General features: G+C 38.0%; 1 protein-coding gene across 3 annotated transcripts; it reads left to right on the top strand.

Annotated features, from left to right (window-relative positions):
- The first annotated feature begins 8,164 nt into the window (after positions 1-8,164).
- On the top strand, positions 8,165-44,534 carry Senp2 (SUMO specific peptidase 2). 3 transcript variants are annotated; one of them, XM_046462610.2, is made up of 17 exons: positions 8,165-8,390; positions 10,577-10,632; positions 14,210-14,343; positions 14,874-14,940; positions 16,458-16,548; positions 20,695-20,863; positions 22,659-22,762; positions 24,768-24,862; positions 25,384-25,435; positions 27,123-27,186; positions 29,272-29,448; positions 31,210-31,341; positions 33,120-33,323; positions 34,256-34,335; positions 37,980-38,064; positions 41,029-41,124; positions 43,212-44,534. In XM_046462610.2, exons 1-17 carry the CDS (start codon positions 8,290-8,292, stop codon positions 43,272-43,274), a joined length of 1,770 nt encoding a protein of 589 aa, XP_046318566.1. In that variant the 5' UTR covers positions 8,165-8,289; the 3' UTR covers positions 43,275-44,534. The 3 variants fall into 3 exon arrangements, with proteins under 3 accessions (XP_046318566.1, XP_046318568.1, XP_046318569.1); XM_046462612.2 differs by lacking the exon at positions 43,212-44,534 and adding an exon at positions 40,450-40,514 and having other exon boundaries at positions 41,029-41,116; XM_046462613.2 differs by lacking the exons at positions 8,165-8,390; positions 10,577-10,632 and having other exon boundaries at positions 14,208-14,343; positions 14,908-14,940.
- The last annotated feature ends 5,987 nt before the right edge of the window (positions 44,535-50,521 follow it).

Genomic DNA, 50,521 nt, shown 5'->3' with positions numbered 1-50,521 from the left:
TCTTTTATTTACTGAACATTTTTAAAGCTCCCATTAAAAGAACTTATAAGGAAAAAATAGGACACAAGTCCTTCTGTCAAGGAGAGTCACATCAATAATAATGCTAACATAGGGACATGGATATAAATTCTATAGGAGAACAGAGGGGAAAATAAAAAGATGTTGGGAATCCCAGAGGCAGGAGACATTGGGAAAGCTTCACAGAGGATGGACCCTTTGATTTCAGCTCCAAAGACCAGGTAGAAGTTTTGCTAAATGAAGAAGGTTGGGGAAGAGCATTCCAGGCACAGGGAACAGTCTTGGAAGATGGAAAAAAGTGTGGTTTGAGAATTGGTGTGTATAAATAGGAAACCAATAATGATTTGAAGATAGGCTATAAAGAACTTCATATGCTATGCTTAAGATATGAGATTTTATATTCAATATAGTGTTAACAGAGATGAGATCTTTAGGTACAAAAACAATAGAAACAAGTTTGAACTGAGTATTATGAGATTCACAGGCAAGACTTTGATTGTGGCTTCAGCTAAACGGAGACAGCACTGATGGATAAGGGACCAGGCTGCTTCCGGAACAAAGGAAGGGGCCAGCTTTTTATGGAGTTGCTGGGGTGGGTAGGGTCTGGTGTTTCTCTTTGGTCATGAGTGTAGTAGTTTTTCAATTTTTCAATGAACGCTTTCCTTGCAAAAGGTTTGGGTCAATAGTTGTTTACATTATTCTTGGAGACATTATGGCACCAATATTCTGGCTTTTATGGTATACCTGCCTTGCGATAAAGTTTTTGAAAATATGGGAGAGAAGGAGAAGAAAAGGGGGGGTGGGAATGTGAATTTTAAAGAATGATAGTTTAGGGGCTTAAGGCCTAGGGTGTTTTCTCCTTCCCTTCTGCATATTATTATTTTAATTGATGACAAGACAGGGGCTAAGGTTGAGATAGGGAGCTCTTGGGGGGGTTGTCTTCCATCCTTGTGATGGTCCCTGTCTCAGTAGTGGTAACTTGATTTTGTTGTTATTGTAAACTTATTTATGTCAATATATTATTGTTATGCAATACAAATAAAACTGGGGATGTAGCTCAGTGATAGAGTGCTTTCCTAACACACACAGGCCCTGGATTCAATCCCTAATACACACACATACACAACATATAATAAATATAAAAACTATATTTATAAATAAATACATATATATTATACAAGTAAAATTTTTTGGGGGGTAATTTTTTGCAAAACAAGGAGAAAAACCTCTGCATACTGTGTTTCTGGCTTAAATATTTTTTACTCCATAGCTGCTCAATGATATGAGCCTATAATCCTAGCTATTTGAGAGACTGTGACAGGAGGATTGCTTGAACCCAGGAGTTCCCAGGCTGGTCTAGGTAACATAGCAAGACCCTGTCGGAAGAAAGAAAGAAAGAGAGAGAGAGAGAGAGAAGGAAGGAAAGAAAGAAAGGAGGAAAGAAAGAAGGAAAGGAAGGAAGGAAGGAAGGAAGGAAGGAAGGAAGGAAGGAAGAAGAAAAGAAACGAAACGAAACAGTATTTTTCATGGCATAGGGCTACCTTGTTTTAAAAACCAAGACTTCTTACAATGTGTCAAATAAAATCAATGTGGTTCAGCCCTTTCAGTAACTGCTGGTTTTCAGAGCACAGAAACTTCAAGGACTGTGGGAACAAGCCAAACCATAGACAATTTGCTTTTTCTTATGGAAAGTTCTAAAAACACAGCAGGGCACTGTGGAATGGGCCTGTACAATAAGCCAGGCACCATTGCACAGACCTATAATCTTGGTGATTCAGGAGGCCAAGGGAGTAGGATCCAAAGTTAGAGGAGCACCTCATCAACTTGGGGAAACCGTACCTCAAAACAAAAACTAAAAAGGACTGGGATGTAGCTCAGTGGTAAAGCACTGCTCTGTTCAATTCCTTGAACAAAACAAATAAATAGAGAATCACTCACGTCCCCTTAGGGCGATGGAATCAGAGTCACTCTGTGTGGTTTGGACTGGCAACAAAAAGACCACATGAACATGGAAGTACCTTTTTCTCAATTGTGGGGATTGGGGAAAGCTCTGCAACCTCAAAAGTCAGCTCCCACGCTGGACAGCGCTAGAAAGAGGGCAAGAGGAGCAAGAGAGAGAGCGCACCTGGAACCCTTCTATTTATTAGGGAAAAGACATTCGATAGAATATTCCACCCAAATAAGGCAAGGGATACTGTCACAAGAAACAGGGGGGTGGTGAAGGGAAAGCGAGGAATGAGAGATGGGTAAGCAAGAAATGGAATACAGAGACCAGGCAGGATACACGCGAGAGTTTGTCAGAACTGACAAATAAAGGCCCCTATGGGACAGAAAGGCAAAACAGGCTTGGTTCTGGGACTTTTATGGGGCAGGCTCAGAAATCAGAGTCAGGTGGGTCCTAATGCAGGCGGTTAGGGGTTGGGTTGGTTTGAGGGAGTGGTAAGCCTTCTCAGAACCGCCTTTGAGCATGAAAGAGAAACTTTTTCCCTTTTTTTTTTTTTTAGATTTTAAATTCACCTTTTTTTTTTTGAGAGAGAGAGAGAGAATTTTAATATTTATTTTTTAGTTTTCGGCGGACACAACATCTTTGTTTGTATGTGGTGCTGAGGATCGAACCCCGGCCGCACGCATGCCAGGCGAGTGCGCTACCGCTGGAGCCATATCCCCAGCCCAACTTTTTCCTTAAAATGGCAGCTGTCACTTAAGATGGCTGTCCAGATGCTAAAGCAAGGACCTTATAGGTAGCCCAATCTCATTGGGTAATGTCCAAGCCCAGAGCTAAGGCACTTACTTGCCCAACAAAGGTAAGGCCCACTTGCTTCGGACAGCCTGTGATGCCAGTTCAATACTCTTGTTATTCAAGGCTGGTGGGTGGGCCTACCTCATGTGTAGGGTGGCCCCCCACAATAGAATATTCTTGCTTTTATAATACAACTTATAATAGGACCAAGATTATTATTAGATAATTGAATCAAATTGAAGTCTTGGAATTAGGATATATTCTTCTTTAGTACCAGAAGAGTTGGTCCCCAGAGGGAAATTAATCTTTAGGATGGTCAATTAAGTTGAATTTTAGATACATTAGGCTGTAATGGAATTTTAAGATACATAAGATCAAACCGAACAAAATCTCACCTATGGGCTGCTTTTCCAATCTGATTTACTTTCTACTTATTTATTTATTGTTTGCCACACTGGAGGTTGAACACAGGGCCTTGCACATTCAAGGAAAGACCTATGCCTCTGAGGTATATCCCCACTCCTTCCTACACCAATCTTTGAATCTTCTGGGAATGCACCAGAAGGGAAAATTTCCAAGAATGGATCAGAAGGCTGGTCTTCACTGCTCTGTGGAGGGGAAGTAGATTTTGAGGAAATGAGGGTAGGGCTGTGGAAGGACTTGAAGAAGACCTCAGTGAGGGCTCCCAGGAGAAGGTTTTTGGGAAATTGGAACTTCAGTTTGGAACATGCTGCAAAAGTTTAAACAATGAGGCAGTACTGGTACAAGGTTTCAGTTTAGCCAAGTCAAGGGCAGAAATCTCCATATTCATGTTTCTCTATGTGACCTTGGGATTCTCCTCTGACCCTTCAATAAAGAGCTCCTTGGTTCAGGAATGGCTATGGTAGTGGTGGGGTTGGGGTTAAGGATAAGCCTGCTTCTTGGTCAGTGGACAAGCAGTGGCTCCTGCACTTCCTGTGGATCAAAGGGCATCAAAGATAAAAACTTCAGGACAAATCTCAGGTAGGAGCAAACATAAGAGCAAACATACCCTCTTTTTCTTTATTCAGAGGGTAACTAAACTGGTTGGGGGTTTCCACACTTCCTTCCTGAGTTATTTTGCTGATGACACTCTGGAATTCTGATTCAGGTTTGTAACCCCAAGCCTTGAAACTTTCATGACAGATAACCAATATTTCAATATTGCATTTATGTTGGCACTATTAACAAGGAACAAAGGAAAAAATGTTTGTGTTGTGATGTTGCACTGGAGTGCTATGTGACCTAAATCCCTGTGGCTAGACCTGGGATAGATTGCTATTCTGATGCAGTTTTCAGTTTTCTGATTTGTTTGAACAAAAACTGCTCTTTTGTTTTAGAGAATCCCCTTCCTATAATGGTGGGCTTTTTGGTTTGGCAACAGCAAAAAACAGTTTTCACACTGGAATTAATGGTTAAGACATAAATAAACTGTTCTGCATAATAATGCCAACAGTTGTCTTCTTTTAATTGGCTCTTCATTAAGTATGTTACGGAAAGATTGGTCCTTGTCCCTGATGCAAACCCAATAATGAGGACATGGTTTTGAGAAAAAGGAAAAAGACAGTTTATTGCTTTGCTAGCAAAGGAGAAACACAGGGGACTCCTGTCCCAAAGGATGTGATTCTGCCCATCAGCTTTTTAAAGAGAGTATTCAGGGGCTTTTTAAAGAGGTGATTCAGAGAAAATGAAATTAAGAAGTAACCATCAGGGCTGGGGTTTTGGATCAGCAGTAGAGCACTCGCCTAGCATGTGTGAGGCACTGGGTCCAATCCTCAGCACCACATATAAATAAAGAAAATAAAGGTATTGTGTCCATCTACAACTAAGGAAATATTTTAAAAAAAGAAGTAGAGGGGCTGAAATTGTGGCTCAGTGGCAGAGCGTTTGCCTCTCACATGTAAGACACTGGGTTCGATCCTCAGCACCACATAAAAATAAATAAACAAAATAAAGATATTGTGTCCATCTATAAATAATAATAATAATAATAATAATAAAGAAGTAGAGATCAGGAAGCAGAAGATTAGGGAAAGAAGATCAGGGAGAATGAAGGCTGGGAAAAAGAAAAAAAGTGTAAGTTTCAAACCCACAAGGGATATAGTCAAAGTATCAAGTGAACCCCTGTTACAAGTATACAGGGAATCCACCCTAAAAGGGGCAAAGATGAAATTGAAGGTACAGGGGAGTCCCTTTGGGAGACAATAGGCAAGGGGTTATAAACACTGTATATCTAATAGCCACTTTCAAGTCTTCTCAGTTTTGTAACTCTTCTATTATTTCAAATGTTCCTCTGAAATATTTTCTTTTTTTTTTTTTTTTTTTTGGTACTAGGGATTGAACCCAGGGCCCCTTAGACACATCCCCAGCCCTTTTTTAAATACAGGGTCTTTGAACTACAGGTGGCTTTGAACTATCTTCCTGCTTCAGCCTCTGGAACTACTGGGATTACAGGCGTGCGCTACCCTTCCGGGCTCTGAAATGTATTTCTCCCTCTTTCTCTTTCTCTCTCTCTCTCTCTCTCTCTCTCTCTCTCTCTCTATATATATATATATATATATATATATATATATAAAGATTTTTCTATTTGGTAACCCCTTTTCTGCCTAAGAAAGGTATTTTCATGGCAAGAAGAGATTGAGGAGCTGGGGAAGTAGTTTTCATGGTAGAGCACTTGCCTAGCTTTGTGAATCCCTGGGTTTGATTCCCAGTGAAACACACCACACACTGTGACACAGGCATCTGATACATGGCTATTACCTAGTAGACTTTACTACACAAGACAACCCTCACTTTCTGTGCTAGCTTTCCCTCAAACTTCCTTAGCCAGTTGCCACCCACCTCCCTTTCATCTGGACACTAAGCCCCTTTCCCTTTGTTCAGCTCTATTTTGCAGGGGTGGGTGGTGTGTGGGGGTGGGGGCATGGGTGGGGGGAGTGGAGGTGGGTTGTACCAGGAATTGAACTCAGGGGCACTTGACCACTGATCCACATCCCTAACCTTATTTTGATTTTATTAGAGAAAGGGTCTCACTGAGTTGCTAAGTGCCTCACCATTGCTGAGGCTGGCTTTGAACTCACTATCCTCCTGTCTCAGCCATTAAGCTGCTAGGATTACAGGCATGTGCCACCATGCCTGTCCAGCTTGTTTAGCTCTATTTAAGCTTAAATTCTCTATCCCTTCTTGAGTCTCCTATTTTGTGTATGACTCCCATGTTTTTATATATTAAATGTTTCCCCTTTTAATCTGTCTATTGCTGGTTTATTACATAGACTAACATTATCAAGGCTTCAGAGAGAAAAGAATAAATTTAAAACTTCCCTTTTAAAACTTTCAGTAATATGTTGGTGTTCGCTATCGTTAGGGAAATTAAGGGAAGTATCTGCACATTAGAATTGGTTTCTACCCTCTTAAGACCTGCCTTTCACCTCTCAGGGCAGGATTGTGGTGTCTCTAGTTAGGTTGAAGTGGCACCCCCTTTCTCCATAGGAAAGTCTTAACTGGGCTTCTCCAGAAATCTTCACCATGGCTGATTTTAGGACTGTTAGCAAAAGAGTCTCTGCAAAAGAGTTCAATGTAGATAAACTTCCTATTTTCATGTCACCCTGTCTTATTTGGCCACTGGCCCAGAAGGTACCGGCACTCCAGGTGCTGAACACCCCCTTACTAGTTTTTCACAAATGTATCCAGTATAGTAGTTTGTGGAAACGGGCAAACAAGGCCTCTGGCCTTGAGCTGGGCTTCACAGAGATGTCCACATTTTCAAGATAAGTTACCAATTGGGCTCCATGGTAACAGCTGGCAGGGGGAGGAAAGGAAAGGAAGAAAAAGCTCTCCCCTTCTAAAGATGTTGTCCCGGAAGGGTTAACTTGCCTAAAACAGCGAAAGAAACAGCTGCTTCCATGTGAACTTCTACAGACTGTGAACTTCTGAGCCCCTCCCTTTGCATGCTGGGTATAAAACTCTGATACTACCTGAACTCGGGGTTCAGGGGACTGATTGATTATAGCAAAAGCTGTGCCCTCTGAATAAAACTATTTCCTGCTATCTTCGGTGCCTTGCCTCATTTGTCCCTACAACAGGGTGACATGTAGCAGAATTCTAGAATGCTATTGAGAGAAGGAGGCTGGACAGGCCTGGGTTAAGTTCAATAAAGTCTGGAAACCTGTTCTTCACTGAATCACAGGCCAAGAAAAAGTAGTCAGTGAATTATTGTGGAGCACAAAAACCTTTGAAGTTTCCCTGTATTGTTTATGGGCAGACATTGGGTTAAATAGGGTGTAATTTGTTCAAAAGTTGATAACCAGAAGTGTGGCCTTTAGATTTATTTATGTATTTATTTAGTGGTAACTGGGATTGAATCCTGTAACACACACTACCGCATCTTTTTTGTTTATTTCCCGAGACAGGGTCTCCATAAATTGCCTTGACTGGCCTCCTTGGAATCTTCCTGCCTTAGCCACCAGAGTGGTAGTTAGGATTACAGGACAGCTCTACCACGCACAGTTTGACCTCTAGATTCTACAGGAAGGGTATTAAGAATTACTCCCTCTCAGATCAGAGGAGGAGACAAGTGTATTATAAAGCCATAGGTATCTTTTCAACCTTATTACTGTGAAGCCATCCTCAGGAGTTCTGCCCTTTCCCTCTCTCCTAGCATGTGGTTTTGGTTCCTCTAGCTCCACTGCACTTTGCACACTCCTTTATCATAGCAGTCAGTTATCTTGTAATTTGTAATTATCTATGTACAATCCTCTTCCAGGTAGTGTGAATTCAAGGGTGTGAAACTGGTGCTAGTAGTCAGACCCCGGCTCAAATTTCAACATTGCTTCTACTAGCTTTGTGTTTTGAGGAAAGTTATTTAATTTCTTTATGCCTCGTTTTCCTTATTTATGAACTGGGCGTAAGACTTCCTATCGCATTCGGTTCCTAGGAAGTATGGTGAAAATGCACGTAAAATATGAGGCACAGGTATATGCAAAATAAAGGGTCCCTAATACGGTAAACATTTGTTAATTGCTCTGATCTATTTTTATTGAGCTCACTAAACAATCATTAGCTGGGTTCCAAATGCGCTCACGACTTCAGAACGCTTCTTCCTCCAGAGCCTAGCTGCGGCACTTCTACTCCGTGGGCCTTGTCTCCCGGGCGGATTTGGATTGGCTCCGCCAAAGAGAAAGTCCCGCCAACCACTCTTCCAGTCTGGCCAGCGATTGGACCCGGCCGTCTAACAGGCTTTCTTGTTGCTAGGCTCGAGGATAAAAGGCGGTGCTAGGTTGCGCGTGCGTAGATTGAGGATGAGGCTTTCCGGTAGGGCGGGAGGAGGTGACGTCGGGAGCGGTGGCGGGTGGGGGCCTTCCCTAGCCCGGAGAACGTTGTATCTATGGGCCCACGGATCGCGTCACAAGCCAGCGACTGATCCTTGGTGGTGGTGGCCAAGGCGGCAGCGGCGGCGACAGCTCTGGGGTTTGCGTCTCGGGGTGTGTCGGCCGCCGCTGCTGCTCGGGCCTGGTATGTACAGATGGCTGGTTAGGATTCTCGGCACCATTTTCCGCTTCTGCGACCGGTCGGTGCCCCCTGCCAGGGCTCTCCTGAAGAGGCGGCGCTCGAACAGGTGAGAAGAGCAGAGGCTGAGTGCCGGCCTAGCTGTTCGCCCTCCTCCACCGCGGCTCCTTGGTCAGGAGAGCATTCATCCAGCCCCGCAGGCCCTGTTCCCCCTAAACCGGCCGCTCTTCTGAAGCCCAGGAGCTGCGGGTCGCTGGTATCCTGGTGACGTAGTCGCTCCCGCCAAGGTGTTGGGGACGCGGCTCTTGATGGAAGGAAGGAGCTTGTTTGTCTTTGGAGTGGTCGTTGATCATAGGATCTTTAATATTCTTGTCAGAGTCCAAGCTGGTTACTGACAACAAATGAGGCTTTCTCGTATTTTACTGCTCTTAAGCTAAAAACTAAAAATTAAAGAATTACTGCCTTTATTGTGGCCCTCTGTTTACATGCACACTCCGAAGTGTCATCTGCGGACAGTTAACGCAGTTAAGGGAAGTGAGATTGGTAACTTGCCCCAGCTCGTTTTGACTGCAAGTACTGTTCGCTTAGCACCAAGAAACAGCAGCTGTCTTGTTCTAAAACAGCTGTCGAACAGTGTGTGTGTGTGTGTGTGTGTGTGTGTGTGTTGGGGCCGGAAGGAGAAGGGTGTTTATAAAAATGCAGTTAAATGTAACTAACTAATTCCTTTAGAATTAGTGTATGAAGGGGGAAAAAAAGTACCTGCCTCCTCTTAAATAAAATCACTAGTGTGAATTCTCATTCACTTAAAAGAGAAACTACAGATCGTTCTTGCTCATTATCTGCTCCCTTGCTTCTCATTTTATAATATCTTTGCTTGCCGAAGAATTATGCCTTACCTAAGAATTAATCTAGAAAATGAAACAAATTCTGTATACCTCCTAATTTTGGATGATCAAGTGTCAATTACTTCCTTCCCCCACTCCTTTTTCTTCCTGTGCTAGGGGTTGACTTGAAGCCAGGGGCAGTTTACTAGCCTTTTTAAAATTTTTATTCTGAGGCAAGGTCTTGCTAAGTTGTGGAGGCTGGCTTCAAACTTGAGATCATCCTGCCTCAGCCTCTTGAGTAGCTGGGATTATAGGCGAGCACCATAATGCCTGGCCTAGAGTGTATTCCACTGAGCTATATCCCAACCCTTTTTATGTTTTGAGACAAAGTCTCCCTAAGTTGCTGAGGCTGGCCTCCAACTTGAGATCCTCCTGTTTCATCCTCCCAGGTAATAGGGCTTATAGCATGTGCACCACCATGCCCAGCCTAATTTCATGTTTTAATTAAGTCTCAAAGACAAGAGAGGTAGACAAAGGGTTGGTTTGAGGGGAGCTTAAGAGAGTAAAATGATTAATACATAAGTCTGGAATGCAGGTCATTGATAAAATTGGATATGGTTTCAACTCATTCTTCCTTTCTGCCTGATTAAGGTGAAGGATTCAGAAAGATGATTAATATACTAACCTTTAATATTTTGATATATAGGGCCAGAAACTTCCCTGAATTTCCAAATTATTACCACTGTAATATAATTCCCATTATAAAAATGCAGTTAAATGTAACACCTTTTTCTAGCTAAGAGCTGCCTCCCCCTCCCCCCGCAATATTGGGATTGTGCCCAGAGGTACAGCTACCACTGTGCTATGTCTCCAGCTCTTTTAAATTTTATTTATTTATTTATTTGTTTATTTAGATAGGTTCTCACTAAAGCTGGCCTAGAACTTACGATCTTCTTGCCTTAGCCTCCCAGGTAGCTGGACTCATAGGCTTGTACCCCCATACCTAGCTAGGAATTATCTTTTAAGGCTGCTTATGTTGTCCCTGAAATAAGAGATGGCTTTTTTTTCAGGTGGGTCATCTTTCAAAAGGAAATTATTTATTGTTTGAATTTTAGCCAGATTACTCATTATTATGTGATAAAGAATTTGGGTCTCTCAAATAGTTGAAACCATAGTGTTAAACCCTCAAATGCTAGCAGCCTACTTTAAGAGACTATCTTTTAAAACATCAATTGGATCTCATTTTATGACAAAGTGAATGAAAGAGGGATGTTTGGTATGATAAGAACAGTAATATTTTTTGTTTTGGTGTTGAGTTTTGATCCAGGGCCTTGTGCATGCTAAACACAGCTTTAGTCCTGAGTTATATCCCAGTCTTGACTGGTTAAGTTTATTTATAGATTTGGATTTATTTATTTATTTAGTTTATTTTTAGAAATGGATTATATATATATTTTTTCTTTTTTTTCAGCACTCTGTTTTCTACAGTGGACACTGATGAAATACCTGCTAAAAGACCAAGATTAGGTACTAAACATAATTTTTCAAAATTATTTTTTAGTGGGAAAACATGCATGGAACAAAATTCAAAAGATAAAAAGTATATTCAGTGAAAAGTCTCTTTTCTGTCCCTTTTCTACTCAGTTATTTTCCAGAGGTAACCACTGTTACTAGGAACTTGTATATCTTTCCAGATAAATAAATGAATTTATGGAATTTGCATTTTGAAGTTTTAAGTCCTTCTTTAAAACAGCATTGCAAAAATGACTTCAAACTGTGATGAAGTTCAGATGATTAAATGAAGTGATCTAATTTGTTGTCACAAATCTTTTATTTCTATGTATCTTCAGGGTTAGAAGAGAATAAAACTAGGTTAAAGGGAAAAGGCTCAGTAGAATACTATATTCTACTGTTTCTCAACAGTAATGTGAATTTAGGTCTATTCCAGATGTGATAGTTATTTAGATATTTTGATTTTTTTTTTTTTTTTTTTGGCTGTACTGGGGACCTCACACATGCTAGGCACTCTACCTCTGAGGTACATCTTCAGCCCTTAGGTTCTACAGAAAATGTGTTAGGTTCTACAGGAAATACAAAAATTAGTAAAACAGGTTCTCTATTTTTTAAGGGCCTTATGTGATTACATGGCAAGGGGTGTAAAATAAAATACATAATTAATACTAATATCAGTGAAGACATGGTAAATGACATAAGAAAGGCAGTTTCAAAATTGTATCCAATTTTCAACTGGTTGAGTCTCATAATTTTTGAGGAAGGATGTAGAATGTAAGATGGATAGGTAGGATATCAAAAGAGATCAATAGGAATGAAAAGCAATCTAGGCATGGGCAAATTGTGCAGATTTAGGCAATAGTTATTAAAGCTGGGGGGAAATATGGACTGAAAACAGGTCAAATGACAGGAGATTTGTTTTTCGGAGCGGGGAGGATTACTAGGGATTGAACTCAGGGGCACTCAACGACTGAACCACATCCCCAGCCCTTTTTTTATATTTTATTTAGAGACAGGGTCTCACTGAGTTGCTTAGGGCCGTGCCATTGCTGAGACTGGTTTTGACCTTGCAGTTCTTCTGTGTCAGTCTCCCAAGCCTCTGGGATTACAAGTGTGTGCCACTGCGCCCTGCAAATCACTGGAGATTTTTAATAAAGGAATTTTTACTGTATTCATTACATTATGTCCCAAAGCATGGGATAGATACCAATTTAGTTAATGGTTTTAAAGAATATAACATTTGTAACATGTTACCTTTGAATCATGATTATAATAAGAAAGTTATAGTCTTTTCTTTATAAATCATATGATGTTGGTTTTATATTTATAGTGGTAGTTTAAAATTATCATATGTACATTTACTTAAGCAAAAAAAGTGAGTCAACTTTAAAGAAAAGCATAAATAAATATTAGCTTGTATTTGAATGTAGTTTAAAAAAACCTTTGTTGGTGGTATTACAGAAAGTTCCTGAACTATTTGTGGTAATTACCTATTTTATGGCCTTCTATGTTAAGGATCACCCATTCTGTCATTTTTATTAAATATGCATTAGGACTTTCTTTTTGTTTTTATACTGGGGATTCAGCCTAAGGGTGTTTACCACTAAGCTCCTACATCCCCAGTTCTTTTTAAATTTTATTTTGAGACAGGATCTCACTAAATTGCTCAGGCTGGTCTTGAACTTGTGATCCTTCTGCCTCAGTTTCCCACGTCACTGGGATTTCATGTGTGGGCCACCATGCCTGGCTTGTACTATGATTTTTTGAGTGGCAGACTACTATAGAAGGGAATAAATCAAAGAGGAAGTGGTGGGTAGCAGAGGCAGTACTTGTTAGGGAGTTATTAAAGGTCTATAAAATGCTAGAACTTCCTATGATTATGGTTCTTGAGCACTTGAAATGGCTAATTTGACTCAGTAACTGAATTTTTTTTTTCCCCCCAGTGCTGAGGATTGAACCTAGAGCCTGTACTTACTAGGCACATGCTCTACCCATGAGCTATATCCCCAGCCATTTTTAAACTTTATTTTGAGACAGAGTCTTGCTAGGTTACCTGGACTGGCCTTGAACTTATGATCCTCCTGCCTTAGCCTCCCAAGTAGCTGAAACTACATATGTGTGCTACCATATCTGGCTACTAACTGAATATTTAACTTTAATTAAATTACTAGGTAACCACATCTGCCTGCCTATCTGTAGCTATGTTGAACAATACAATTCTTGGTTGCTTTTGAGAGGAAACAAGAAACAAGAGTAAAAGAAAGGATCTCAGAATCACAGACTCATGATTTTTTATAGTTAAAAGGGATTATAAGAGATAAATTTAGCCTAATCTCAGGAAAATATGGTAATCTTATTCCCATGTTACAGATAAGGCAGGACTGCCTTCATTCCTTTTTTAAAAAATCAGTACAATCTTTTGACTTAATCTCAGGTCATACCCAAATTTTGGATAAAATGTGTACTTTTTAGTGACTACTATTTAATATGTTATTAAGGGGTACCTCTTGTTCTCTGGTATCTAAATGACAGTGTGGGTTAAGCATCAATCCCTAATATGCTTTTTCTCTTACTTATATTCATAGCAGAATAAAAATTGCACCCTTCAGCACTGTAGGAATAACCTTGAATTGTAAAATAAGAAAAAACTCATTTGCAAACTTTGATATTTTTAACTATCATCGTATAATAAATTACTTCAAGTTGGATTCTACTTTACCTGGCCATCACATCCTCCCATTTGCTTAGTTGTTCTCCTGTCTTTCTGAAAAGTATTTTATAGTTACATATTCTGGAGCTCTTATTGGCTAAAGCCACCATTGCAGGCTTTGAGGCAGAAACTGTTAGCTTAAATACCCTTAATTAGGATATATAAAGGAAATTATGGAAAACATACGTGTGTAGGAATTGAGAAAAAGGTAGTATTATAAAAGGAGGAAGTGGGAAAGTACTGAAATCTACCCCTCCTCCTTATTTATTTACTTCTTAATTTTGTGGTCTTTATTTTTGGTGGCAGGAAGAGATAAAACAGATCTTTCAACACATCTAATCCAGCAGAGAGAGGGATGGCCTTATTTCACCATAGATGCTTAAGAGTTTCATATTTTATTCTTCACCTAGCCAAGATAGAATGAGGGCTTAGTAAGTAGTTGTTGAGAGCAAATGTTACCTGCCTGGGAAATAAAGACAAATCAGGGGAGAAATGAGACTGCTTCTTGTAGGATTCTGTCATAACTAGTGGCATATGATCCTTGTTTAATTATGCTCTCACCTCTCTGGTAAAAATTCATTTTATGTATTCTGGAGAAGTCACTTCTTAAAAGTTGCCATTTCAGCACATTTCTTTGTGAATCTGTGATTTGCTAAAATGATGGTTCCATGTTTTTCTAGCATCTTGGATATTTTGTTTAAAAATCACAATACTTGAATTCCAGTTACTCATTTAGAAAAAAATATTTTTATATATACCTTTTTATTTTAGTGCTTGGAAATTGGACTTTTAATAAAAATTGCGAGAGGTTCTTTCCAAGATATAACTTTTTTTTCCTAGAAGTTTATTACTCTGTATTTAAAGTTTGTTGACATCTTCTAGATTGCTTTATTCACCAAGTGAAAAACAGTCTCTACAATGCTGCCAGCTTATTTGGATTCCCATTCCAGCTGACCACAAAGCCTATGGTGACTTCTGCTTGTAATGGAACACGGAATGTGGCCCCTTCAGAAGAGGTCAGTGGGGATACTGACCTTTTTTGTTCTGTTTCGTATTTTTGGTGCTGAGATTGAACCCATGTCCTTATCCATGCTAAGTATGTGCTCTACCACTGAATTACACCCATAGCCCCAAAGGCTGCTGATCTTTGTATTTAATCAGTAAAGTTAAATTTTAGGAAAAAAAAAATTTTTTTTTTTGTTTTTAGAATTAATGTAAATGACTTCTTCCCAGAAATGTTTGTGTCTTATTAGCTGTGATAAAGATCAAGAAGTTTCTTGATAAAGATCAAGAAATTAAAGATTAAAAACTTAATAATTTAAAAACATTTAAAAAGTATTAATAATATAATTGCTTTTGTGTGAAGAACCTGCTATTGTCGTTTTTTACATCATTTTGTATATCTTGACAAATTAAAGCTTTAATCTTGATGACATTGATTCTTTGAGCCAGCTAAGAAAATAATTACAAATAGTGTGATCTTTTCATATTAGAAACTTATTTGCAAAATTTAGATGCTACAGAGGTGATTCTGTTTGGTTTTAAGGTATTTTCGAACTCTTCATCTTGTGAACTGACAGGTTCTGGATCCTGGAACACCATGCTGAAACTGGGTGAGGTGCTCAAAAATATTTTTGCTTCCCTGTACTTCCTTCTGCCCATTTTTCCCTAAGTTTTTGAGAATATGAAAGGAAAACACCGATTTGGATTGGGATGAGAATAAAGACATATTCTCTCTACCATTCTAAAAATCAAATACAGGTTGAGTAAGTATTTTTATGTGGAATACTTGGGACCAGACATTTATCAGGTTTTGGAGTTTTTCAGATTTTAAAGTATTTGCATGGACTTAACCAGTTGAGCATCCCTGAGCCAAAAATCCAAAATCTGAAGCTATAAATTTTTTGAGCATCAGCATTCAGGTTTTTGGATAAGGAATGTTCTACCTGTAGCTTTCCTTTGGAATTGTTGTTGAAATTACTGCTGTGTTTTCTACTTATATTATCAGTCTCCTTAATGTGACTTAGATTAAGAGTTGTTTGTTAGAATAAAAATTTCCTAGGGCTGGGGTTGTGGCTCAGTGGTAGAGCGCATGCCTAGCATGCATGAGGCACTGGGCTCTATCCCCAGCACCACATTAAAAACAAAAACAAAAACAAACCCCCCCCCCAAACCCCCAAAAAACTAAATAAGCAAAATAAAGGTGTTGAGTCCATTACAACTAAAAATAATAATACACATGTGGGTATATATTTTGTAGTTTTATGGATTGGAGGCTTTCATATCATCATTAAACCCTAAAAATAGAATTATAGTTATTTCCATACTATGCGAAACAATATGATGGGGAATAGTGGGAGGAATCCATAGTTCTAAGAAATAGTTGTGATGTCTGCTATGTTGGTAGAGTTGTAAAGTTTGAGAACAGTGAGAGAAGTTAGGGAAAATGAGCAGTAGAGAAGCTGTGTGTACAAAAGTCAGAAGTGGAAGAAGCTAAGGAAATGATAAATACCTTAGAGTTATGTGGCTCAAAATTTTATGGTAAAGTGCCTCTGGTGGCAAAGAAGAGCAAAGGTAAATGGATACTGCTGTTGCAGCTGAGAATCTAGTTCTAGAGGACTTGGAACAAAGATGTTTCTTTTCTTTCTTTCTTCTCTACCCCCCCCCCCTTTTTTTTTTCCTTTTTTGAGGTGCTAGAGAGTGAACTTAGGGCCTCAGGAATGCTAGGCAAGCAGTCTACCACTGAACTACATCTCTAGCCCAAGTTGTTAATTCTTTGAAGTCATATATATCATTTTAAAAAGTTAATTTAAATTCAATTTAATCTGTTCATAATGTTTGAGTATTAAGTAATTTGTTATTATTTCTTTTGTGATGCTGGGGGACCAAATCTAAGGCCACATGCACTGCTAGCCAAAGTGCTCTACCATTGAGCTTCATCCCCAGCCTCTCCTATTACTTTGCTTTAACTTTTTACAATGTTTATTCTGGTTTTCTGTGCCATCTATTAATAGAATTTGAAAAAACAAATTATTCAGTTAAATGTAAATTGCTCACAAATTCCTGTCATAGTTCAGTGTGTTCACAAGTTTTCTTTTTCTTTCATAATACAAATACATTCTTCAAATAGGTAATAAATCTCCTAATGGAATAAGTGACTATCCAAAGATCAGAGTGACAGTAACCCGAGATCAACCACGTAGAGTCCTGCCTTCCTTTGGGTAAGTGTTAAATTCTGCCTTTCTGGAAGGGGAGACCTAGCAATTATTATTATTATTTTTTTTTTAGACCTAGCAATTATTAAGTCTTTACTTTTACTACGCATTTTCACTCTTGTACTATGGGACATAGGTAAGGGGAAGTACTCTTAGGTTAGTAAGTTGCTGAATATTATATAGCTAATTGAGAGACTTGAACTGAGTTTGGGTTATATATGCCCATATCGTGATCTGATCTGATTTTTAGAATGTGTGTGTGTGTGTGTGTGTGTGTGTGTGTGTGTGTGTCTCGGGGTCGGGTTGGAGGGTATACTGGGTACTTACACCACAGGTTAGATAAGTGTCTATCACTGAGACATATTACAGCCCTTCTTATTTTTATTTATTTATTTATTTTAGGGATCGATGGGGGGCTTTCCCATTTTTACCCAGCCCTTTTATTTTTTATTTTGAGACAGGGACTCATTAAGTTACTTAGGATCTTGCTGAATTGCTGAGGCTAGTATTGAACCTATAATCCTCCTGCCTCAGTTTCCTGAGTCACTGGAATTTCAGGTGTACTCCACTATACCTGGCTTTTATTTTTTATTTTGAGACAGGGTCTCTCTAAGTTGTCCAGGATGTCCTTGAATTTACTGATCTCCTTCCTCAGCCACCCAAGAGGCTGGAATTACAGACATACGCCACCAAGCTTGACTTCATTTTCTCTCTTTTTTTTTTTTTTTACTTTTTTCTTGGTGAGGGGGGGACCTGGGATTGAACACAGGGACACTCAACCACTGAGCCACATCCTCAGCCCTTTTTAATTTTTTATTTGGAGACAGCATCTTGCTAAGTTGCTTAGAGCCTCAAGTTGCTGAGGCTGGCTTTGAACTCATGATCCAACGTCAGCCTCCCTAGCTGCTGGGATTACGGGCGTGCACCACTGTGCTTGGCTATTTTCTCTTTTCAAAACCATTTTTTACTGATTTTTTTTTTCTAAGCTGTCACAGTTTTTAAGTTGAAAGAGTCCTCCTCTTCCTACCCATTTCAAGTTTGTGTCCTTTGCCAGATATCTTGTTCTTATTATAAAGATGCAAAATATCTTATCTCAATATTGTTTTGAAATTTCTTGTGCCTGCTTTATCTGTTTCCTTTGAGTGGTCTTCTTTTTGGTTTATTTTGATCTTACCTTTGAAGTTAAGAAGAGTCTTTGTTCAAATACCTGATAATCCTTGACTGTCCACTTATTTAAGAGTGAGACACTAACTAACCCTCTGGGGTTGGATGAATGACTAGGGCTAAGAGGAAAATACACAGTGAGACTGGATTATCTTGTGCCAGAAAGAAAGGAGGGCTCGAAGACTGTTGAAATGCCAACCAAAGAGGAAACTTCACTGGCCAAACTGGGGACAGTTTAAGTATCAAAATGAATAAAGACAGGAATATAGATATAAGTAAGTAAATCTATATTATGTAGAGAGGATCATCTTTGTAATAGAATGCCTACTATAAGCACAGAAAGAATGATAAAATTAGAGAATTCACCATTTTGTGATTATCAGTAATTGATGTGAATGGGAATCTCAAGCTGAAACTAGTTAGTAAAAGTTTGATGAGGTATGGGATATTTATATAAACTCAAAATATCTCACAACAGATTATTTATTAATTTTAAAGGGAAAAATATTAGAGAAACCTGTCTGACACATCCTTAACAAAAAGGATCAAAGTTAAATCACCAAAAGTGAGACCAACTGACATGGCCCTCAGATATATTGCATTGAGAAAGCCATCATTTAATGTATTATTTCTGCAAAAACCAATAATTTGAATCTATCTGTGAGAAAGTGAGTCAGTCTGAAATTAAAGTTCATTCTATCAATAATAGATCTGTATACTCTATTAAAAAGATGAAGACTTTTCAGATTAATGGAGAACAAAGATATATGACAACAAAATGCAACACAAGATCTTGAATTAGATCCTAGAATTCTGTGAAGGATATATATATATTTTTTTAATTTTTGTTTTGTAGCTGTAAATAGAAAGAATTCCTTTATTTTATTTGTTAATTTTTATGTGGTGCTGAAGAAGGATCGAACCCAGTGCCCCAGGCATGCTAGGCAAGTGCTTTGCCACTGAGCTACAGCCCCAGCCCTGTGATGGATATTTTTAATAGCTTCAGAGAAATTTAAATTTGATGATTGTATTGTTAGGTAAGCGATGTTCTTGTTCTTGGGCGATAAATATTTAAAAGTGCACTTATTTCTTTAAGCATTTTAATGTTATCATTTTCCTTACAAACACTGCTTTAGCTGCATCTCCCAAATTTTGAAATGTAGATTTTCATTTTTATTTGATTTAAAATATTTTCTAATCTGTTTTATTTAGAAGTATATTGTTTAATTTCCAAATATTTGGGACACTTCAGATATTGTCATGTTACTGATTTCTAGTTTAATTCTTTTATTGTCAGAGACTATTTTTGTATAATTTTAGTTCTTTTAAATTTGGTGTTTGTTTTTTTGGTGTAGAATAAGGTCTATTTGGATGATATTCCATGTGCACTTGAAAAGAATGTATTATATTCTGCTGTTGTTGGATAGGATGTTCTGTAAACGTCAATTATATCAAGTCCACTGATAGGATTTATAGACTTTACTGATTTATTTTTATTTGCTTTAATTAGTTACACATGACAGTACAATGATCTTGACATATCATACATTTGACTTTACTGATTTTTCTACTTTACTGATTGATGAGTGAAGAGTGACTCTTAAAGTTTTCTATTGTAATTTGTATTTTTCTATTTTTCCTTCCATGTAGGTCAGTTTTTGTTCCATGTATTTTGAAACTCTATTAGGTAAATAACCTTGCCCCTGAATCCAAAGTTCTTGAGTTGTTTCTTAAGTATGAGAACTTTGATTTACATAAACAGGTTATGAAATCAGAAAATTTAACATTGCTATAATTTTATCATATGATCTGTAGGTCTTAAATTTTTTCATTTAGCTTTCTTTTCCTACCTGAACCGAGATCCAGTGCTAGATTATGTATTGCATTTGTTTTTCATGTCTCTTTGATGTACTTTAATTTGGAACACCTTCTTAGTGTGTCTTTGTCTTTAGTGGCTTTTTAATTTTAATTTTAATTTTTTTAAATCTTTTTTTTTTAAGTACTGGGAATTGAACTCAGGGGTGGTTTACCACTGAGCTACATCCCTGGTTCTTTTTTTTTTTTTAAAACAGGTTTCAATAAATTGCTGAGGGTCTTTTGCAATCCTCCTGCCTTAGCCTCTTCAGTTGCTTGGATTATAGGCATGTGCCATTGCGTCTACCTAGTGTTTTAATTTTGTCTGATGTTTACTCATGATTTACTTCAGATTGTGTAGTGTTTTTGTAGTAGTATTATATAAGTGACATTGTATTCTTTTCAAAATGGGGGGCAAGTTAAATCAGTTTCATTATTGGTAATGGTAGGAGAAGCAGATAACTTTTACTAGCACAATGACTCAAGAAGGGTTCCATGCCTTCAATTTCTTTAGCATTTATTAATTTACTTTTTTTTTTTTTTTTTTTTTTTTGAGAAAGGGTCTTGCTATGTTGCCTGGGTTGGCCTTGGACTCCTGGGCCAAGTGACTGGGACTCTGGGTGCACAGCATCTATGCCTAGCCTAATACTTATTAATTTATCATTCAGATTATTTGAGTGGCTCTTGGCTTAGGTCCTATACTTGGATATAATGATAAAAGGATATAATCTCTCTCTTCATAGGCTTTATGACATAGTGTGGTTAAGACATAATGTGGTATGGAGACATTAAATAGTCACACCAATAATTAATTTTTGTGGTGCCCAGTGACTAAAGGAAAAGTGTAATATGGGTGTTATGGGGTTGCATGCAGTAGGACCTAAATCTGGGTTTGGGGTTGGATGATTGGTCATGAGGAAGAAAGCTTTCATGTGACAGCCCTTGTGACTGGAAATACACATTCTCTAGTGGAATGCTGGGGTAACTGTATCTAGATAGATCTAACTTTTACAAATGGTAATTCTCTGACAAGTAGCAAGCTTAAGTTAGGACAGCATAATCACAGGCTGATATAGGAGCTTGAATTCTACCACTTTAGGCAGTTTTGTGATACATTCTTTTTCTTCTTGTCAGCTTTACTCTAAACTCAGAAGGCTATAATAGAAGACCAGGTGGCCGTCGCCATAGCAAAACCAATCCAGAGAGTTCCTTATTGTGGAAACCTCAGGAACAGGCTGTAACAGAAATGATTTCTGAAGAGGGTGGCAAGGGTCTGAGACGTCCCCATTGTACCGTGGAGGAGGTAAGCCCTTTTAGCCCTTTTAGCCTGGTTTCTTTAAAAAAATAAAAATAAATAATATTTTGGGTGATGAATGATGTGTACTATGGTGCAGAATACTAAAGGTACAAAAGTGGGTACAATGGCTATACATTTCCCAACATGCCTTCCATACCTGTCTTCTACTACTCTGTTTGACTCTTAGCAAGCAATGACTGTTACTGTATACGTTCTTCTAGAGCTAATTTGGAGTAAATAATTGAGTCAATTTTCAGATGTAGTTTTTTCCCTACAAAGAAGGAAAAGGAATCATTAGGAAGAGATAAAATCATAGATTTTTTTTTGAGTGCCTGAATTATTCTGTTTCTTTTATATGCTGAGAACTGATTAGTAAGAGAGTAAATGGTGTGCTTCTCAGCTTTTTCCTTCCCCTTTCAGAGCATTTAGCATGATGAAGAGACATTTTTCTCTTCATTTCTCTCTTGAGGTCTTTACTGGGTCTAGGAAAATTTAGAATTATTTCTGTATTTGGCATTCCAGGACCATTAGCTATCTCAATTTGCTAGATAGTTTTCTGAGTCAATTATTCATCAAAAAGGTATTTATTTGGGTCTGAGGTATTATGATATGATAGTTGTGAGATATTCAAACTTGAATAAAATGTGGTCTTTGCCCTCTAGGAGTTTTTAGATAAATTGTAATTCAGCAAACTTTTAGGCAGAGAGAAGAGTGGACCACAGTCTCTGAGGGAACTTTAAGAAGAAATGTTAAAGACTTCAGTCTCTTAGGTGAGAAACTAGAGAGAGGATTAATAAGCAAATGTCTGTGGGGTAGACAGAGAAGATATATTCTAGAAATAGTGATAGGTAACATTAACAAGGACTTTTTTTTTTAATTGATTAAGTGTTATATAACATAGAGGGAAGAGCCTAAGTCCCAGATTTCAGTCTTGGATAAATACGTGTCACTGACCAAGATACCCTATGTGTTTAGGGGGAAGATGATGACTTCAGTTTTGGACATTGTTTAAAGTGCCTGTGCAACATGCAAGAAGACCTCTCCTGTAGACTCTTGGATATAGGTGATGGGAGTTTTGAGAAGAAGGCAGGGTTAGAGACACATTTTTGAATTTTCTGCAATTGATGTTTTTCAAATCAGGGGAGCTGATGAGATTATTCAGGGAAAGAACATAGTGTGAGAAACAATATGGGCAAAACCATCGGCATTTATGGCAGGCAGAAAAGGAATAACCTTCAGTGGAGACTGAAAAGAAAAGAAGAATCAGAAGAGTTTATTGTCTAGGAAGGCAAGGCGAGGTCAGCTGGTGGTGAAATGCTAAAGGGAGATCTTTATAATGTAAAGGCTGAAAAAATACATTGGATGTGGCCAGTAAAAGGCCATTTGTGATTTTACAGAAACCAGTTCCATTTTGGAAGCTACGGATTCTGATTTTGCAAGTGGATTATTTTTGCTAATCTTTTTTTCAGTTAACCCAATTTTGTTCAGTCTAATTCATTCAAAAACTCAGATGCCTTTAAGATTTAGCAAATGGCTAAATGAGTGAAATGAGATGGAGAGCAAATGGCCCATCTAAAGGGAATAGTGCTATATAGCTCTAGGCTGATGATCTAATTTTTCAAAAGAGGCCGCGTTTTTGGACTTTTTAAAAAATTAATAAAGTTTATGGCTAATTCAAGAAACTTTAAAAAGATTGTGATGGCAAATAAAATGCATCTTAGGGCTGCATTTGACCTCTGATTATGATTTGCTTTTACATTTAATGTGTTAGTATTTATCTACCCTGCTTTCGTTTATTCAGGGTGTTCAAAAAGAGGAAAGAGAGAAGTACCGAAGATTATTGGAGCGACTTAAAGAAGGTGGTCATGGAAACTCTATCTCACCTGTGACTTCACATCATCACAGGTAAAAATTAAAAGACAAATGCTTTCTTTGTTAAACATTTTTTTCTTTGTTTTTGGAGAGAGATTGATGGCACAGGTTCCTCCTCAGAACAAAAAAAGTTTAACACTGCAATTTGCCTGGACATTATATCTAATAAAGCGTTATATAGAACAGTGTTTTTTGAGTCTTCTGTTAGCTGTAGAATCTTTTGTCCAAGTGAACTCTTACTTGAACTTCTAATCTAGAAAAGTGGATTACTGGTTGAAGTCAGTTTCCAAGGGCAGTTTTCCAGCCTTCCCAACACATACATTTTTCCATAATCTCTCTCTTTCTGCCTCTTTTTTTCCCCTGCTTCTTCTCTCCTGCTCACCCATTTCTCTTTTCTTCTTCCTTTTTCTATCTCCTTCACTTCCTCAAGTCTTGTTTTTTTCTTTCCTTCTGCCCCCAGCCTCACCCCCATCTGCAAGACACACATACACACTCCCTGAAGCATCTCATGGATTGTATTTTAGCATTCGTGGAAACTCTCTACTTTAGAGATAAGATTAAAGTCACCCAAGTCATAAGGATTTTCCTTATAAGATTGCTTGTTAATTAAATAAACTAGAGTGGCAGAAGGAGATGTCTGGCCTGTGATAAGAGGACAAAAATGTGTGAGCTCAGGATTGAGATTCACTTGGTAAATCTAATAGGTTGTATGAAAACACAGATTCCACAAATTATATGTGGCAGCAAATTGAAGGAGAAAGAGTCACAGGACTGTTTAGCTTGTTAAAGCCAGAAATAATAAATTCATTAAGAATTTTAACTTTGATTGTGAACATGTTTTGTTTTCTTGTGTTTTAATTCTCTTAAGAATGTTAGTATGTTCTCCATTTTGACTAGCCACTGTAAAAAAAACAGCAATAGGCTTGATAACGACTACTGGCTTTGTCATTTTGGCAAAATCCTCAAAACTGTTTTGCTTTTTTAGGTTCCTGCTTTTAATGTATTGCTTTAGAGTTTTTTTTTTTTTTTTTTTTTTAAGAGAGAGAATTTTTTAATATTTATTTTTCAGTTCTCGGCGGACACAACATCTTTGTTTGTATGTGGTGCTGAGGATCGAACCCGGGCCGCACGCATGCCAGGCGAGCGCGCTACCGCTTGAGCCACATCCCCAGCCCTGTTTTGTTTTGTTTTGTTTTAATATATAGTTGAAGTTGTTTCATCTTTTATTTATTTATTATTTATTTTGTGGTTCTGGGAATTGAACCTGAAGCCTCATGCATGCTGTGCTCTACCACCATGCTATAGTCTCCAGCCCTTTTTTAGCTTTTAATCTGAGTAAGCAGATAGAATTTTCTTTTAGTCATCTAGGTTTTTTTTTTTTTGTTGTTTTGTTTTGTTTTGTTTATGTTGGTATTGAATCCAGGGGTATTCTACCTTTGAACAACCCCCAATCTTTTTTTTTTTTTTTTTGGTACTAGGGATTGAACTCAGGGGCAGTCAACCCCTGAGCCACATCCTCAGCTTTATTTTGTATTTTATTTAGAGACGGAGTTTCACTGAGTTGCTTGGTGCCTCGGTTTTGCTGAGGCTGGCTTTGAATTTGAAACCCTTCTGCCTCAGCCTCCCAAGCTGCTAGGATTACAGGTGTGCACCACCGCACCTGGCAATCCCCAACCCTTTTTATTTTTTTCTTTTGAAACAGAATCTTACTGAATTGCTAAAGCTGGCCTGGAACTTTCAATCTTTCTACTTTAGCCTTCAAAGTGGCTGGAATTATAAGGTGTGCACCAGTGTGCCCAGCAGAGAACATCTAGTCTACAAATACAGAAAATGGAGGTTAGAGAGTTTGGCTGAAACATTGGAATCAAGATTAGATTGCTTTTATCCAAGTCCCAGATGCTACTGTGTTGCTGCGTCTTTGTTGTTGTGAGATGTTAAAAGGTAGTCCGTTTGGAGAATCTTGTCAGACAGAGGTAATGAATATTTAAGGTAGCCTTTCCTTTTGTATCTGATCTTCCTTGCTTTTTGTGTTTTTAAGTTCTCAAAGAAGTCAGATGGACACATTAAAGACCAAAGCCTGGGGGGAGGAGCAGAATCACGGAGTCAGAGCAACTCAGTTTTTTCCAAAACAATGTGAGTTCCCAGATCTAGCTCTGTCTTAATGTATGGACCTTAGTTCATGTTAGAGTGTGCCTATGAGGTTGAAAATTGGCACACAAGTGGCAGGTGATGTCCCAAGCCTTTAAATATTGTTAAACCTCAAGACGTTGACTGATACTTATTAGTACCAGGAGTTTCATTTTTTAAAAAGCTGTTTCAAGATGAATTTGATTCATAGAATACGAGGCTTTTTTATGAATATAAAATTAATTTACTTATACTCCTTATGTTAACTGCCTATATTTCTTCATCAACTGTCTACTGATGATACTAAATTATAATTTATCAAATGAACTATTATCAGTCAGCCTATGCTAAAGATTAGTTTGATGCAATTTTAGACTACTTAGTTTGTGAGGAGGCTGGTATCTTTAGAGTTCACTTCAGTGTTTCAGAGTAAATGAATGTTCTGATACTTTAAAACTGGAAATTGAAATTCTAGCCTGTGATTGAAGTAAAGGAAACATTTAATCTTTTCTTTACCATCCCCACAGATAGAGTTGCTGAAACCAGAGGACCTCTATGTCCAATGAGAAGTGAAAAGAGGTACATTGTTCATTTAATTCTGTTTTCTTATGTATTTTCTCACTTTATAAGGTTATGAGCAGCTAGGTTTGAGGAAATTGTTAATTGTCTTCAACTCTGGTAGCTGGTCAGGCATATATGTGCATGTATATAAATAGCTGTATGTGGTGGGGGTGGGTATTGGAGATTGAACCCAGGACCTTGTGAATGCTAGGCAAATGCTTGACCACTGAGCTAACCTACCCAGCTGTTGAGAGCCACAGCCGAGTCGAGTCAGGATGGTGCCTAGCTTTTTGCCAGAAGGAGTGGTTGAGAGGTGATGCCAGCGAGCCATTAAGATGATGATAATTAAGTTAAGCTATGTATAATTGCTGTGACTGGATGATGCTGGATTGAAACCTGCTGTGTATTCAGTTGTATATAGACCCCTGCTGTCCGGCCATAGGGCGGCTCCTGCTGCCTCAGGCGCCCACTACTTTTGAGTTCGCTACTTTTGAGTTCTCTCGGAGTTGGAGTTCCCGTTGAGTTCTCGGGAGCCCGGTGGAGAGCTGGGAGAGTTCCCGGGGAGTGCACTTGGAGTGCCGGTGGAGTTCGGGCAATAAAGGAGTTCCTGTTTGAACCTACGAGTGCCTCGTGCCTCGAGTGCCTCGGTTATTTTGTGCCCAGCCAGACTGCGGCACCCAGCCCCTTTTTAAATTGTATTTTGAGGGGCTGGGGATGTGGCTCAAGCAGTAGCGCGCTCGCCTGGCATGTGTGCGGCCCGGGTTGGCCCGGGTTCGATCCTCAGCACCACATACAAACAAAGATGTTGTGTCCGCACGCCGAGAACTAAAATAAATAAATATTTAAAAATAAATAAATAAATAAATAAATTGTATTTTGAGACAGGGTCTTGATAAATTATCAAGTCTGGCTCCAAACATGCAATCCTCTTGCTTTACCCTCTCAAGTAGCGGTGATTATTGGTAAGCACCACGATGTCCATTTCCATAAGTAGCTCTTGAATCATGCCTTAGCCTGGTTTTGGAGTGTGCCCTTAATCTCCTAGGCATTAGGACTTGGAAAGGTAGCTGCTGCTTAGGATTGTGGGCAAGGCGGCATATTTAGTAATGAGCATCTCTAATATAAGACCAGTGAAGGTAATTCTGTATGTCTTAGGATTTTAGATATAGTTTCTTTGTATCTGAGTTTGTGGACTATGGCCTAGGGACCAGGCCAGTTCTGGCCCACCTGCTTTTTTTATTTTTTATTTTTTTTATTATTAAAAAAATTTTTTTTTTTAGTTGTAGTTGGATACAATACCTTTATTTTTATTTATTTTTATGTGGTGCTGAGGATCGAATCCAGGGCCCCACACATGCTAGGCAGGTGCTTTACCACTGAGCCACAAGCCAGCCCTGCTTTTTTTTAACAGGTAAAAGTTTTATTGGAACATGATCATGCTCATTCATTTATATCCTATTTGTTCCTGCTTTTAAACTATCGTGGTAGAGTTGAGAAGATGTGATGGAAGCTATAAAATCTACCAAGCCTGAAGTGTTTACTATCTGGTCCTTTTTAGAAAGATTGCTGACCACTGGTATAGAGGATTATGTATCCAGATGATTTTTTGTTTATAAATTAATCATTTCTAAAAGTAGTCTAATATGGACCAAGTTAAAATTATCTAGCAGAAGTCTGTAGTCTCTTAATTTTTTTTCCCCCTCAGGTGTTCAAAAGGGAAAATTTCTGATACAGAGAAGATGGTGGGAATCAGACTTGAAAATGAAGGTGTAAGTAGAAACCCTAGTTAGGTTTTATATATGTTCTTAAATTCACTGGATTTATGTTTTGATACCTTTGTAAAATAAGATAGAAGGCATATATTACTTTGATTTCTGTTCTGTTACTTTCTTTCAAAAAGCAAGAAGCTTTGAAGATATACAACTTTTTGTGTATATCTTGCTGATTTTTATATTTTCAGCAGTCACCTTTCTTTATGAGAGACCAGCCTGACTTCATACCAACCCTTATCTGTATTGTATTCCATCTTTTGGAGAACTTTAAAAAACATACAAGTCTCTAGAAAAGATATTTCAGAAGTTTGTTTTCAGAGTCAAGGTTTCAGATTTACTTGAAAATATTAGCAGTCTAATGCTTAATCCGATTTTATATTTCTACATAAGTTTAGGAATAAAAAGTGTTTCAGTGATCTCCATAGTAGTAATAACATTTTTAATAATGGCACACTATTTTGATAAACATTCAATGTCCAAAAGAGATGTGTTTCTAAATTAGATCCAAACTTGAAGTTTTAGGTTATTTCACAATTTAGATACATAAAATTATAAAAGCATAGGTGACTGCTTTGTGTTAATCAGTTTAGTCAAGTTTGGTTTCCCCAATAATTAAAAGGCTAAGTCATGGTCTTACATCATAAATCTTAGAACTTTCCTTTTTCTAAGTTCTTCATTTTCAGTGATTCAGAGTAGAGTCTTTTGTGTTTGTCAGTTTTTATCTGTGGAGCAAAATCTGAAAGAAGAAGGGAACTAAACATGAGAGGACAAAGTGGAGGTACTTGGAACTTGCCTAGGAAATAATATCCTTCTTCCATCTTTGCTGAACCAGAGGGAAGGACTAATATACCTGACAGTTGGCTGGAATGAAGAATACTGGCTAGGGGTTTTAGGACTGGTGGTTTTAGTCCAAAACTCTATTTCTAAATAAATTTCCTATTTTCCTATTTTAAAAATACTTCTCCTACTAGATGACTTAAATCTAATATTAAGGTTTACATAGAGTTATAATAGGGAAAAAGCTTGTCATAGTTTCTGGGATGCTGGCAGAATTCTTTTTATTGAATTGAATGTAGTTATTAATTAAAGAGGTACATTACTGACTTGTACATTTTTATTTTCCCCCATGTTTACTCATTTTTCAATAAACAGTATTACAAAGGACACAGATAAACTACCAGATGAAAGAGATGCATAGGTGTAGAACTTCCATGCTCTTTGTGGTCATGCCACTCCAAATTTTTGCATGTGGTCAGCCATACAGAAGCTGCCTGAACCCAATCTTTGGGCTTTGATGGAGGCTCCTTATGTAGGCATGGTTGGTTATATTATTGGTTATTGGTGGTCAGTTTAACCTTCCTATTTTATTCATTTTTATGTAATATATAATTACTTTTAAAAAATTATTTTTAGTTGTAGACAGATACAATGCCTTTATTTATTTTTATGTGGTGCTGAGGATCAAATTTAGTGCCTCACATGTGCTAGGCAAACGCTTTACCAACTGAGCCACAACCCCAGTCCTGTAATTACTTTTTTAAAAAAGATATTTTTAGTTTTAGTTGAACACAGTACCTTTATTTTATCTATCTATCTATTTATATGTGGTGTTAAGGATTGAACCCAGTGCCTCACACATGCTAGGCAAGTGCTCTACCATTGAACTGCAACTCCAGCCCCTATAATTATAATAGCATAAGGGTAGCTGTAGTTTGTTCTCACTGATGGGATTTTTAGGTCACATTTTAAAAACTCTTTAAAACTTAAAAAAAAAAAAAATTAACACATTAATTTCAATTGGGATAGAAAAACTGAAATTACTTATCTTGCTACTTTAAGGGAAAGTGGTGAGCATTCTTTTCTATGGTTTGTAATTGAAGTGTCTCTGAGCCTTAACTCTAGAGCTTGTTTATTCTGTCTCGCCAGAACGACAGCTCTGCTAAATCTACTTTATTCACTTGGAGGATCTGCTAGTTCTCTTTTCTTTTAAGATGACACTGTTTTATATATTATTTCCTGTGGAATATATGTAATGTGTTCAAGTATCAAGCATATCAATAAAATATAGAAACTTTTGATCAGAGGAGGGGACACCGAATGGAGCCTGACCTATCCGAAGAAGTGTCAGCTCGACTCCGCCTGGGCAGTGGAAGCAATGGATTACTCAGGAGGAAAATGTCAATACTTGAGGCAAAGGAAAAGAATTTCTCAGGCAAAGAAAGGGATAGAAGAACAGATGATCTCCTTGAACTTTCAGAGGTATTATATATTGTGCTGATTAGAATAAGACACAAGTTTTTAAAATAACCTCAGTTACTCCTAACTTGTTATGTTTTATTTTAAGGAGTTTCTACAGGCAAGGAATGAATGTTTGAAAAAAATTATAGAGTCAAGATTGTTTCACACTTTGACTACCTTGGTCATTGATGCTCTCGGAAGGTGGCCTAATGGATCAAATATAATGGATTCTTTGCAGATTCTTTTTGTACTCTTCAAACATAAATTGAGTTATATGATATGGGATTGGCATTAAGAATGAATGCTTTGGGGCTGGGGTTGTGGCTCAGCAGTAGAGTACTTGCATAGCACGTGTGAGGCCCTGGGTTCCATCCTCAGCACCACATAAAAATAAATAAAGGTATTGTGTCCAACTACAACTAAAAAAAAAGAGAGAAAAGAGTGAATGCTTTGCTGGGCTTGGTGGCATATGCCTATTATCCCAACTTCTCAGGAGTCTGAGGCAGGAGAATTGCAAGTTTCAGGTCAGCCTGGGCAATTTAGCAAGACTGTCTAAAACAAAATTAAACAAACAAAAAAAGTCTAGGGCTGGATGCAGTGGCACATTCCTCTAATCCCAGCAGCTTGAGAAGCTGAAGCAGGAGGATCCCAAGCTAAAAGCCAGCCTCAGCAACTTAGTAAGACCCTGTCTCAAAATAAGAAACAAAAAGAGCTGAAGATACGGCTCAGTGTTAAAGTGCCTCTAGGTTTAATCTCCAGTATGACAAAAGAAAAGAAAAAATGTAATGTATTTCTGTTTTTTTAAGTAATGATCATGGCTTACTGAAACATCTCTTTCATTGATTATTATATTTGAAAATAGTAAAGACTTAACAGAAAATGAGGAAATGAAAATAGTTAAAATTCTTATTTTAAAGGTGAGCCCATAATCCCGCCCCCAATGATGTCTTGTTATTGATGGTCCTATTTAGTGTATATTTCTCAAGCATTAACTATATATTGGACATGGAGGTGGAAAGAGAGCTAAATAAAGTAACCAAATTGTGTGCAGTGGAGAGAATCAGTAGAAAAATCATTTGGGGGGCTGAGGTTGTGGCTCAGTGGTAGAGCACTTGCCTTGCACATGTGAGGCACTGAGTTTGATCCTCAGCACCACATAAAATAAATAAGCAAAATAAAGGTACTGTGTCCATGTTCAACTAAAAAAATTTTAAAAAAAGAAAAATCATTAGGATGAAAATAACTTTGAATGTATTTATAAATTCCATTTTGTAGCTTAAATGTGCATTTGTCTATACAGGGGCACTCAACCACTGAGCCACATTCCCATCCCTGATTTGTATAGAGACATGGTCTCACTGAGTTGCTAAGCATCTCACCATTACTGAGGCTGGCTTTGAACTCTGTCTCAGCCTCCCAAGTTGCTGGGATTACTGCACCTGGCCTACACGGTTCTTTAAAATAATGAAGGCATCTAGTCAACAAGCATATAATCTTTAATAAAGATTGCTTTGTAGTTCTAAGTCTGAATTTTTAAAAAATTTATTTTTAGTGTACTGCAAATTGAATTCAGGGCTTCAAGCGTGCTAGGCAAGCACTCTACCACTGAGCTATGCCCCCAGCTTAGTTGGAATATTTTCTAAGTTTGAATTTTCTAAGTCTTTGATGGTATTTTTTCTCAAGTGTCATGTGTTGCTGAGATGAAAACTTTTTTTAGTCTGACTTTCAATATTTGTTAATGGCTCTCTGTTAAAATAGCAACCTTTGTACTTTCTAATTCAGGATATGGAAAAAGAAATCAGTAATGCCCTAGGCCATGGCCCACCAGATGAGATCCTAAGTAGTGCTTTCAAATTGCGAATTACTCGAGGAGATATCCAGACCTTAAAGAACTATCACTGGCTCAATGATGAGGTATGCTCTTTCTTTTTTTCTTCCTCTTTTGACTATTATCATGGTTAACTATTATCTATAATCAAAGTGATTTGTGCCCAATTATAAGAGGTTGGTAAAACAAGGTTTAGGGTTTTTTTGCTTGTTTTTTAAACAAAAACATCCTGAATCTTACAAAGGTAGCTACTTCTGCTATCTTTGTAATTTTTCTCTTGTGCATCTGTCCTTATCCACCACTTCATTTATAAGTCTTTAATGACATTTTTATGAATCCTGGTTATCCCTAATAAATGGAAGGTACTTGCTTGAATGATATCTTGCTACAACAAAACACCACAGACTACAGAGGTAATCTGTCAACAGTAGAAATTTATTGTTTTTAGCTCTTTAAGATGGAAAGTCCCAGATCAGGGCACCTCTGATTCATTTCTGGTAAGGGCTCCATCCCTTGCTTATAAGATGGTGGGAGGAAGGAACACAGAATCCTCACATATGGCTGAGGGCAAAAGGAACTAGGCTGTCTGCATTCAACCTTTTTTATAAAAGCACTAATCCTACCCGTAAGATTAGAGCTGTTATACCTTAATCACTTCCCCTAAAGTCCAACCTCTTATCCCATTTGGTATGAATTTTGGAGGGATACACAGATTCAAACCATAACAAGTGATAACTTCAAAGAGTTGCCTGATTGTCGTCTTGAACACGTACATGTTTAGCAACAGATAGCTCTTCATTCTTGGCAAATTTCTAGTTGTTCCTTTCCTCTACTGTTTAGTCATTGCATTGTTTCCCTTTGCCTTTGTTTCCACTCCCCCATGCTTAGTTATCTATAAACACATTCTCTTCCTCTCTCTTCTCTTCAGGAACATTCTACATCTGAGTTTCATTCCCAGTCCTTTTATTAATTTTGAGACAGGCTATCTCTAAATTGCCAAGGCTGTCCTGGAACGTGGCATCCTTCTGCCTTGGTAAACATTCTGGTAAAACTAGAATGTTTTATTTTACATTATAAATTTAATGTGTTTGTTTTGGAAAATACAGGAAAAATAAATTATTTTTCAAATACACTATAACTATTTTGGCAACTCTTTCCAGTTAATATTTTTTAAATTGTGGTATAATTTCTATACTGTAAAATTTGCTTATAGTTAATTTTTCTGAAAATCTTATGTGATAGAGTTATATTCACCTTTTCATTATTGCACAGACTTCTTGGTTCTTATGAGTGTTTTGTGTCCAATTATAAGAGGCTGGTAAAACAAGGTTTAGGGTTTTTTTGCTTGTTTTTTAAACAAAAACATCCTGAATCTTACAAAGGTAGCTACTTCTGCTATCTTTGTAATTTTTCTCTTGTGCATCTGAGAATCAATTTTTTTTTTTTTTTTTTGGCATTCTGGGAATTGAACCCAGGACCTTGTGCATGTTAGGCAAGTGCTCTATTATTGAGATACATTCTAGCCCTTCATTCTTTCTTAATCTTTCCCATTTTACACCGATCAGTTTATTTCTGTCCTCTTCCATAGACTTCCCCTTAGTACCTTTCCTAAACACCTCATCTTCCTTCCTTCCTTTTCTCCTTCTTATTATAGATGTACAACATGCCTTTATTTATATATTTTTATATGGTGCTAGGGATCGAACCTCAGATCTCTGCCACTGAGCTACAGCCCCAGCCAACAAGCACCTCACTTTCTAATTCATATTAATTCAAGTTAGAAACTTAGTTTCAGTAATAGTAAAAGTAATAGTAATAGTAAAAGTTGCCATGTTCCAACTTTTATTCTTTTGGTATTTTATAGGTTATTAATTTTTACATGAATCTTCTAGTGGAAAGAAATAAAAAGCAAGGCTATCCAGCACTTCATGTATTCAGCACTTTCTTCTATCCTAAATTAAAGTCTGGGGGTTATCAAGCAGTGAAAAGATGGACCAAAGGGGTTAATCTCTTTGAACAAGAACTTGTTCTGGTGCCTATTCATCGGAAGGTACATTGGAGCCTTGTGGTGAGTTCAGAGGGTTAATTGTTGGAGTTTGGATGCAAACTGTTTCCTTAAATGATGAAAGTCATTCTTTGTCCAGTGAAAGGCCGATAATATGTATGAAAGGCATACTCTAAAGAGTCTTTTCTTAATTCTTTTTTTTCCTTGGCATTACTGGGTATCGAACCCAGGTACTTTTACCTGATAGGCATGCATTCTATCACCAAGTCACATTTCCAGCCTTTTTCTATTTCTTATTTTTATTTTGAGACAGGGTTACACTAAGTTGCTGAGGCTGGCCCCAACTTGCAACCCTCCTTCCTTGGTTCATAGGCATGTACCACTGTGCCCAGCTCCCTACGTATTTCATCCTTCACTTATTATTATACTGAGGGGTGAGCCCAGAGGCTCTCCACCACTGAGCCACATCCCCAGCCCTTTTTATTTTTTATTTTGAGACAGAGTCTTTCCCAGGTAAAGGCTGGCCTTGAACTTGGGCTTCTTGCCTCAACCTCCTGAGTTGCTGAAATAGTAGTCATGTACCACTGCACCAGTTTCCTAATCAGTTCTTAAGTTGGACAACTTAGAAAGCTAGAAGAATGATTCTTATACTTGTGGAGCTTTCATTTCTAAGAGATAAGTTTTGTAATTTTATTTGTATATTTAGTTTCATTTATAAGATGGGTAAGGTGGTATAGGTTTGTTGAAGAAAGGTGAAGGTGAAGAAGAAACAAAAAAGCTTCTAGGTCTTTATCTAGAAATATAAATATATAATATTAAACTCATATCTCTGTGATATTTTATAACTTTTAAAAACTCAACATGTTTCTAAATTAATCCATGTTTGTACATGTGTTGATTTTTTTAAAGATGCTTTTCGTTTGGAATTAAATTTTGTGTTTCTGTTAATGTTTAAGATATTTCAGCTTTTCCGTGTTGCCATCTTTCCATTATAGGTGATGGACCTAAGAAAAAAGTGTCTTAAATACCTGGATTCTATGGGACAAAAGGGCCACAGGATCTGTGAGATTCTTCTGTAAGTAAGGCTAGAAAACTTCACTGTTGTCTCATTGTGCCCTTTTTGTTGATATCTCTTTTATTTAATTTTAGTAAGCTCTGAATGGCAGTCTCTTTTTTTGGTATCAGGGATTGAACCCAGAGGTGTTTAACCACTAAGCCAAACCCCAAGTACTCACCGCTCCCCGCCGCCACCCCTTTTAAATATTTTATTTAGAGACAGCACCCCAGCTGCCAGCAACAGGGTCTCACTAAATTGCTTAGGGCCTCACTTGAGTTGCTGAGGCTGGCTTTGAACTTGAAATCCTTCTGCCTCAGCCTCTCGAACCTCTGGGATTATAGGCATGCACCACCTCACCAGGCCTGGATGGCAGCCTTAATATACAGTTAAAGCTGTCTTCCCAGTGGCTGATCGAACCTGAGAAGTCGTATTTAATAGCATCTTTGAAAAAAAGTTTATCTTGTATTTATAATGTAAAATATATCTTAATATAGTCCTGTGATTTAAATTAGATTTCTTTGGGATTGATACATTCTTCTGGATATTCAAAGAATTATTAGTTGGGGAGTATTGGTCCTATAAATTATGAAATCCACTCTTGTCTCTGTGCTTTCCGTAGTAGTTGGATTCATCTCATAGAACCCAAAGGCAGTTTTTAAATTATAATGTGTGGTTTGTAGGCAGCTATTTCAAATACAGAAAGTAGTTCTCCCTGTATCTGTTGGTATAAACTCTAAGTGGATGCCTGAAACCACAGACAGTATTGAACCCTACATATACTATGTTTTTTGCTATGTGCCTATAGCATTGCCACATAGTATCAGAGTTAATCTGTCCTTCCATATTTTTTGCCCTGGAGCTTCCTGTGTATCATTATTCTTACTCTTTGTAACCATTATTAAGTAAAATAGTGTTACTTGAATACAAGCCCTGAAATGCCAGGATAGCCAGTCTCATAACCAAAACTGCTATTAAATGCAGGTAGGTAGTATATGCAATGTGAATATGCTAGGCAAAGGGAAGATTCATGTGCCAGATGGTCTGGAGCAGATGATGTAAGATTTCTTCATGCTACTTAGAACAGTATGCAATTTAAAATTTATGAATTGTTTATTTTTCGAATTTTCTATTTAATGTCTTTGAATAATGGGTAATTAAAACTACAGAAAGTAAAATCACAGATAAGAAGGTACTCCTGTAGCAATTGTTAGAAACCTGCCTTTAAAGCATAATTATTAGCTTGTAAACTGGTGACATGAATTTGAAAGGAAGTAGCACATCAGGAAGAGAAGCCCCACTCCCCACCATACTTTGTGTGTGTGTGTGTGTGTGTGTGTGTGGTAGTGGAGGAAAAAACCAGGAGTTCACCCAGGAGTACCTGGCCAGATAAGACCCTTTTGAACTTCCTCTGTTTGCTGGAAGCAAATACAAGCTCCTTTTTTTTTTTTTAGTTGTAGATGAACACAGTACCTTTATTTATTTATTTTTATGTGGTGCTGAGGATCAAACCCAGTGTCTCACACATGCTAGGCAAGCACTCTACCACTGAGCCAAAACCCCAGCCTGCAGGCTCCCTTCTTTTACCTTGGTAAGAATGAGTAAACTTTTTAAATGAATCTTACAAAGAAAAGTTGTTCTTAACCATAATTAGTTCATTTATCTCCCCCCTGCAATTTGTTTTATTGTACAAGATCTTTTCAACTGGGTATGGTGTTGCACACCTGTAATCCCAGTGACTCAAGATTGAGGTAGGAGGATCACAAGTTTGAGGACAGCCATAGCAACTTAGCAAGACCCCATTTAAAAACAAAAAATCACTGAGGCTAAAGCTCAGTGATAGAGCACTTGCTTAGCACACATGAGGCCCTGAATTCAATTCCCAGTTAAAAAAAAAATGATCTTTATATTTATGATTGTTTATCTTGAACAAAAAAGAAATTTTTAAAAATCAGAAGATACACCAAATTATATATAATCCTTCTAGTCTTTCCTATGTAAAATATAGAATGTGCATATGTATTTGTGAGTGCATAAACACATGTACTAATATATTATTGCATACATAGGAACTGCTTATTACTGCTTATTGAAATCACACAATACAGTTTTGTTTTCTGCTTATAACAGGATACCAAAAAGAAAAAAAAAAGTCCATACTTTTTTATAGTCATACTATAGTCATATAGTTTTTGTTTCCTGATGCACCTAGTCCGATTTTTCTCAATCTTTTTTTCATTATCTTACCCACCAGGAGAAAATTTTAATTTAATTTTTCCATAATAAGAAAAAATTATACTAATGATTAAGTCTGAGTGAGTTGAGTTTTGGAAGGCTACAACCCACTGAAATATCTATGATTTTTATCCCCTAGGAACTATGTTTTACCCTGTTTGGAACAGTACTGCACCCATTGAAACTGTATGTCCTGGTCTAATGCAGGCTTACCTTCTATGCACCTTAGGATTAGGACTGATGTTTAGGTTGCTGAATTTGATAACCTAAATATGTGGATAAAATTAATCATTCCTAGTAGGTAAATATATATTCTCCTAAGAATAATGAAATTCTCCTATATAATCACAATGCTACTATCACACTTATAACAATCATTAATATGTAATATATGGTCCATATTCTGATACCTCCAGGTATCTTTTTTAAAAATTAAAAAAAAAATGTTGACAGACCTTTATTTGATTCATTTATTTATATGCAGTGCTGAGTATCAAACCCAGTGCCTCACGAATGCTAAGCAAGTGTTCTAGCACTGAGCCAAAACCACAGCCTCTCCAGGTATCCTTTGTATCCTCCCATCAGTCCAAGAGCCAATCAGGGTGCAGACATGTTTTTAATGTCTTTTTTAGTCTCTCCTTTAATTCAGAACAGTCTTCTTGCCTTTTAATTTCTCAAGAGTTCAGGACATATATCTTATGTCATATTGATTTTGAACTGAGAAAAAGCAAGTTGTTAAATGAGGGCTTTTTTTTTTTCTTTAATGGTACCTGGGATTGAACCCCAGAGGTGCTTTACACTGAGCTACATCCCCAATCCTTCTTATATTTTAAGACAGAGTCTTGCTAAATTGAAGAGAGATTTGCTAAGTTGCTGAGCTGGCCTCCAACTTTTGATCCTCCTGCCTCAACTCCCAAGTTGCTGGGATTATAGGTGTGCACCACTGAGAATAAAGTGTGTGTTTTAAAATTGTGTGTATAGCCAGGTGCAGTAGGGCATGCCTATAATCTCAGTGATCTGGGAAGCTGAAGCAAAAGGATCGCAAATTCAAGTTTACCTTGGGCAACTTAGAGTAAGACACTGTTTAAAAAATATAAAGGGCCAGGGATGTAGCTTGTTAGTAGAACACCCCTAGGTCAATCCCCAGTACCCAGATAAATAAACAAGCAAACAAAAACTTATGTATGCAGGTACATTACAACAATTTGGTAATAGTAATTATTTCTGGAGTGGTTATTATAGTGGTCTTTTCATGTACAATTTTTGTTAGAAAATTAAAGACACAAAAGCAGTCACATTTTAAAAAAATCTAATGTAACTGGGATTGAGAATGGCATATCTGTTAAACATCACAAAATCCTTTGTCACAATGGTCATTTTCCTAGGAATTCATTGATATATTCATTCTTTGCTGTTTTTGTTTTCTTTAGTCAGTATTTACAGGATGAAAGTAAGACCAAAAGAAATATTGATCTAAATCTTTTAGAGTGGACCCACTACAGCATGAAGCCACATGTAAGTGATGTTTATCTATATTTGGCCTACTTTGTTTCATTTACTGACAGTATCATTTTATTCAGTCTTGGCTTCTTTCTTATCCTCACTTCACTCACTGCTTTAAGCATGCATAGCATGCATTCTCCTAAATATACATCTTTTTTTAAAAAAATATTTTTTAGTTACATATGGACACAGTATCTTTATTGTTTATTTACTTTTATGTGGTGCTGAGGATCAAACCCAGTGCCTCTTAAGTGGGAGGCAAGTGCTCTATAGCTGAGCCACACCCCAGCCGCCTAAATGTATATCTTTGTGTGTGTGTGTGTGGTGCTGGGAATTGAACTCAGGGTCTCATGAGTGCTAAGCACACACTCCACCACTGAGCTACACCCCCAGTCCTAAAGTATAGATCTTAAAAATGACCTAGTTCCAAATCTTCAGCCATTTATTTAACCAAAATAGTTCCTTCTTAGTCTTTATCTAACACTATCTTGCTCCAAATCTATTAACTCTATTAAAACTGGTTTTTGGAAAAACCCAGTTCCACTATATGAGAACCAGTCCCAAGGTACCATGAGATCCAAGAAAGAGGTAGATAGATCCAGGATTGCAGAGTGCTAGTAATTGGACACTTACTGACAGAAGCATGGTCCTAGGTGTCAGCAAGACGGGTAGATATCCACGATTTGGGTCAGAATAATTTATAAAGTAGTTGGGAAGTAGGTGACTTAATTCAAGCCAAGATAATCATGTTTATCTCAAGTGACTATGAAAGACTTTAGATGCATTGCTTTCACTTACTCTGCCAGAGTCTGGCTGTAATACTCCACGTATTACTCTACTGTTTTGTCTATTTGAAGTATGCTGGGAGACAAGTGAGGAAAACTGAGAGTTACTTAGGGGCAGTTATGGCTCAAGATGGCTGTAGTCATGTCAAATTGAAATATAGATAGTGTGCGCGCGAGTGCGTGTGCACACACACACACACACACACAAGCACATCTCAGAATTAGAAAAACAAGCTGGGTGAGGTGGCACATACCTATAATCCCAGCGGTTTGAGAGGCTGAGGCAGGAAGATTGTGAGTTCAAAGCCAGCCTCAGCAAAAGCGAGGCGCTAAGCAACTCAGTGAGACCCTGTCTCTAAATAAAATACAAAATAGAGCTGGAGATGTGGCGCAGTGATTGAGTGCCCCTGAGTTCAATCCCCAGTAAAAAAAAAAAAAAAAATAGAAAAACAAAAACAAAAAATAAATAAATTTAAGTCAGTTACTTTTCTTAGTACTAATGAAAGTTTAAAGTTGTTGTCCAAAATTTATCTGGGGATTTGTTTATTTGGGTTTAGGGTCTCATGCCATGGGTTTTCAAGAGTCAAGCATGCTGAATCTCCTTCCAATTTAAGATTTGAAAATGTGTCCCTCTTTGAATCCTAATAACTACGCTTTAAAGTTAGCCACATGAATTCCATTTTAGTCCTAACCTGTATATGATGACTCCACTATTTTCATACAAAAGCATTTCCATTTCCAAATTAAATCATTTGGAAGTTGAGCCTTGAAATTTCCTGAGGAGAGGACAGGTATGAGTCGAATAGGATCAGTACTGTGTTCTGGTGTGGAAAATGTAATTTAAAAAAACAAATACTCTTCCTTTGTAGATTGGAGTCTGTAGTTCTGTGTCCTCTGAGAGATGCCAGCCCAGGGAGAAAAGTATGAGGCACCTAGCATATGTATGGGATGTGTGCATGTTCTGTCTTTTCTTTTTACAGCAATCAACTGTATTTCTGTGAATAAAAAATGGTGCTTTTGTCATTGAGTATGTTTGTTTTCTAGCAGTGGAATCAGTGTTTTACTATCTTGTACTCTATGACTAACAGCCCAAGTGTATAAAGGGTTGGTCAAGATTAGGATAAGATAGGCCCTGGGGATATGTAAGCTTACATCCTGTGGGTTTGAAATTTTCCACCTTTGGCTTATGATGCTCTTTTCCCCTTCCTCCCCCATCCCCCCAGGTACTGGAGATTGCACCCAGGGGCACTTTATCATTGAGCTATATTCCTGTATCCTCACTCAACCCCTCTCCCTGTTTGTGTTTTTTTTTTTTTTTTTTTGGGTGGGGGGGTTGTTGTTTTCTTTTTTGAGACAGGATCTTGCTAAGTTGCCAAGGCTGGCTTGAACTTGGCTCAGTCCTCCTGTCTTAGCCTCCCAAGTGACTGAGATTACTGTATTGGTGTGCACTACTCTGTCAGGCATTGTGATGCTTGCAGCAAGTTCTGTTTCTGCTTAAGGGACAGATTGCAATGGGTTAAAGCTTATCAGAGGCTTTTTTACTTGTCCCTCTTTCTCCCCACCCTCAACCCCTTATTTTTTATTGGTGCTTTGTGTCTGTTCCTCTTGATAGGGGTCCAAAGCAGTAGGCCTGTTTTCCTGGCTAGGATGAGAAGATAAACTGCAATTTCCAAGTAGGTTAGTTACATTTTAAGTGTCTCTTTGATTAACCTACACATAACCTTTTTTAAAGTTATAACTTTCTGAAATAATTCTGACTAGCATTCCTGTTCCTAGTAATACACCTTCCAGTTTGGTTTCATTTCTTTTGTTTTTCTAAGTGCTGGGGATGGAACCAGGACCTTAAGTAACTAGGCAAGTGCTCTGTCATATCACTCAGCTATACCCTCAGCCCTCAGTTTAGTTTCTTTGAATGAGAGCTAAGAGATGGAACTCTTACTTTGCTTTTCTCCTTTCTCCTAAAAAACATTTTCCATGGGGTCCCATGCTCTTACGTCATGATTAGGATTTTTAGGAGTAAAGCTAATTGTGTTAGTGTGTGTGTGTCTGTGTGTTTGTACAATGTTAGATTTAACCTTTACCTTTATAATACTGTTTTTCCACAGTATTTAGATATTTAGAAAAAAATCTAAGGAAGTTGTTGTATTTGGCGATACTTTACCACTTCCTCTCTTTGTTTTTGTAATTTTAGGAGATTCCTCAACAGTTGAATGGGAGTGATTGTGGAATGTTTACTTGTAAATATGCAGATTATATTTCTAGGGACAAACCTATCACATTTACTCAGGTGAGTAAAGATCCTTCCTTATCCACTTCCTTGTTACTGTACAAGGTGGAACACTTTGCTAGTCAGTGCCTGGCACACATTAAGCCCTCAGTTATAGTAGTTGCTCTGCTATATAGTGTTATTGCAGTAACCCTTGGGCATAGTTCTGCTCTTGCCAGAATCAGAGTTTGTCCTAGCATCTGTTCTCAGGTTTATCCTGGTCTCTGGTGAAAAATGGGATAATTTTCATGTTTCTGAACTTCATTGTTCACTGGTTCATATGTATTTTTAGCTAAAGAGGGAGGCATGTGAGAATATGTAATAAAAAGGAAAAATTAGGCCTTGTGAAAACGTGAGCCTCAGGTCTAAGACATAACCATGAATACTGCTGTTCCTTTCTGTTCTGGTTAGTTTGGTTTCCCCATGCTTCTACATTTGAGTGAAAATTCAAGTATATTGGGAACTCTTGAGAATTTCTGTTTCTAATGGTGGATGCTGAACCTTTTTACAAATAAGTATTACCCGCATTAAAATATATTTCTCTTCAGCAGATCTCAATCTGATGTTTGCCAAACAAAACTTTGGCACAGCATGAAGTAACCAGGGTTCATACAATTGCTGAATTCATACAATTGCAGTCTAAAGGAAAGGCACAGTTTGACTAAGAATGAATGTACAGTTTTTTTTAACTCTATGTTTTGACTATTCAAAAAAATTAATAGCCAGGTGCAGTGGCATATTCCAGCAGCTCAGGAGGCTAAGGCAGGGGAATCACAAGCTCAAAGTCAGCCTCAGCAACTAGGTAAGGCCTTAAGCAACTTAGCAAGACCCTGTTTGAAATAAAAAACAAAAAAGGGCTGGGGATGTGGCTCAGTGGTTAAGTGCCTCCAGGTTTCTAGGTTCGATTCCTAGTACCAAAAAAAAAAAAAAATTAAGACTTCCCACCCCATACCAGGAACTCACTAGTAATTTATAATAAAGTTATGTACCCAACTATTTATAATAGTACATTAAGGGTGTAAACTTCTAATTCATCAGAAGGTAGGGGGTAGGCAGTTGAGTTACAGGTTATTTTGGTGTTGTCTTGTTTTGCTGCTTCAAAAATTGGCCTATTCAGGGGCTGGGGATGTGGCTCAAGCGGTACGCGCTTGCCTGGCATGCCTGCAGCCCGGGTTCGATCCTCAGCATCACATACAAATAAAGATGTTGTGTCCACCGAAAACTAAAAAAATAAATAAATATTTTTTAAAAAAATAGCCTATGCAGTTATTGTCAGTTAAGGCAGTATCATTAAGCAAAACATCTCTCTTTTTTTTATTTATTTGTTTGGTTTAGTACTAGGGATTGAACCCAGGGGCGCTCTACTACTTCTTATTTTGAGATAGGGTCCCAATAAGTTGTTGAGACTGGCCTCCAACTTGGTGATCTCCCTACATCAGCCTCCCTAATGGCTGGGATCATAGGTGTGCCCCACTGCACCCAGCTACATTTCATTTTTTGATGCTGCTAAATTTAGCAAGGAGTTGATTATTCTCTGAACTTGAGATTTCAAGGGAAGAAACTTTTTTTTTTTTTAACAGAATTGGCAGTGTATAAAACAGGAATTTGTAGATCAAAATTTTCCTTATATAAATAAAGGCCACTTTTTTCATATAAAAGCAAATAATGTTCACCATAGAACGTTTCAAAAGTACATTTATTTTTATTTTTATTTTTTTTAAATTTATTTTTTAGTTTTCGGCAGACACAACATCTTTGTTTGTATGTGGTGCTGAGGATCGAACCCGGGCTGCGCGCATGGCAGGCAAGCGCGCTACCGCTTGAGCCACATCCCCAGCCCCTCAAAAGTACATTTAAATAGAAAAGTTGCTTGTTGTCTCTTGGACATTTCTGGTTTTGATACACATGTATTTTTTTCCCCCAATGCTGACGTCCAAACCCATAATTATGAACATTATGCTTTGTAAGGTTTATGCCATGATGTAAAAATGTCAAGGCTGACATAAGGACATGGACAGCTCACTTCGTTTACATGATGACACCTACAGGTTGTGATGCTGCCCTCATCAGTGTGTAACTGAGTGCATTGTTTATGGGATTTTTTGCAGCACCAGATGCCTCTCTTCCGGAAGAAGATGGTGTGGGAAATCCTTCATCAGCAGTTGCTGTGAGAAAGCCCCGCCTGCTCCCTCTAGCTGCTGGTGGTTCTTTCACGGACGTTTCCATATACCTCATGCATTGTGGGTTAAAAAGTCCCTGCATCATTTCTGTTCTCTCACAGGTACTGAGCTGTCAAAAGTGCATGGAGGCCCCTCGCTGCACTACAGTCCTGACTTGGGGTGTGGAGGGGCTGCTTGCAACCCTGTCTGTAAGGCTGTGCCTGCTCAGAGCCCTGGACTGTTCAACCCACACAAGAACAAACGCTAATTATTATGTTTTTTGTTTTAAAGAGTTCTTTCCCTATGAATGTGGGAAATGCAGGATTTATTCTATGAATTGTTTTTTTTTTTTTTTTCTGTGTGTTTGTTCACGTGCATTCATTTGCTCACTCATTTGCAAATATTGGGCAGTGGCCATTTTCCACTGCTCTTTTACAGTTAACTCTAAATTACTTGTTTGAACTATTTATTTCTGAAAGGAATGTTAATCAAACTGCCACTCCCTGCTGAAGATCAGGAGGGACATCAGTGGGGAGAGGAAGGAAATGTTAATTAACTTTTCTAATGCTGGAGCAGTAACTGCCAACTTGAAGTAAGGGATCTCCCCATTTTTGAGGCTGGAAAATGCCAGGATAAACAAAAATGCTGTGTTGTCGGGGCCGATGGCCTTTCAGAGGAAATATGACACTCCAGCATCGGCACAGTGTTGTGGAGAAGTAGCAGTGTGGCCAAGGAGGTCTGGCCATCCATGTGTCTTCAGAAGAGTGTCATGGTCATCTTAGAGACACTTCCCTTTCTGGAATTGAGGTGACTTGGCTGACTCTTGAAACTGGATTCAAAGTAACTATAGACCCTAAATCTTCATTTTCATCCTATATGTGTTTGAACATAAACCTCAGTAAGGGTTGGCCAGAGCTCTCCATGTCACAGGACAGTATTCAGTTTAAAGCTCTGTTTTTCCTCAAAGTTTTTTTTTTTTTTTTTTTTTTTAGCTAAAATGCAGTTTTTTTACTCATTAAGATTAACATCCCCCACTCCACCCCTATTCAGATCTGTGGAAGAAGACGTAGCACTTGGCTCTGAGGTTATATAATAGTCTATTTTGCATATGAAAGTTTGTATTTAACTTTTTGTTCATTAAAAATATTACAGATGTGGTTATGCAGTTTTAATTTCAGAAAGTTTAGAGTTGGTCAGAACATATTTTGCAAGATCTAGTGCCTAGTGTTGCTTTTATGATGTAATAAAAGGTTGTCTGGCAGAACCTGAAAAGTATATGCTGAAATGATTTCTCACCCTTTCCTTGCTTTAACCTTCCAAACTTGTTCTGGTACATAAAAGTGAGAGGTAAAACTGGAAAAATTGGGTGTGTGTCAGCTATTAATCTAAATGTCTACCACTTGGAGGGCCTGGGATGCAATATAACTATCGCAACCAGTTTTCCTGTGACTTTAAAAGTCCTGGTATGGGATGTGGTGCCTGCCATGTGAACTGATGCTGCTATGCCTACTAGGTGACCAGATCAGAGGCTGTGTGGTCAGGTGAGAACTAAAGGGCTAGGTGATTGTACCAACTCTCCCTCAGGCTGGGGCTGCACAGAGCACCCTTCCTGAAGCCATGACCCTCTCCCCGGGGCTCATAGGGCTGGGCCAGTGAGGATTGAGATCAAGCAGCTGCCACAGCCAAAAAAGCCTAGGGGGTTTACTGGGTCTGCACTCTACTGGCACCTGATTTCCACTGGGTATCATCCTATTTCACTTGAGAATTTAGAACCTTGGTTTATATTTGTGCCACGATGGGTTAGTCTGGTTTGGAATGGAAGTTTGTATTCTGCCCAGATGAAAGACGCTGGAAGCTGATGGAGTATTTGAGGGGCCTTTTAAGAGCAGCTTTCACTGACCTTTTCATTGATGTTTACTCTTCAGAAAAACTCTAAATAATCTTCCAGGACATAATGAAATTGGTAGGATCACAGTGTTAAGCTAGAGAGTAGCATTTTTTTTACCGTAAGTTCCTGTATTTAAGGAGAAATACAGCAGGCCAGGGTTCCCTAGGCACTGACATGTCTTCCTTGATGCAAAGCCGCATGTTGGTGATAGAACCTTTATGTCTAAACAGTTTACAAAAGAAATGGTCAGGTGATAAAAGTAGCTATTGATTATATCAGTAGCAAGTTAGCAGCATTAAAACCAGTGATTTTTATTTTTTAAATTGTAGTAGTTTGGGACCCAATAAAAGGTGCAATAAACCATGGTTCTTTTTGTTCTCTCTCTCTCTCTCTCACACACACACACACACACACACACACACACCACGTTTCCCTTTTTTATTGTGTACTGGGGACTGAGTGTAGGGCCTCTCGCATGTTAGGCAAGCACTCTACCACTGATGGGCTGGGGTTGCAGCTCAGTTGTTGAGTGCTTGCCTCACATGTGTAAGGCACTAGGTTCAATCCTCAGCACCACATACATAAATAAATAAATAAAACAAAGATATTTTTAAAAATCAATAAAGATAAAAATCATATACAATTTGTGAGTAAGTATCTTTCTCATGCTTGACCTTGTGCCAGAGCTGGGGTTGGGGTGGAAGAGAAATAGACCTGGGTCATCTGGAAGGTGTTCTTGGGAGCCCCATATTCTACCTCAGTTATAGCTATGGAATCTCTGATCTTTTCCTTCTCTGAAGTCCTAAGCACAACTTGGGGACTGCCAAGTGGAATGATGGTTGTTTGTGCTGGGAGGATGTGTGCTTAGTGATGAGACCTAGGCATGGGTGTGGGGAGAATGTTTCCTTCAAGATACAGTGAACCTCCAACACAAACAAGCAAAATGGAGAAAGTTGTTTGTAATAACTTTAGTACTGTAGCTAATAAGCCCCACTGTTTAAATTGCCTTTTGTGAACTAATTGGGGACCCACTCTCTTTATTAACAGTTTCTCCTAACACGTAATATTCAAACTTTTGGTACTTAACTCACTTGTAAGTTGGAGATCTAGCTAACTGTATTGCTTTGATGATTTTCTTCTTTTAATTAATTAAAAGGTAGATTTTGGGGTGTGTTGGTATAGGTGTTGATTCTATTTACCAATAAATTTCATGTCTTTAATTCAGTGGCTTTCAAATTTTTTATTGCAACTCATAGTAATAAATATATTTTATGTTGTGACCAACGCAAACCACATATTATGAAATTATAAGTGCACATACAAAAATTTCACAAGCAATTCTTAGCCTTACTATGTGGTTTGAGAGTTCCGCTTGAAAAAGGGGGAGGATCGTGATCATCATGGTGATTTCTGTGCCCACTGATGGGTGGAGAAACAGGTTTATATGGTGATGGTGATGATTTGGGTTTTTGTTTTGTTTTCCCTTTTTGCAGTATTGGGGTTTGCATGCAAGGAAAACGGCCAGAAGCCCTCAGATCCTGGATAGAAATATGTGGCATAATAATCTTCATTCTTTGGGTAAACATTAGCATTCCTCAAGTGTGTTACGTAGAAAGCCTGTTACCTTTTTTTTTTTTTTTTTTTGGTAGTGGGGATTGAACTCGGAGGGATTCTGTCACTGTGCCACATCCCCAGCCCTATTTTGTATTTTATTTAGACACAGGGTCTCACTAAGTTGCTTAGTGCCTTGCTATTGCTGAGGCTGGCTTTGAACTCACAATCTTCCTGCCTCAGCCTCCCTAGCTGCTGGGATTATAGGTGAGCACCACCTCGCCTGGCAGTCCTGTTACTTTTTATGGGTTGCAAAACAAAGGGTCTGTGGCTTGAATAGTGTGTGTCCCATGTCCTTTCCTCCTGGGACTGCATAGCAAACATTCTAAGTTTTATACTACTTATGTCTTAACCTAGCATTTATCAAACAAGGACAGTGAACCCTTTTCTGTGACATCTGTGGTACTGTTGACGGAACAGAACACACTTAGGAAAGTGCCAGAAGCAGCAATACATAGTTCTTGAAAAGATGTGCTTTCAAACACACCCCGGGAAGCTCTGCCACTACCATCCCCAAACACACATACTGCCTTCCCTAAGGGCATGGTGATAATAAAGTCTTTGGTCCCAAGGTGCCACTCTGCCCCCAAGTAATTTTCTTCAATATTAGGAATCCACAGTAGAAAAGTGAAATATTTGTAGAAGGTAAGGAATAATAATTCTACAAATTCACTACCCAGAGTTAATAAGTCAATATTTCATATATCTTGCTCCCTTCCTCTACCCTGTGCATGCTCGGATGTATGTTTTTCTTTTTGTTAATGAATACAGAAGAGTGTGAACATGCATGTGTTTATAGTTACAAACTCCTTTTCACTTGAACTTTTTTAGGGTGATGAGTACTAGAGATTGAACTCTACCACTGAACTACATTCCCAGTGCTTGATTTTTTTGAGATAGGTCCAGCATTGAATATATTTTCATGTCAATGAATATATAATTTTAACTACTGCTGCATAGTATTCCTGTGTATGGCCATAAACATATACTCCAGCATCATTGGACATAGTATATTATACGATGTTTGTCTTATTCTTTTAGGACAAATTCCTAGAATTGAAATTTCTGGGTTAAAAATTATGTTAAGGGCTGGGATTGTGGCTCAGTGGTAGAGCGCTCCTCGCCTAGCATGTGTGAGGCCCTGGATTCAATCCTCAGCACCACATAAAGATATTGTGTCCAGCTAAATAAATATTTTTTAAAATTATATTAAGAAATCAGGAAAAAATTACCCATCCTCTACCCTTTCTTTATGTTTTTTTCTTTGTACAGTACTGGGGATTAAACCTGAGGGAACTCTACCACTAAGCTACCTCCCCAGCCCTTTTATTATTTTAAGACAGGATCTCGCTAAATTGGTCAGGCTGACCTCAAACTTCTGAAGTAAATGGGATTACAGATATATGTCATCGTGCCTGGCCACCCATCAGTATTTTGACTTTTCTAGCACAGGTAATAATTTGTCTTTTTTTTTTTGTAGGGCAGAGAGACTAGAGATTGAACCTAAGGGTGCTCTACCACTGAGCTACATCCCCAGTCCTTTTTTTTTTTTTTTTTTTAGGTAGGGTCTTACCAAGTTGCTGAGGCTGGCCTCAAACTTGCCATCCTCTTGCCTAAGTCCCTAGGATTACAGGTGTGTACCCCTGTGCCCAACTTCAATAGTTTGTATCTCGATGGACCTAGTTTTACAGTATTTTTCATGAGTAGGTCTTCAGTTCACTGTAATGGATTTAATGTCTCATTTTAGTGGATAATTTTTTAAAATTTGTTATACATGACAGAATGCATTTCAATTCTTAGTACACATATAGAGCACATTTTTTCATGTCTCTGGTTGTATACAAAGTAGTCACACCATTCGTGTCTTCATACATGTACTTAGGGTAATAATGTCCATCTCATTCCACCATTTTCTACCCCCATGACCCCTCTCTTCCCCTCCCTCCCCTTCTCCCTATCCTCTTCCTCCATTCCTACCATGCTCCCCTCCCTCCATCCCCATTATGGATCAGCATCCACATATTAGAGAAAGCATTTGGTTTTGGGGGATTGGCTCACTTAGCATAATATTCTCCAACTCCATTCATTTACTTGCAAATGCCATGATTTTATTCTCTTTTAATGTTGGGTAATATTCCGTTGTGTATATATACTTCATTTTCTTTATCCATTCATCTACTGAAGGACATCCACAATTTAGCTATTGTGAATTGTGCTGCTATAAACATTGATGTGGCTGTGTCACTGTAGCTGCTAGTTTTAAGTCCTTGGGTATTAACCGAGGAGTGGGATCGCTGATTCCAAGGAATCTCCAAACTGTTTTCCATATTGGTTGCACAAATTTGCAGTTCCACCAGCAACGTATAAGTGTGCCTTTTTCCCCACATTCTTACCAACACTTATTGTTTATGTATTCTTAATAGCTTCCATTCTGATTGGAGTGAGATGAAATCTTAAGAGTAGTTTTGATTTGCATTTCTCTAATTGCTAGAAATGTTGAACATTTTTTCATATATTTGTTTATTGATTGTATATCATCTTCTGATGATATGTCTACAGTTCCTTGGCCCACTATTGATTGGGTTATTTGTTTGTTTGTTTTTGTTTTTTGGTGTTAAGATTTTTGAGTTCTTTACATATCCTAGAGATTAGTGCTCTATCTGATGTGCGTGTGGTGAAAATTTGCTCCCGTTCTGTAGGCTCTCTCTTCAACTCACTGATTGTTTCTTTTGCTGAGAAGAAACTTTTTAGTTTGAATCCATTTCATTTATTGATTCTTGATTTTATAAAAATCTTGTGCTTTAGGATTCTTATTAAGGAAGTCGGGGCCTAATTCAACTTTGATTCGGGCCTACTTTTTCTTCTATTAGGTGCAGGGTCCCTGATTTAATTCCTAGGTCTTTAATCCACTTTGAGTTGAGTTTTGTGCATGGTGAGAGATAGGGTCTTAATTTCATTTTGCTGCATATGGATTTCCAATTTTCCCAGCAACATTTGTTGAAAGGGCTATTTTTTCTCCAATATGTTTTTGATGCCTTTGTCTAATATGAGATAACTGTATTTTGTGGGTTTGTCTCTTGTGTCCTCTGTTCTGTACCATTGGTCTCCCAGTCTATTTTGGTGCCAATACCATGCTGTTGTTTAAGGTCTGGTATAGTGATGCCACCTGTTTCACTCTTCTTGCTAAGATTGCTTTGGCTCTTCTGGATCTCCTATTTTTCCAGATGAATCTCATGATTGCTTTTTCTATTTCTAAGAGAAATGTCATTGGGTTTTGATTGGAATTGCATTAAATCTGTATGGTGCTTTTGGTAGTGTTGTCATTTTGACAATATTAATTCTGTCTATCCAAGAACAAGGGAGATTTTTCCATCTTCTAAGGTCTTCTTTGTTTTTGTTTTGTTTTTTTTTAGGGTTCTGTAGTTTTCATTAAGTAGATCTTTCACCTCTTTCATTAAGTTGATTCCCAAGTATTTTTTTTTTGAGGCTATTATAAATGGGGTAGTTTTCCTAGTTTCTCTTTCAGAGGATTTGTCACTGATATACAGAAATGCCTTTGATATATGTGTGTTGATTTTATATCCTGCTACTTTGTGGAATTCATTTGTTAGTTCTAGTTTTCTGGTGGAATTTTTTTTGGGGGGTGGGTACCAGGTATTGAACTCAGGGACACTTGACCACTGAGCCACATCCCCTATTTTGTATTTTATTTAGAGAAAGGGTCTCACTGAGTTGCTTAGCACCTCACTTTGGTGAGGCT

Source organism: Marmota monax, unplaced genomic scaffold (assembly GCF_021218885.2).
Source record: "Marmota monax isolate L192 unplaced genomic scaffold, Marmota_monax_Labrador192_F-V1.1 WCK01_AAM20220418_F8-fsc00100, whole genome shotgun sequence".
In the NCBI taxonomy this organism is placed as follows: Eukaryota; Metazoa; Chordata; class Mammalia; order Rodentia; family Sciuridae; genus Marmota; species Marmota monax.
This window is presented reverse-complemented; position numbering and strand designations above follow the sequence as displayed.

Bases quoted from the DNA above. Each gene is read 5' to 3' on its own strand.
- Senp2 (XM_046462610.2), top strand. From the start codon at position 8,290: ATGTACAGATGGCTGGTTAGGATTCTCGGCACCATTTTCCGCTTCTGC. The intron at 14,344-14,873 runs GTCAGTGGGGAT...TTTGGTTTTAAG, and splicing joins ATGTGGCCCCTTCAGAAGAG to GTATTTTCGAACTCTTCATC. The intron at 24,863-25,383 runs GTGAGTTCCCAG...CCATCCCCACAG, and splicing joins TCAGTTTTTTCCAAAACAAT to ATAGAGTTGCTGAAACCAGA.